Source organism: Mustela putorius, unplaced genomic scaffold (genome assembly GCF_011764305.1).
Source record: "Mustela putorius furo isolate JIRA1106 unplaced genomic scaffold, ASM1176430v1.1 tig00003942_pilon_pilon_pilon, whole genome shotgun sequence".
In the NCBI taxonomy this organism is placed as follows: Eukaryota; Metazoa; Chordata; class Mammalia; order Carnivora; family Mustelidae; genus Mustela; species Mustela putorius.
In genome coordinates, this window is record NW_025422087.1 from 14826061 (window position 1) to 14877366 (window position 51306).

The window sequence follows — 51306 nt, forward strand, 5'->3', positions numbered from 1 at the left end:
GTTTCCCAGAATCCTCAACACAGAATCTTCAAAGCTAGCTTTCTTGGGAGCCAAGAGCCATAAAATGACTTCTTGGTGTTGTTTTAAGCTGTCCTTCCTTATGATTTTGATTATCTTTCATATGTATTGTTTAATTTCCTCCAGACTGTCGTATGGGAAAGGGATAATTGTAGATATCAATTGGAGAAAACATCAAGAAGAAATACCCCCACTTATAGCTACAGTGGCAAATTGTCTTCAAAGTCTTTAGTGCAAGTAAGACAGTGTGATATTGGTAGCGATAGATAAATACACCAATAGAACAAGAGAGTCAGAAACAGACCCCATGGGGGTACAAACACTCGATTTACAACAAAGGTAGAAGAGAAAGAACAGCCTTTTCAACAAATAGTGCTGACTCTATTAAGTATCCATATGCAAAAAAATGAAATTGGACCCCTACCTCACATCATACACACAAATCAGTTTCTGATGGAGTATGGACCTAAATGTATAAAGCAAACCTACCAAAGTTTTCAGGAGAGTACAATTATCCATGTCTCACCAAACATAGGTTAGGGCAAGATTTCTTAGACATGTAAGACACTATCTTAAAACCAGCTCAAAGTTTTTAGTTTCTCTGTCTTCTACAGCTGCACAAAATCGTAGTGAAGTAGGGAGATGAGAACTATGATAGTCACTAAAGAAACTAGATTGATGGGGCGCCTGGGTGGCTTGGTCATTGGGCAGCTGCCTTCGGCTCAGGTCATGATCCCAGCATCCCGGGATCGAGGCCCACATTGGGCTCCCTGCTTAAAATTAAACAACAACAACAACAAACCAGATTGCTCAATTCAACTACATTAAACTCAGGGATGTTTACCTGTCAGAGATATTTTAATTAAACAGAAAACTAAAAGAGTTAACCATGAAAGAAGAAATTTGATAAATTAGCCTATATTAAATTTGAGACTTTTGCCCAAAAGCCACCATTAGGAGTAAAAATTCAAGCCAGATAGCAGAAGTTACAATTCACATATTTGGCAAAGGACTCATAGTCAGAATATGAAAGACTTAGCAACAACAGCAGAATGGGTGGCAGAGCAGCCGCAGATCAGCCGCAGAGAGCGTGTCCAAGGGGCCAACAAACAGGAAACGAGGCTCCCCCTCACCAAGCGCCCGGGAACGCAAGTTGACACAGAGCGCAGTCCCGCTAGGTTTGTTAGGAAGGACAGGAAGTACCCCAGGTCGGCATTTCTCCCTCCATCTCCTCAAGCTGCACATACACACAACCTCGGACCCGTGTGGTTGTGCGGCCGACAGGCAAGTGTTGTGTGTCGGTCAAAACTACGTGCTAGAATGTTCACAGCCGCGATCCTGGGAACCGTCCAAACACCCATCCGTCATCCGTCGCGTGACAGACAGAATGCTGCCGAGCGACAAATGTGAGCAAGTGACAACTGCCCAGAAAGGTAGGCTGAATCCACGTCCAAACTCGCGTGGTCCATTGTGGAAGCCCGGGTCGTGCTTCCCCGTGGGAGGCGCTGCCCAGAGACGCGCAGAAGGGGGCTTCAGATAGACGCTGGCCCTGTTCTGAGGCTCGGTCGGGGACTAGTCCTCCCACTTGCGTGCAGAAACTTCTTATGACGTGGTCACTGTTCTCGGTATCTGTCACACTCGGTAACATGTTTATTGTAAGTCACCAAGGAGAGCCGGGAGGGGTTTCACTGTTCCCCTGCTCTGTGAACGGGGGGCCCCCCTTTCGGGTCCCTTCATCTTTCCCTAACTACGTATTTTTACGTTTTTCTACAGAAATGTGTAATTTGAAAATAAATTCCTTTTTTGTGTGTTTATTGGATCGATTCTCCCCCAGAACAAACTTCTGGATGCAGGTGGATGGAACTTTGGCCCTTTCTCTGGGGGAGATTCTTCAAATAATGTTATTATGTTGCCCTGGGTTTCTTGTTTCCTGCCGTGAGGAGAGCGGTGAAAAGATTCAAAGCTCCATCTTTGCACAGCAGCTTTTTAGCTTCTCTGTCTCCCACAGCTGCACAAAATCGGAGCAAAGAGGGGAGAGGAGGCCACTGCAGGGTCACCTCCTTCCGGCTGAGCGAGCAGAGCCAGCCGGGACTCCGACCCGCGAGGGCAGCCCCTCCCCAGGCCACCCGCTGCCTGCCTGTACCGGCTTCGCTATAAATGAGCTTGTAGGGCATGTGACAACAAGTCACAGCAGGCCGGTTCCCCCAGATCGCCTGCCGCTCCCACTGCAGCCAGGCGCCTATCAGTGCATCCCCCGCGAGCCCCGCAGCCGTGACCCAGACACAGCCTGGGCCCTTGCCTGGGCCATTCCAGGGGAGGAGACAGACGATAAACAAGGCGGCAGAGAAGCCAGATAACGGGAAGGAAGTAAACAGGGTCATGAAAGAGAGAGTGACTGGGAAGGCCTCCCCCAAGGGGCATGTCTGAGGTCTGGGGAGAGGAGGAATGAGTATGAGGGGGTGAGGAGGGCAGGTCCAGGCCAGGGAGCCGCCCCCGTGGGGCCCAGGAAGGACACGGGTGTGTGTGTGTGTGTGTGTGTGTGTGTTGGAGGTCAGGAAGTGGCCTGCAGGGCTGCAGACCAGGGTGAGGATGAGGGCCAGGGGCTGGAGAGGGTCCAGGGCCATGGGAAGGCTCATGACTCAGAGGCCTGGGAAGCCACTGGGGAGGGCTAAGCAAGAAAAGGGACGCGATCGGATTCACATTTTAAAAGATAATTCTAATGCATTAACAGAATGTCCTATACACACACAATGGAATATTCTTCAGCCTTAAAAAAGAAAGGCTGTCCCCTGCGAGCCCATGGAGGAACCTTGAAGACTTCATACTCTAGGAAATGAGCCAGTCACTAAAGGACAAACACCGTGCGACTCCACTGATAGGAGGTCCCTCGGGGCCTTAGATCCAGAGGTAGAAAGTAGAACCGTGGTGTCAGGGGTGGTGTCAGCGGCCAGCACAGAGGGGGTCCTCATTTCATGGGGACAGAGCTTCAGTTTGGGAGGGTGGGAGAGTTCTGGAGGGGGACGGGGGTGATGGTTGAACCAAGGCGTGAACATACTTGACACCCAAGAACTGTACACTTTCAAATGGTCGAAAGAGTCAATGTTACGTTGTACATATTTTACCACAATAAGAGAAAACTAATTTTTAAGATTTATGTTTTTAGAGAAGGCGGGGGAGAAGGAAGGAGAGAATTTTAAGTAGGCTCACGCCCAGCATGGAGCCCAACTGGAGTTTTGAACTCACAACCCTGAGATCGAGACCTGAGCTGAGATCAAGAGTCAGACTCTTACCCCACCGAGCCACCCAGGTGCCCCAAGAAAACTAACTTTAAAAAGATAATTCCCCAAGAAAACTAACTTTAAAAAGATAATTCCATCTGCTGAGTAGAGGATGGACAGCAGTAACTGGCCCAAGAGAGGAGGCAGGGGGCCCGAGGTGCTCAGCGGCCTGTCTACGCAGGCAGCATCGGTGGGGTGGTTGACGGGCGGGTTTGCCCACCAGGTCACCGAGGGCCCAGCCAAGGGTGCGTTAGGAGGATGCAGAGGGCAAGGTCGATATGTTTCTGACCTACTGACCAGTGACAATGACAGAATACAGGAGAGGAACCAGAAAGCGTTCCAAAACAGACGGTGCCAGCGTGCCCTTTGTTGTTTGAATGGTCGGAATTGCCTTTAGTACTGTTGTCTTCAAAACGGTATGACATTCTTTTCAACAAGAAGACTTCCGAGCCCACGTGTGAGGCCACTACTCGTCTTGCAGCCCAGCGTCACGCCCGCATCTGCGGCGGCTCTCATTCCAGCGGGGTCTGGTCAGCCAGCCCCACCTGCTCCCCGCTCCCAGGCTTTGGTCTGACAGCACAGGGTCATAAATCTAGTCCCTGGGAGTGGACAATGTGTCTCGTTGAATTCCTGAGACCACCTTAGGAGGCAGGAACTGGGGTCCTTATTTTATAAGGGACATGGGGTTCACGGAGGTTGAATAAGCCGTGAATGTTCGCTCCCCATGGGCGCAGAGAGGGAGACACTAAGCCGTCTGACAGCAAAGGGGAGAATTCTCCAGCCTCAGAGAGGGGCCCAACAGAGGCAGAGGGTGATGGAGAGATCCTAAGAGGCCTTTCTGGCACCTTCTCCTCTGGGGTGGGGGCTGGCCCCGGCCTCCTACCAGTGGTGCTCTGAGGGTAATCTGCAGAGGGAGAAGCCAGCTTCCCAGGCTGGGCTTGGGGTCGGCAGGCAAGGAGGGCCGAAGGTGCTGGAAGAGCACAGGCTCCCAGCCCGAGGTCCTTGGTTTTAGCCCCAGCTCTGGCCTCTCTGAGTGGTGTGCCTGGGGCAGGGTCTTTTGTATCTGGAAGCCTCAGGGCTCTGTCTCTAACTTGGGGGTGGACTCCGTGTCTACTCTGAAGGGTTTTGTGAGCAGCAAATTCAAGAAGGGTTTCACACGGTGTTTGTTTATCTAGGAGGACTGGCATGGGGTGGGAGGGGTGTCCACTGGGAGCAGAGGGCAGAAGCTAAGCCTCCCCCAGCAGCCCTGGGCACTACCAGAGGACAGGGGGTCATGGTTGGCGTGCAGGCTACTTCTTAAGAACCCCTCACTTCAGAGCCATGTTTTGTCAGGGCCAGAAGAGTATCTTCTGGGGTGCCTGGGGGGCTCAGTTGGTGAAGCATCTGCCTTCAGCTCAGGTCATGATCCTCGTGTCCTGGGATCAAGCCCCGAATAGGGCTCCCTCCTCTGCCTCTGATCCTTCCCCTGTTTGTGCTCTTTCTCTGTCTCAAATAAATAAATAAATAAAATCTTTAAAATAAAAAAAGAGACCCAGGGCCCAGGTCACCTCCCCAGTGACACCGCCTCACCCTGCCAGAGGGACTGAGTCGTTCCTCCTGCATCCGACGCACCGCCCCCCCATGACCTTCTGTGTCTGAAACCACTTTAGCCACACTGGGGACACCTTCTTTTGCTACCAGCTTTGAGCCCCATCAGGGAGAAGGTCACCCCCCACAGCTGTGTAGAGCAGAGCAGGGCAGGCACTCACAGGCACCTGTTGAAAACGGAACCAAGGGACGCCTGGGTGGCTCAGTGGGTTAAAGCCTCTGCCTTCAGCTGGGGTCATGATCCTAGGGTCCTGGGATCGAGCCCCGAATCGGGCTCTCTGCTCAGCAGGGAGCCTGCTTCCTCCTCTCTCTCTGCCTGACTCTCTGCCTAGTTGTGATTTCTCTCTGTCAAATAAATAAAATATTAAAAAAAAAAAAAAAAAGAACCAAACCTCAGTAACACATTCCCATCCAGGAGCCTTAACATGGGTCATTATTACCCGAGGAGGCCGATCACAGATTATTTAGGAAGTATCGGCAATCGGGAAAAGGGGGAAATAGTCCGTTTCACATCCCCAGGGATAATCTGGGGAAACAGATACCTGTACAGCTTCACAGTCATTCTGCCCGAGTTATCATCTTTGTTTTCACATCATGATTTTGCTTTCTCTACAATGCTTGCACCCGGCCTCTCTTAACAAGTTACACTATTTCATTCTTCTGTCTCGGCATCATCTTCTACCTCGCCTTCCCACTTGACTCAGTTTAGGGCTATCTATTTTCCCAAAAATCATGTTTCCAAAATAGGGATATAAAAAATCATGCCTAGGGACGCCTGGGTGGCTCAGTTGGTTAAGCAGCTGCCTTTGGCTCAGGTCATGATCCCAGCGTCCTGGGATCGAGTCCCACATCGGGCTCCTTGCTCGGCAGGGAGCCTGCTTCTCCCTCTGCCTCTGCCTGCCATTCTGCATGCCTGTGCTCGCTCTCTCTCCCTCTCTCTCTCTGACAAATAAATAAAATCTTTAAAAAAAAAAATCATGCCTAGACGCATTCAACATTGTTTTTATTGATAAGCCCTATTTGTATAAATAGCATCTTATTCAAATACATTTGTTTTTCAAATCAAGGTCCTGGCATTTGCTTGGGCTTATGGCAAGCACTAAGCACACGAAGGGGACAGGGTGACCTGGGGGCCACCTGGGCAGCAGTAACAAGCTGGAACATCGCATCAGGGTGGAACTTTCCCCCTGAAGTGACATGTGGGTGTCAGGCAGAAATACCTATTTCAGAACTGCACAAAACACAGCTGTACCCCCCAAAAGATATGTTTTAGAACACAAAAATTAAGGAGTTGTTGCATATACACGGATGCTGGAATTCCTCCAGTCGCACACAAGAGCAAGTGACTAGCAAAGAGCTGTGTTGAGATGTAGTGATTTACGGGACACTCTGCAAGCCTGGGAGCGATGTCTTCCCATCGGCAGAGGGCAAGCAGGAACGAAACACAAGCATCTAAGAGTCCAGTCAGATCTAGGCCAGCTGCGGCCACTTACTCTGTGTGCGGGGCTGTTGGTCTTAGGGACCCTCCGAACCCACTCCCCACCTCCCGCCCTCCCCTGCCCCATCTCCCACCGGTGTTTGTTAGTGCCCAGCTCCCTCTGCTGGCAGTAGGGGGAGCCTGCCTTCTTCACCGAGATCTGTGGCGTTGCTGAAGGCCAGCAGTGTCATGGAAAACAGAACTTTTTTTTTCCTTTCTTTTTTTTTTTCTTTCCCAAAGCAGTATCATTTCTAATATCCCAAACTGGAGACAATTCAAATATCTATCACAGGTGAATGGATAGACACACCGTAGTGTAAAAATACAACAAAATACTATGTAGCGGAATAAAAAAAATTACATGCAACAATATATATGAATCTAATAATGGTAAGTAAAAAAAGCCAGACACCTTCCCCAAATATTACATGCTCAATAATTGCTTTTATATAATCTTGTCTTCCCAGCCCACCCAGTTTCCACACCACCTTTAGGCAACCATCAATCTTTGTTCTTTTCTGTCACTATAGATAGCTTTGAATTCTCTAGAATTTTATATAAAAACAGCTCTGTCTATAGGACTGCCATTCCAGCCGGCACTTTAGCTGCCCTCAGATTTGTTGCTAGTAAACTATTCGCTTCCAGTCATTTTCCTCCACAATCTTCAAAGGCGCCCCATGTCTACAAGCAAAGGTGTCAAACACCCCACAGGATATGCCCTATGATCCACTGATGTGTGGAATATGTTCAGAATTCTATTTATCGTCTTACCAAATATATCATATTAGTAGAGTAGTACATTCACTCACTCACTCAATACATAATTGCTGAGCAGCTTCTACGTTCGAGGCATAAACAAACCAGACAGAAATCTCTGCCATGGGTGCCTGGGTGGCTCAGTCGTTAAGCATCTGCCTTTGGCTCGGGTCCTGATCCCAGGGTCCTGGGATCAAGCCCTGCATCCGGTTCCCTGCTCAGCCAGGAGCCTGCTTCTCCCTCTCCCATTCCCCCTGCTTGTGTTCCTTCTCTCTATCAAATAAGTAAAATCTTTAAAAAAATATCTGTCATGATGGAAATTATTCCCTATGGGAGGTGGGGAGAGGTATATTTAAGAAGTAAAAAGTAACTAGCATGAAAACTGGCACTACGAAAAAGAACAGGCAGGAAAGAAAGATGTGTATGGAGAAAGGGTAGTTCCTGTTTTAAGATTTTATTTGACAGAGAGAGAGCACAAGCAGGGGATTCTGCAGAGGCAGAGGGAGAAGCCGGCTCCTCTTGGAGCAAGGAGCCTGATACAGGACTCGATCCCAGAACCCCGGGATCATGACCTGAGCCGAAGGCAGACACTTCACCAACTGAGACACCCAGGCGCCCGGTAGTTGCTGTTTTAAATGGGGGTGAGAACTGAGCCATCCCTGGAGGCAGGTGAAGAACATTGCGGGTATAGGGACAGATCAGTGCTGAGCTCTGGGGGTCGAGTGTCTTCATGATAGGTCCCTTCAAAACTGTGTGTGCTGGTTTGGATTGAGAGCTCCCCATGATGGCTTCCCAACCCATGCACTAGCATCCTGAAGTCCAATTCAGCACAAGAGGTGGCTGGTCCAGATTGAGAAGTCTTGTGAGTCTAAAACACACATGGAATTTCAAAGACTTGGCACAAAAAAAACCCCAGAATGTGAACTATCTCATTGTCTTGTATTAATTACATGTTGAAATGAGACTTTTAATATATGGGCATAAATGTTAATTTTATTAATCAAAGTTAATTTCACCTATTCCTTTCTCTTTAAGATTTATTTTGGGGGGGGGGCGCTGAAGGAGAGAGAATCCCAAGCAGACTCCCTGCTGAATGCAGACCCTGACTCAGGGCTCAATCTCACCACCCTGAGATCACGGCCTGAGCAGAAACCAAGAGTCAGATGCCCAGCAAACGAAGCCATCCAGGTACCCCCCTTTCTCTTAATTTCTCGAAAATATATTTGGGATTCCTGGCCAGCATGGTCAGTGAAGTGTCTGCCTTCGGCTCAGGTCATGATCCCAGAGTCCTGGAATCGAGTCCTGCATCAGTCTCTTTGCTCAGCAGGGAGTCTGCTTCTCCCTCTGCTCTGCCTGCTGCTCCCCGTTTGTGCACCTGCTCCCTCTTTCTCGCAAATATCATTTCTAAAGAATTAAATACATATGATAAAGTAGAAATTGCAAAATGTTATAGGGCTTGTAAGGACTATAGTTTTATATATATATATATATAAACAAGACCATCAATGACAGGGATGGTGAATGGACATATACAGTTGCAAGATTTCTACATTTTATGTGAATTTTATGGATGTCATAACTCCTAGAGCATCCACTAAAAAACCAGATAAACTATAAACAACATAGCTAAAAAGCCAATCAATTAAAATGTAGTTCTAAAATAAACAACTGGGGCACCTGGGTGGCTCAGTGGGTTAAAGCCTCGGTTTTCGGCTCAGGTCGTGGTCCCAGGGTCCTGGGATCAAGACCCGCATCGGGCTCTCTGCTCAGCAGGGAGCCTGCTTTCCTCCCTCTCTCTGCCTGCCTCTCTGCCTACTTGTGATCTCTGTCTGTCAAATAAATAAATAAAATCTTTTAAAAATAATAAATAAAAATAAAATAAATAACTAATCCAAACAGATAAACAATACAATATAAGCCTAAAACCTGACTCTACAGTAATCACAGCTTATGTAAATGAACGGGAATTAAAAGGTCGAGTCTGTCAGAACAGAGAGAAGTGTTAAGACCCAAGTTATATGCTGTGTATAGGAATCCCACTTACTTTAAGTAGAAAGACCGAGAGAGGCAGAAAGTGGGGTATCGGGCACATAGAACACATTAGAAGGCTAGAGAAGCTCACATCAGATACAACAGAATTGGACACAAAAGTTATTAGCAGAGATAAAGAGGGGAATTTCCTAACAATAAAATGGTCAGTTCATTAGGAGGATGTAACATAACCGAATAACAGGCCCTCAGAATATGAAGCAGAATTGGAAACAGACAATTACACAATCATAACAGAAGAATTTAACACCTCACAACACCTCGTAGACACAAAAAGTCTGAAGACACAGATGATGTGAACAGTAGCATTAATTACGTAACCTAACTGGTATTAGAGAACAAATTCACCCATTTCGGAGTATGTATTCTTTTCAAGTAAATGTGGAACCTTCACCAAGACAGACCATACACATGACACATACTGGGTCATATGAAATTTTTTTTTTTTTGAAGATTTATTTATTTGACAGACAGAGATCGCAAGTAGGCAGAGAAACAGGCAGAGAGACAGGGGGAAGCAGGCTCCCAGCTGAGCCCAGAACCCAATGCGGGGTTCCATCTCAGGACCCTGAGATCATACCTAAGCCGAAGGCAGAGGCTTTAACACACTGAGCCACCCAGGCGCCCCTGTATGAGAAGTCTCGATAAAACTAAAAATACTGAAATCATATTCTCTAACTTTGATGGAATTAAAGTGCCAATCCATAACTATGAGATATTTAGGGAGAAAACAGACACCGGCTAATTAGGCAATATGCTTCTAAATAATCAACCCATGGGTCAAAGAATTCGCAAGGAAATTAGGAAATATTTACAACTGAATGATAATGAAAATACAACATATTAAAAATTCTGAAATGCAGCTCAAGTAGTACAAGAAATATATGTTAACTTCAAACACTTCTACTAGAAAGAAGTCTAAAATCATGACCTATGGCCTACCTTAAGCTACAGAAAAAAAAGAGCAAAATGAATCCACACTAAGTAGAAGGAAGCTAATAATAAAGAGCAGAAATGAACAAAACTGAAAAAGTTGAGAAAAATTAACAAAGCCAGAAGCTGGTTTTTGAAAATCAGATCAACAAAACCGACAAACCCTTGGGAGACTGACTGGGGAAAGGAAAAGCAAAACCACCAGCCCCAGGACGAAAAAGCAGTTACTACACAGCTCCCACAGATGTTAAAAGAGTAAGGAGGGACTTCTAGGAATAGCACATGTTCTGTATGTTGCATGGATTATATGTTGTGTTCTTACAATGAAGCTATGGAAAATATTAAAATCATGAGGAAAAAAATCACGAGAGATGTATTGAACATACTGTATGTACTGATTGAAAAAAAAAATCACATATAAGTAGAGCCGTGCTTTCCTGACCTGATATTAAAGGGTCAACTGCGTAACTTACCTGAATGACACAAGATGAAATAAATAATCTGAACAGTTCTGTATTTATTAAACTAAATCTTTATAAAAAATCATCCCACAAAGAACACTGCAGGCCCAGATGATGTCACACATTAATTCTATAAACACAATAATGAAAAAAGAGGATGATCACAACTGGGTTATTAAAAAGTCAGCTTTATTATTGACAGGAATAATGGGCAGGAGTCAACATTCTGCAGGTTACAAACGCCAGACTACGAAGACACAGGAAACCAGCTCCGATGAAATTCATTTCTTCTTCCCCTTCGAAGGTTTCGCGAACAGAGCTGGGTCGATCTGGTCCCTCGACAGGCCCCTGACAGAGAAGAGCCGAGCGGCGCGCTCCTGCAGGGTGCCCCCGCATTTCAGTCCCAGGGCCATGAGCTCACACTTGAGCCTGTCCAAACCCAGCGCCTCCAGCTCTGCCGTGGAGCCAAAGGCCAGCAAATCAAGAGTTTGCTGACCAGTATGCTGAGGGGGAAAAAGGAAAATATTCAAAACAGACTCCTCCCAATCATGAGGGGCACCTGGGGGCTCAGTGGGTTAAGCATCTGCTTCGCTCAGGTGACGATCCGGGGGTCCTAGGATCAAGTGCCATGTCGGACTCCCTGCTCCGCAGGTACATCACACCTGTTTAGCGCTCATACGGGACATCTACCTCAATTCAGATATTAAAATTTGATCAACGTGCTTAAAACTCTTAAAGTATGGAACCAATGACGCCACCTAGTGGCAAAAAGATACACATTCCAGAGTTTAAGAAAAACAGACTTTTTGGGGGGACTGCGGCAAGGTTCACCCTCATCTGTACTTCTGGTTGGGAAACAAACCTTCCCACTCAGCAGCTGATGGGGAAAAGCTCATTTTCATGGTAAGGACTTCCTGAGGAACTGGCCACCAAGCTGCCCTGGCTCTGGACGTGGACCCCCAAACGACTTACCGTGCTTCCTGATGGGCCTCCCTCCAGTCCGGCAGTGGGCACGCTTCCCCCGGTCTTTCCAGGTGTGGCCTCAGTGGCTCTGGCCCCATCAGCCGCCTCCTCCGGCTCCAGCTCCGGCTTCTCGGTCAGTCCAGCCTCTGTAGCCTCCTCTTCTGTGGGCTCTCTGCCCTCTGCGCCCCCCTCCTCCTCCCGGCTTTCCTCTGTTTCTGTGGCTACTGTCCTGTCCTCACACCCCTCAACAGACGTCTGTCCCAATTTGGCACACACAGCTGAGGAGACAGCGTGCCCTGAGCCTGTCCCTGGGGCTGATAGAGGCTCCGGGGACCAAAAGGCCACGCTGACCGTGCCCGTCCCTGGATGGCGGTGGGGAGACCTGGCTGCTGGCTCCGCACCATCGAGGCTGTTGTCTGCAGCGTGCAAACTTGTGCCTGAAGTACTAGGACCTTCCTCCTGATCATCATCCGAGGTCTCCGAGCTGGACTCCTCTGCCGTCTCCAGTCCTTCCATGCCCAACCTGCCAGGAACAGCAGAAAGATTTAACACTGTTCTCAGCTTCTCTGCCAGACAGAGTTACCGTGTGTCCAGGTAACAGTGTCTGTCAGGATCAAAGTATCTGCTCGCTTGAGATTGATAGTAGCTAAGTTTCAGAGAAAGATCTTCAGAGGTATAAACGAAGAAAAAATTCAATGAGCCTGGAACCAACCATCCCAAAGATCCAAGAGGGGATCCTCTTTTAAGCTGTGAATCTTTTTTTTCCTTTCCAGATTTTATTTATTTGAGGGAGTGCACAAGCAGGGGGAGAGGGAGAAGCAGACACCCTGCTGAGCAGGGAGCCCAATGAAGAATTCTATCACAGGACCCTGCGGTCATGACTTGAAGACGCTTCACCAACTAAGCCACCCAGGTGTCCCTACAGATGTGAATTTTTTAAAACAAAATTGATTTTGCCTAAAGCTTTTTCCCCTTCTTGTACAAATCTCAAATGATTAGAAATGTAGATAAAATAACAGAGTTAAAAGAAAAACCTATGTTTTATTCATAATCCCCCCAAACTGTAAACTACCCAAACTATCAACAGAATGGAGAGACACAACAATACATGGCAACAAAAAGGAACGAACCACTGATACACGTGACACCAGCCGTGGATTTCAAAAGCACTGTGCTAAGGGAGAGACTCCAGACACAGAGGGCTGCAGGACATTCTGGAAAAGACAGAACCATCAGAAAAAAACACCACACCGGCATCAGCACTAGGCCAGGATGGCATAAGGAAACAGGAATTAACCACAAAAGGGCACATGGGCAATCTTTGGGGAAATGAAAACATTCTATATCTTGGTTAAGTGACTGTATTTCTCAAAACCCACAGGCCTACTCAATGAAAAGATGAATTTTAGTGCATGTAAAAATGCACCTCAGGGGCGCCTGGGTGGCTCAGTGGTTAAGCCTCTGCTTTCAGCTCAGGTCATGATCTCAGGGTCCTGGGATGGAGCCCCCCATCAGGCCCTCTGCTCAGCGGGGAGCCTGCTCCCCGCTCTCTCTCTCTGCCTGCTGCTCTGCCTAGTTCTGATCTCTGTCAAATAAATAAATAAAATCTTAAAAACAAACAAAAAAAAACCTGCACCTTAAAAAACCTGATTCAAGGGGCACCTGGGTGGCTCAGTGGATTAAAGCCTCTGCCTTTGGCTCAGGTCATGATCTTAGGGTGCTGGGATCGAGCCCCACATTGGGCTCTCGGCTCAGCTTGCTCTCTCTCTCCCTGCCTCTCTGCCTACTTGTGATCTCTGTCAAATAAATAAAATCTTTAAAAAAAAAAAAAAAAAAAAAACCCAAACCTGATTCAACCCCCCCACCACTTCCCCACACAATCCCACTACCTTCACTCACAAGAACACTTAATTCCTATTTCACAAAGAACACCCAAGATTCTATGCTGGACTCACACAGTTACGTGACCTTTAATCAATAATTCTCTTTCTGCCCCCAAAGAGGAGGCCAATAAGGAACCAAGATGCGTCTGGACCTCACTTTCTAGAACCTGGCCCAAGGGAGGTGAGCTTACACCACGAGTACCGAGTGGAAAGGGTGGGAGCACCACCAGCAGGATGGACAAGACAAGGCGCCCTTGTGTTCGTCAGCTACAAATGCAGACCTGGCCGCAGACCTCAGAAACAACTGTGAAAAACCACAGAGAAAACAGAACAATCTGGAAAGTACAGCTGGGACTTCCACCTAGAATTTCTGAAAGTTAACTCTTTCAGCACCAAATAGTCATTCAAATATAAAGTGATTCCTATGTGATTTTTCACTAAGGAAAACCTGTCCTTTAGCCCCCATTTCCAGCCCGCGAGGCAGAAACCACAAGGAGCATGTGCAGTGTGACTGTGTGGACCCCTGGGAACTGACACACTCTGGAAAGCTCCAAGCGCCCAGCAAACCTTACTTTAAAGAGGGTTTACAGCAGACAGGCAAGAGGAAACGCTGTCCAGCCACACTGGGCTGAAAACAAAGCACACTTACCAGAAGCACTTCCTTTTCCCTGCACTGGCTCCTCGGTCTGTTTTCGCCCGCTTGGGTCTTTTCCGACTCTCGCCGATCTCAGCCGAGACCATCTTGCTGGAGGCAGCCTGCATACCTAACCGAAACAGCCCCAACTCAGTTATGCTCTCAGAAGCGGGTACAACTGAAGACATGCTAAATAGCACGGACGACAGAAGCAGACGCGTTGCAACCTAAAGCTCGAGTTTTTAAATTTGCTAACATTCCAAAATTTAACATGGCTTAAATGAGATACGACTCAAATTCACACAGAGCATTCTGGCTCTGGAACCAGGTTAGGAAAACAGCAACAGCCAATCTGCAGCTCTGAGACTGACGGGGGCGTCCCGGGCCCCCTAGGCCAGGATGCTCCATCATCCCCTGCCACTCGCTGCTTGTACAGCATGACGTCATAACCTTCTGATTGGGAAGATTCCTTCTTATTCAGCTGAACGCACAAGAGCCCTAGCATACTTTGGGAGCTAAAAAAAAATAATAAAAGTTACTCATTCTGATTAAAAAACCATTAAAAAAAAGGGGGGCCTACAACTAGAAGCAAGTACATCGAAGTCTAAACACTTGCTGAGGACATGGAGTACCCACCGAGCACAAGTGTTCTCACCTGGGGTCTGTGGCCCTCACAATTCAGGAGCCAAGTACCTCACATACTGTATGTGTGCCCTTTTTTGTTTCTAGAGTATAAGGCGTACTGTTTATTACTATTTTTACTTTGAAGACTCTACTTATTCTAGAGAGCACGCACGTGTGCACAGGGGTGGAGCAGAGGACAAGGGACAGGCAGACTCTCCTCACTTTCTCACTCTCACCTTTGAGTACGGAGTCCTCCAGGCGCTCCGCCATCTCGTGACACTGCTGCTGGTACGCGGGGCTGGCGAAGCAATGCCTGGGCTCTGCCAGCTTCCGCTGCAGCCGCTCCAGGCGCTTCTGCTCCTTCTCGGCCTCCCGCTCCGCCTGCTGTCGCACCCACTCGGCCATGCTAGGATGGGCGAAAGAGATGGGGCCGACCGGCCGGATCACACCCATGCCTGCTGATCCATGAAGAGCCCCCACCCCCAGCCAAATGTGTATGGTCCCTGGCCTGCTGGGATCCTCCCTCAGAAAGACAGGCCGGGCTCACCACCAGCACACTGGGAGGGACCCCCTACAACCCAATGGGAGTTACTAAACAACAGAAAGAGCTAAGGATGAGAATGACCAGTGAGAGTGCTCATGCTTCAATGCCGTAGCTGGACACACGTGGCATGTGGACAACCACCAGTGGCAGGAACGTGCATTGCGCAGCGGGCGGCTTACGCTTTCTCATGGTTGACATCCCGCAGCCTCCTCCCGCTGAGGTCCCGGCAAGCTTCTCGATTGGTTGTCTTCTCAATCTGAGCGCCAAGTGCTCGGAGCATAGATCCGAACCCTGGGCAAATATGTTTGGAAAAAGCAGGTTAAAAAGAGTTCTAGGACAGATAAATGCCAAATCTGCGGAAATGTTATTATAACCAAACATTAAAAATAATCTCTTTGGGGCACCTGGGTAGCTCAGTCGGTTAAGCATCCAATTCATCTCTTTCTCCCTCTGCCCTTCCCTGTGCTTGCACTCTCTCTAAAATAAATACATTCTTTAAAAACAAAACAAAAACTGTGCGCTTTTTTCTTTTTTTAAAGAAAAGGACATCAATATTCTGCCCAGGCATCAAAGACAAAAATATTGATAAACCTGGGGCGCCTGGGTGGCTCAGTGGGTTAAAGCCTCTGCTTTCGGCTCAGGTCATGATCTCAGGGTCCTGGGATCGAGCTCCACATCGGGCTCTCTGCTCAGCAGGGAGCGTGCTTCCCCCTCTCTCTCTGCCTGCCTCTCTGCCTACTTGTGATCTCTATCAAATAAATAAATAAAAATCTTTAAAAATATATATATATATATTGATAAACCTGATTCAACCTCATGCCTTTCGCCCTCCCTCTTGTATTTCTGAAATACTGTATCTGCACTGGGATTTTTTTTTTTTAAGATTTTATTTTTTTGAGAGATAGCACGAATGGGTGGGTGGGAGGGCAGAGGGGGAGGGAAGAACAGACTCCACACTGGGCAGGGAGCCCAACGCAGGGCTCGATCCCAGAACCCTGGGATCATGACCTGAGCCACAGACAGACACTTATCCGACTGAGCCCCATAGGCACCCCCGACTGGGATATTTTGGAGGGGCTTTACCCAGAGCCACAGATCTCAAGATTCCCAGATGAATAACTTAAACATTTTTATGGTGAGATTTTACAGTGAGTTTCAAAGGAAAATTTTAAGGTGTCCCCAGCTGATACGATAAACTTCATTCTTATTGACACGATTTCCAACAGCAGGATGATTATAATATGAGACGCCAGCCAGCTCTCTGAAAACCAAACTAAATCACTGTGGATTCTGAGAAAGCTTTGGGATGACACACCAGAGCATTGGGAAAAATACCCAGAACTGCCCATATTCCATTTTTCCTTTTCGTTTCTCTTCTCTATTCTTAGATGTGTTCATACAAAGACCCAAATCTACCCCATCTGTAAACGGCTATATTCCACAGGCTGACTTTAGTCCCCCTTCAGAACTATAATGACCAGACAAAATCTTGCTAAAAAGCAGGAGTGGGCGCTTGGGTGACTCAGTTGTTAAGCATCTGCCTTCGGCTCAGGTCACAATTTCAGGGTGTTGGGATCAAGCCCGGCATTGGGCTCCCTGCTCAGCAGGGAGTCTGCTTCTCCCTCTGCCACTCCCCCTGCTTGTGTTCCCTCTCTCACTAACTCACTCTCTCTGTCAAATAAATAAATAAATAAATAGCAGGAGATTTAACTGTTTTAACACTCTTCCTTCAGCAAATTGGACAGAGTAATGACTGTCTCTCTTTATCCAATCTCCCTCAAAGTTTTGGCCTAAGAGCTATCCTGCTGGTCAGGGTAGAAATTAATACTCAGACAATACATTCCTCAAAAATAATAAAAGAGAAAATACTCAAAACTAGGAAACTGAATAAAGGATTTCATAAGGCAAAACAAAACTGGCACACACCAGGGGCCTGCCCCGGGCTAGAGACTGCAGTCGTGACACACGGAAGCAGCCAACAGGTGTGTCCTACCTCCTTTTCCACCACGGAGCCTGGGTTCCAGACTATACACAGCACCATGCCTCACTCCGTCACTGGCGTCCACGAGGGAGCCGTCGCACTTCACGAAGAAGCATTCCTCTGGGACACCCTAGAGATAAGTTTCGGGTTTTAGAATGAGACAACGCAAGTTTCCTCCAGGAAAGGACCTAGCCCATTTTGTTTTTATTACTCAGGTTATAAGCACAGAGCGTGTGTTCCATTAGTATTTGTTGAACTGAAAATCCAAAGGAAAAAAGTCACTTCCTAGGATTTATTCGGGGTATGATGTTTTCCTAACACCTCATCACAATATGTACAAGAACTTGTCTTTTGGGTGAAAGAAAGAACCGCTCTCTTCTCTGATAGGAAATCAGAGTCAAGGTGGAAAACTACACAGGGCTCGGACCCAGTAACTCTGCAAGGCCCTTTTTCTCTTGACTTTTTTTTTAGACAGGTAATATCAAGTTGCACAGGTTCAAAAGTGACAATACACGTTCTGAAAAGTGTAGATATGGACAAGCAGGGAGCGGGAAGGAGATGCCAGTATGGTCTGCCTACACCTACATAAGTGGGAACAGGGTGGAGGGCCAGCTGGTCTTTTCTGTGCATGTCCCCAATTTACAGCAGAAGTCCAAGTGCCCCCAAACCCACTCTGTAGATTTCAAGACTTCTCAGAGCAAGCGATGAAGAAAAAATATAAAAGGAGATCCACAAACCAACAGAAAGGAAAAATGCATGACTGGTATCTTCCCGAAGTGGACACAATGAACGTTCGTTCCGGACCACATCCCACGGCATCCCACATCCCGCATCAGTAGGACCTCTCTGTTCCTTCAGCAAGTATTAATCAAGTCCCTCCCATCTGCCAGGTACTTTCAAGTGTTGGGATACTGTAGTGAATCCCACCTCACAGAGCTTACATTCCAGCGGGGAAAGTCAGAGAACGAACAAATGGATGCTACACAATCGCCCTGGCAATAAGCAGGCTAAAGGGGACAGCGTGAGTGGACGGACACATTGGTCATCTATCTAACACACACAGCCAAGAAAAGCCTCTCTGGTCAAGTAACATTTTAGCAGAGAATGAAGGAAAGGAAGAGAACAAGCCAGTGGCAATCTGGGGGCAGAGCATTCCGGAGGCAAAGGCGGGCAGCAGGAATAAGCCCAGAGTATGTGCCGAACAGCAGCACGGCCAGCAAGGCTGGAAGATGTCTGCCGAAGGAGAAGGGGAAGGCCGTAAAAGCCCTTGTAAGAATGTCGGGTTTTGCTCTGAATAAAGCCGCTGCAGGGCTTCAAACAGATTGAAAGTGGAGTTACAGTCCAAAAGGATCACTCTAGCTGTGAAACTGGAAATAAGACTGGAGAAGCAGAGACGTCAGCAACACAGCTAGGTGAGCAATGAAGGCCATTTGTCTCCCGAGGAGTGGCAGCAGGGGATGAGAAACGGGGGGCGGGGAGTTCCCCCTAAGGCTCTGGAGGCGGGCAGTGAGAGCCACGGAGCAATGAGAGAGGAGTCCAAACATTTGGCTTGACTAACAGGAAACAGAGCTGCCATCTGTTAATAGTGAAAAGCACGTCTGGGGGAGAGCACCAGTCTCATTTTGGACGCATTGGTTTGAAAGGACTAACAGCCACATAGAGATGCTGAGGAACCCAGTGGGGACACAAGTCAACAGTCTGGGGACGAGGTCTGGGCTGGAGATTTCCATTTGGAAGACATCAGCAGGCCGACAGTACTCACCGGCCTGAGAATTGTCCTGCATGAGGACAGGACAAAAATCAGAAGATCCAGTCGTGGCCACTGCACAGCGCAGAGATCAGGGCGACGAGGCAGCAGCACCAAGGGGAACTGGAAGGGAGGCTAGTGAGGTGAACGAGTGGACAGCTGAGCAGAGTGTGCCAAGGACGGAATGCTGGAGTGTGCCCAAGGATGCCAACAGGCCCTGAGAGAGGAGGATGGAAACAGCTCACTGGGTATGGCACCCGTGACAGGAGCTGGTCTGTTGGAGTGACAGGAACAAAAGCCTGACTGGAGTGCATTCTCAAGAAGAAGTTTTCTGTTCAAGGATATTTTCTTTTTCTTTCTTTTTTTTTTTTTTAAGATTTTATTTATTTATTTGACAGAGAGAGATCACAAGTAGGCAGAGAGGCAGGCAGAGAGAGAAGAAGGGAAGCAGGCCCCCTGCTGAGCAGAGAGCCCGATGCAGGACTTGATCCCAGGACCCCAAGATCATGACCTGAGACAAAGGCAGCGGCTTAACCCACTGAGCCACCCAGGCGCCCCAAGGATATTTTCTATAAAGAACACCAGAGAGGGGCGCCTGGGTGGCTCAGTAGGTTGGGCCTCTGCCTTCGGCTCGGGTCATGATCTCCGGGTGCTGGGATTGAGCCCTGCATCGGGCTTTCAGCTCAGAGGGGAGCCTGCTCCCCCCTCATCTCTGCCTGCCTCTCTGCCTACTTGTGATCTCTGTCAAATAAGTGAAATCTTTAAAACAAACAAACAAAAGAAAACAACAGAGAAAAGCAGGTGACAGCTGAGAGGCAGGTGGGCTCAAGTTTGCGCCCTGGTAGGAATGATCCAGGAAAAAGGGAAGACGCAGGGAAATGCAGCAGAGAGAGAACCAACGCCAAATAAGGTAAGAGGAGACAGGGTACTGGGCCAAGTGGAAGCTAACTGCAACTCATCTGTAAAATCATGACTGTTCATCCACAGTAATGGAAAAAGAGAAGGCAGAATGTACGGCAACAAGGTAGGGGCAATGGTGTGAGGATGAGGAGGGTCCCTCTTGACTGCTATACTTTCTCACTGAATACAAAGTATGGGCCTCTGGATGGGAGAAGTACTGGAGACTTAAAGAGAGGAGGTCGGAGAGTCATGTAGGAGAGTGAGCGCGATGAACTCCGCACGGCTTCCCAAACTTTTCACCTCATGGTGTACAGAAAACACATCCAGTGACACAGGGAAATAAGTAAAGCTGCTGAGGCACCCCCAGATTCTGCCCCATGCCGGAGGGTTGCAGGAATCAGTATTCTCAGCAGTCCTCCACCCCAGGGGAAGGCCACTCTGGGCGAGCAGGGAAGCACAACCCAGTGCTAGCAGGACAGAGGAGCGAAGGAGCTCAGGTTATATGCAGTGATGTGATCAACAGGAAAGACTACTCTTGTCTGTAAAATGCTGTCCACCTTTAACAGTTGTACAGATTAAATGAGGTGTGCAATATACCTTGTATTTGCTTTACGTTTATGAATGAAAAGCCACTTTAGTTCCTCTTAATATTTTCTGGATCTAGTGGGTACGTGTTTCTAAATAACTTTAATATCTTAATAACTTTAATATAATTTAATAATAATATCTTAAAAGACATTAATGTGAAGGCAGAAGGATTATATACATCGTACTCCATTTCCAAACACAACTGCTTGTTAAACAAGACAACTTATCAACAAAATTGCATTTTCTACTTAAGATTATTATCATTAATCCCTAGTAGGTTGGGACACCTTGGTAGCTCAGTTGATTAAGCCAATGCCTTTGGCTCAAGTCAAGATCCCAGGGTCCTGGGATCAAGTCCCGCATGGGGCTCCTTGCTCAGTGGGGAGCCTGCTTCTCCCTCTGCCTGCTCTGCCTGCCGCTCCCCGTTTGTGCACTTGCTCTCTCTGACAAATAAATAAAATCTTAAAAAAAAAAAATCACTAGTAGGGACAAAGGAAATTTAGAATCAATTTAAGGGTCTTTTGACCATCTGTGTTTTATAAAGTACTTCAAGCACAAAATATTGTGCGTCTTAGGCCAATCAGCTTAAAGCAACCAGAGACAAATGTGTAATTCACCAATGTCAAATGGTCAAATGTATTGACTCACTCACTGCAAGGGGTTGGGGTGGAGGGGGGCTGCACACAAGAGGAAAAAACAATTATTATAGGATGTAGTGCAAGGGTGAGTTTAGAGGAAATTTAAACGAAAATGTTCTGAGAGGCTCAAAACAAAATAGAACTGTGCATAAAGGAGACAACATCGGGTCTAGACTGTGAAGTAGATTGGATCCAGACCCCCATTTCCTTGGAAACCACAGAGTTAAGATAAACACAGAATGCTGTGTTCACAAACTCCTAATCTGAAGGTCTGCACCTGGGCTGGAAATCATGTGTGCTTTCTCTATATCAAAGCAACTTCAGAGTCTCAAGGCAAGAGTGGGATGCTTCATTCTCACTGATAAAATTTCAAACAGCAAAGTGTCTTGTAGTCTATAACTTTGGAGATCAAGGTTTCTTAGTGAATCAGAAAGCAGCAGACTTCCAAGGGAGTCATTATGACATTTTACAACCATGTCCTCGGGAAAAATACTGTTTCCTATTAACTCTGCAGCTGGTTTTATCTGTGTCTGTTATCCTAGCCTGAAGAACAGGACAGATTTTTACTTTTTCAGTGGACACGAACACTGACCTCATCCTGTGTCCGAATAATTTTGTTTCAGAAAACACAGATGTGAACTTGAGCTATTTTAATTTCTCCCAGTATCTCTTCGAATGACCTTTAAAAAGTTTCTTGCTGGGGCGCCTGGGTGGCTCAGTGGGTTAAAGCCTCTGCCTTCCGCTCAGGTCATGATCCCAGGGTCCTGGGATCGAGCCCCACATCGGGCTCTCTGCTCCACGGAAAGCCTGCTTCCTCCTCTCTCTGCCTGCCTCCCTGCCTACTTATGATCTCTCTCTCTGTCAAATAAATAAATAAAATCTTTAAAAATAAATAAATAAATAAATAAATAGAAAGTTTCTTGCTTCTGGGGACGCCTGGGTGGCTCAGTTGGTTAAGCAGCTGCCTTCAGCTCAGGTCATGATCCCAGCATCCTGGGATAGAGTCCCACATCGGGCTCCTTGCTCCGCAGGGAGCCTGCTTCTCCCTCTGACTCTGCCTGCTACTCTGTCTGCCTTGTGCTCGCTCTTGCTCTCTCTCTCTCTGACAAATAAATAAATAAAATCTCTAAAAAAAAAAAAAGTTTCTTGCTTCTGTTCATATACGTTATGGTCCAACTTCTTGAGGACCTGACAGAATCATCCATTTATATTTCTTCCTTCCTATTTAAAATTATTTTTTCTAATACTCTCATAATTAAGATCCTACTTTTCCAGTCATTTTGGATCAATTGTCATGAGATAAGGATTATTTTCAGACATATTATTTTGAAAGATATTTCCCCACCTAGAGGATCAAAAACAGTTCTGACAGTTTTTAGACTTGACTGGAATGTATGTAGAAAAACAATGGAGAGGATGAAAACCCACAGTATTTGCAAAGACACGTTGCTTTTTCATGGAACCGGTCCAAATTAAGATTCGGTATGGACAGCAGTGTTAATGTGTATGAAGCCTATAAATAACAACGAGAAAAAAAACAGCCTAGGGAAACACAAATGAAGTGAGGTTATAAAAAAAAACAAACTACTAGATCAAGGGCCGAAATTAAAATTAGACTTAGCGAGACCACCAAATTATTTAGAAAACCGAACAGGTTTAATGTCTCACAGCTGGGAGAAGCTCGCTTTCTTGACAATTCCGTAAACCAACATGTATGTCCTTGACAGTTTTTCAAAAATATGCACGGACAAATTGACCATCGGAGGATCAATGGAAAGATCTAAACGACAGACCCCAAGAACCCACGCCCTCCACAAGACACGTGTGTGAGTGCTCAGCCCCGACCAGAGACCAGATTAGCCCTGCCCAACAATCCTCTGGCTTTGGTCTGGATATGAAAATACTCCTCTACGTTGGAGCTGACGGGGCTGTGCCGTGGACAATATGCCCATCACCGAACCAGGATGAATGCAAGGGAAACCTAAAGAAATGTGCCCTAAAGTCATCTGGAGCAAATGCCTCATTTGAGCACGAAGAAAAAACGCCAAAGGTTTCTGTTCGTCTACACTGACGGCGGGACTGAGCGCCTGTGAGCCGAGGGGTTGTTCCCCCTTCTGTAGGGACACAAAACCACCGCCACCCCAAAACAAAAACAAAGCAAGTCCTCAGTAGCAGTCTGAAGCACCTTAAAACTGGGGAGCCCCCAGTCTCAAAAACTGAAAACCCTAAGGAAGAGACGCGCCCCGACCGCCCTCTCCCCACCCAATCCTGCCCCTGTCCGCCTTCCAGTCTCCCTTCCTTCCAGGAAGCGCGAAGCTCACCCGATCGTGGCAGTGCCGGCGGATCAAATCTCGTACGGAACACCGGGCCGACGCACACCGCACAGCCTCGCACCCGAAGCCCGGGCCGCGAACCCACACCAGCGGCGATGCCTCCGCCATTTCAGCGAGCTCCCGGACCTCCAGGTCCTGGGAACAGGGCGCCGCCGCTCGCCCGGCGCGTCTAGATGGCGTCACAGGGCGCCCTTCGCCCCGCCTCCACATCCTCCGCTTGCCCCGCCCCTCCCCTGGGCCAGTCACGTGAGCTGGGCCAGACGCAGAGCCGCGCTGGCGGGGGAAGGGAACAGGAAGGGCCTGGAGGAGGCCGATAAGGCGGCCCCGGGCTAGGGCGAGGCGTTGCTAGGAGACGTTGCTAGGGCGGGGCTCGGGGGACTACGTATAAAAGGCTGGCGCGGGGTCAGGCTGCCAGCGTTCTGGCCGGGAGCGATAAAGCGGAGGCGAGGCGCCGCCCAGCGGGCTCGGACTGAGTACCCGGCGCGCTGTGGCTATTTTTGGGTCGCGGGGGGCCAGGGCGGGAGGAGGCGTTCCAGTCCCGGAAGCGGTGGGGGCGGCGTCTTCGGCCACTGAGGCCCCCCTCCCCTCCCCTCCCCTCCCCTCCCCTCCCCCCTCCCCTCCCCTCCCCCTCCCCTCCCCTCCCCCCTCCCCTCCCCTCCCCTCCCCCCTCCCCTCCCCTCCCCTCCCCTCCCCAGGGGCCCGGTAGAGGCGGCGGAGGCTCCCCGGTGGCCAGGCGCGCTCCTCCTCCGTTTCTGCCGGCCGCGCGCCGTGCCTTCTTCCTTCGTCCTGCTGGCACGGTGGGTAGGATGCTTGGGGCGCAGGGCCATCGGGGGGCCGGCCCGCAGCCCCCACTCTCGGAGGAAGGTCCCTGGTCCGGGAAAGTCCACGGAGGCCCCGAGGTCACTTCGCTGTGGCAGCAGGAACACGATTGGAGAGCCACAGCCTGTGATTAGGGATTCCGACTGTTGTCTTCGCCTCGCTCGTCCTGCAGGGAGATGGGGAAGAAAGGGCCTTGGTGGGGCTTCCGGTGGCGCCAGAAAAGCTACCCCAAGATGCTGAAGTCGGCGGGCCTAGAGCGCAGCGTTTTGCAGAGTGGCTCTCGCGGGGACCCAGGATGGAGTCCATGGGTACCTCACCAAGTCTGGACGGGCATTCCGGACCCTGGGCAGCTCGCGCCGCTCTGCACTCTCCTCCCTGCTCTCGGTCTTTACTGTGCCTGAACTAGCCACCTTCAAAGATCCAAGCCCCAAGACTCTTTGTTTATTCATGAGTTCTTCTTTCTTGGGATTAAAAGGGGGAGGGCTATTTCAAAGGTCTGGGGTCGTCTTCTCCTATCAGTAACCAGACAAAAGAGCAGTTTAGCTTTACACCACGTTTTTGCTTCGGTAATTTGTACCTGGAAGATTAATTAGTCGTTTTTAGGAAGGAAAATCCACGTCATTTATTACTAGCATTGTATCTTATCCTTCTGAAACCCCACATCTGAATGAAATTGTTCACACTACTCTTTGTTGGATTTAAATTCCTAGAATTGAAAAAATTCTAATCATTGAATAGGCATTGCCATTTTAAAAATATGAAATAGAAAGTGTTATTAACTATTGCCTTTTCAGAGATACGTATTTACTGAGCAATACCTAAGCTGCTCTTAAACCTTCACGCTGAGCATATAGCACCGTAATGTACACCGAGTAGAAGTCACATAAGTATTAACTGGGTATTTGCTGATTTACCAAGGTAGTAAGTCAATGATTCCCAATGTATGCCTGAAGAATTTATTTTGCACCAGGATAGCTTTCTATCCTAAGAAAGTGGAATTCAACTTGGATTGGTGGTTTTAAAATTCATGTAAGTAGTCAGGAAACAGGACTGTAATGTCAGGGCTGCGGCCAAGAATACATTGGTAGAGAAAAATCTAGAAATACAGCTGGTTTAGCTAGGTGGCTGAGCATCTACAGTGGTGTCCAATAGACACTGCTGTGTGGCCAGGCTGGTCAGTGGTTATGGAAAAGTAGAGATGACTTCTGCCACCCTCTGCAACTCACAGTGGTAGGCAGGCGAGGGACAGGAAGACACATTAGGGTTGGGAACAGTAGGTGGTGACTGGGTGGAGGCCAGTTCCTCTCTTAGCAAAATAGTGTAGCCTTGCCCTAGGCACCGTCTTTGCCGTTCTTTCCAATAAGCCACACTTAGTTTCTGCCCATCTTCTCTGAAAGATTGACTTTAGCTCTACCTTTGCTTTTTGAGGATCAGTTCCGATGCCAGGAGGACACTGGGAGAGCATCCTGAGGTGATGTGGAATAAATGTTCACTGCCAGGAAATGACAGCTCCTGACAATGTTTGTGTGGTAACCCATGACAGAGGCTCAGTTGAGCCAAAATGTCATGCTGGTCTGCAAGAACAGGAAGCAGTGCTGTCCACTCAGGCAGTTTTTATAAATGACAGCGAGGCTCCCAAACTAGTGAATTTGCCGACTGTATCCTTGTGCGACAGGCAAGTCACACATGTGTGCTTTCAGCCAAGCTCACACACAGAGGCAAGGACAGGAGGTCATTAATGCCATCTTTATGACAAAAGACAATGGTACAGCCTGGCTTCTCCCATGCCCCCAATGAGGAAAGGCTATAAACTAAATTGGCAAGTGCTGCCTTAGAGATGGTTCCAGCCCCCGGAACAATGAGGTCAGCTCCTAGGATGGAAAAACAGCTTCTAGTCCACACTGGGTGGTGGATGGTGTGGGAGGTGGAGTGTGGCTGCCAGAGAAGGCAGGGCTCCGCCCTCCTGCTTGTATTGGACAGAAGGAAACAGGACACGTCAAGGGCGAGGTGGAGTTGAGAGGTGGAAGAAGAGTGTCTTTAGCCCTGGTGCTGGGAAGGAGCTTGAGGGCAGAAGGGAAGAGTGGGGTGGAGGTGCGGGTCTGAGGGAAGCAGCTGGACCCACAGCCCACACCGTGTACAGAAGCCCACCTCTTTGTGTCAGCAAGAAGAAGAAAGGACCTTCTTCAGGGCAGGACTTCCATCAATAAACGCTGTCCTTCCTGATTGCCCCATACTACCTTGTGTGTTTCATTGTTTACCTTGTGTGGATGTCATTCTTAGGTCTCCAGCAAATAATTGTTCACCCTTACAAAAATGTTAATTTCAGTCATTACTGAGCCAGAATTATAAAGCAAAGCCAGTAGAGCACTCGTCTTCCCTAAATGTGGTATTTCAGCACTGGAATGTTTTCAACATTGACATTCAATTTCCCTCTTATCAATAAAAATCCATAATTCTTGATAAATTCTGCATGGCCAAGCCATTCAAAAGGGGATTTTCCTCCTGGAAAAGTCAGAGGTCTGTAGGAACATTTTTTTAGTCATTTGACATCAGAGTATGTTCCCTGCATTAGGGTTTTCTAGAGAAACAGAGGCAATAGGGTAGACAGAATGGGATACAGGTATACCTTGGAGATATTGTGGGCTTAGTTCCAGAACACCACAATAAAGCCAATATTTCAGGAAAGCAATTCAAATGAATTCTTTTGTTTCCCAGTGAATACAAAGATTATGTTTATACTATTAGGTGTACAATAGAAACATACCTAAAAAAATGCACACACCTTAATGAAAAAATATTTGATTGCTAAAACACCCCAACCGTCCTCTGGGTCTTGCCTCCATGTAGATGGCTGCTGACTGGTGGGCGCTGAAAGTCGGGGTGGTGGTGGCGGTTTCTTAATACAATAGCAATGAAATTTGTAGCATTACTGGATCTTTCTGAAAGATTTCTCTCTAGCATGGGGTGCTGATAGAATTGGACCCGTGTGAGAACTTCTAGAATTGGGGTCAGTCATCTCAAACTCTGCGGCTGCCTTATCAACTCAGTTTCTGGAATGTTCTACATCCTTCCCTGTCATGTCAGCAATCTTCATGGCATCATCACCAGGAGTATGTCCCATCTCAAGAAACCACTCTGGTGCCTCCATTCAGGTTTCACCATGGATTGCAGACCATTGGTCCCATCTTCAGGCTCCACTCCTGATTCCAGCTCTCCTGCTCTTTCCTCCCCATCTGCAGTCCCAACACACACAATATTTGCCAATTAAGGTTGTTATTCTTTATGGGCATTGTTTTGGGGCACATCAAAGATCACAGATCAGAATAAAAATAATGACAAAGTCAGGTGCCTGGATGATTCACTCAAGCATCCAATTCTCAATCTCAGCTCAGGTCTTAATCTCAGGGTCATGCATTCAAGCTCCTCATTGGGCTCCATGTAACTGTGGAAACTACTTAATAATAGTAATGATAGTAATGACAAAGTCTGAAATATTGTGAGGATTACTAAAATATGACACAGAGACATGAAGTGAGCAAATGATGTTGGAAAGATAATACCAAAAGTCTTGCTTAATGCAGGGTCGTTACAAACCTTCCATTTGTAAAAGATACATTATCTGCCAAACACAATAGAGCAAAGCAAGAGAGAGAGGCAGGCAGGGTTTTTTCTTTTTGAAAGATTTTATTTATTTATTTTGGATAGAGACATAGAGCGCTCGAAGGAGCAAGCAGGGGGATGGACAAAGTGGGAGGGATAGGGACCAGCAGACTCTCCACTGAGCTCAGAGCCCAATGTAGGGCTGATCACAGGACCCCAAGATCTCCACCCCCACAGCAGATTTGTTATAATGTTTCGGCTCACCCTTTGCCCCAACAATTATGGAGGCTGCGGAGTCCCAAGATCTAGAGAGTGAGTCAGTAAGCTAGAGCCCCAGGAAAGCCAATAGTGCAGTCCCAGTCACAGGAAAAACTTGATGTCCCAATTCAAAGGCAGTCAGGCAGAAGGAATCCTCCCTTCCTGGGAAGTCAGGTTTTCTGCTCTAATCAGACCTTCAGCTGATTGGATGAGGCCCACCCCATAAGGAAGGGCAATCTGCTTTACTTAATCTACTAACTCATTCAGAAATACTCTCACAGGAACATCCCAAATAATGTTTGACCAAATATCCAGGCACTTCATGACCCAGTCAAGCTGACATGGGAAATTAACCATCATATCCACTAATGGGTTCTATTTAATAAGGAACTAACCTTCACTATTTTATCTGATTTTACTTTGGCAACTAAAGAGAAAATATTTGACAAATAGGTACTGATTAAAAGTCATGTTTCTGGGGCACCTGGGTGGCTCAGTGAGTTAAGCCTCTGCCTTTGGCTAGGGTCATGATCTCAGGGTCCTGGAATCGAGCCCCGCATCAGGCTTTCTGCTCAGCAGGGAGCCTGCTTCCCCCTCTCTCTTTGCCTGCCTCTCTGTGTACTTGTGATCTATCTCTCTCTGTCAAACTAAAAAAAAAAAAAAAAAAAGTCACGTTTCTTGCTCCCTGAAGGTTTCACTGTGTGAACTCAGGAAACTTATTTGACTGCTTTAGGTGAGATCTTGTGAATGGTTAAAGAGCTACACTATGATTGTCTTTAGAATTTGCCTTTGTATAGTAAGGTGTGGTCTAAGTTTGTGCTTGAGAAACTCTTGAAGTTTTGGAACAGAGGTGTTGGAGCCTTATCACTCATGAAGCCAGTGATCATTAGGCAACTGAATTAGAATTCCAGTTTAAATAAGTTAACTAAATTTATTTTTTTAAAAGATAGCATACCTGATTTTCTTTTTTTTCTTTTTTTAAATTTTATTTATTAATTTGACAGAGAGAGATAAAGAGAGAAATCACAAGTAGGTAGAGGCAGGCAGAGAGAGGGGGGAATCAGGCTTCCCACTGAGTAGAGACCCTGAAGCAGGGCTTGATTCCAGGACCCTGAGATCATGACCTGGACTAAAGGCAGAGGCTTAACACACTGAGCCACCCAGGCATCCTAAAAATATATATATAAACATATATATATATATATTTTTTAAAGGATTGTTAGAAGTGTGATGATGGTCTGCTTAACAACCTACTGAAAGTTAGCAAAAATTAAGTTTAAGCAAATGGAGTCCATTACATGAAGCGGGAGACAAGAACAGATTGCAAAAAGGGAGGGGCGCTCTACAGGATGCTGGACAGAGGCAATAATGAGAAGAAAGAGTGGCCAGAGTGATATGAAAGACAAAAAATAAATTAAAAATTAAAAAAATAAAAGAACAAAAACAAAGCTGAACTGCTGCTGGGGCAGATTCTGCATATTGGGTCAAAAAATGTGGCATATCCCAGTAGACCTTACAGACATTCCTAGATCACGGCAGAGTGAAAAACATGGGAGAAGATGCCAAGGGTCTCAAATCCTGAAGGAAAGCCTCAGCTTTGTTCAGCGTGTCCTAGTTAAAATGCCAAGGCCACATGACACATGTTCTAGAAGTCACCAACAAGGGTAGAATTTTGAACGTTCATGAATACACTGGTTAAACCCTAAGGATTGTGAAAACTCAGCTATCCAGAATAGGATGTTTCCCCAAAGCACCGGATCCTGAGAGTCTTAGCTGTTTAGGCCCCCCATCAAATACCTTTTGCAATTTACTGTATTCCAAATAGAGAGTAAGACAAACTTTCGTGTACAAATAAGCAATTTCCTCTTATTCCTATCATATGACAGTGACTTCAACACAAAACTTCTCGTTCAATTACCCAGAACCTTGGAAGACAATCTGTACCACTCTAGATAAGGAGATAAAAGGAGTCTTTCATTTTCTGTAAGTTAGCAGAGGGCTCTCCTTTGAATATTTCCTAGAAATCTACAAGGCTTGTGTCCGGGCTACCATAAAGGGCATGACATGCACAATATCCTATAATCACCATGGACGTTGGCAGGAGGGGAGCAATGCACATTAGCTGCTATGATTTGAAGAAGCAAGAAAATCACATACACTCTCCAGATGGTATTAATATTAAATTAGACCAGTGTTTCCCAACGCGTGTTTCAGGAAACGCTAGGTCACCACAATCCTAGGTCACCACTATTTGAAAAGACTTTCTTTTTCAAATGAATTTGCTCCCATACCACATGCCTCTTCATGAGGATTCACAAGGTTCAGGGGTGCCTGCATGGCTCAGTTGGTTAACTGTCTGACTCTCGGTTTCAGCTCAGGGTGTGATCTCAGGGACATGAGATCGAGCGCCAGCTCTGCCCTCAGCTCAGTCTGCTTTGAGTTTCTCTCTCTCTGCCCCTCCCTACTGCATGTGTGCTCTCTCTCTCTCTCTCTCTCAAATAAATAGATAAATCTTTAAAAAAAAAATTTCACAAAGTTCATTCACACCATCAAAGCCCAGAGAAATTTATCTTTGCATAATCCAATCTTTGCTGTTATCTTTGCTTAATCCAATATTTCACAAACTTATTTGACTATGGAATTTTTTTCAAGTTACAGCTGTCCGTATGCCCTGGGATTGGTATTCATAAAAGGCTCAGATGGACGCATGGTTAACTATGGGATTTCTCCTTTTTTCTCCAGTTTTGATATAATTGACATACAGAACTATAGAAGTTTAAGGTGTACAGCATGAATTGACTTATATCTACTGTGAGATGTTTGCCCCAGTAAGTTTACATAGCATCCATCATCCCATATCAATAAAAAGAAAGAAAGAAACGTCCTTTTCCCTTGTGATGAGAACTCTTGGGACCTAGCTCCTAACTTCCCTGCATGCCTTACGGCAGCATTGGCTACCGTCACTGTGTGTACCTCACATTTTGTGTGCTTAACCACCTTATAACTGGAAGTTTGAACGTTGGATCCCCTTCCTCCAACTCCCCTACCTACCCCACCCCCTTTGTCTGGCAACCACAAGTCTAATACCTTTTTCTATGACTCTTGGTTTTTGTGGAATTTTTTGTTTGCTTGTTTTTTTTGGAGATTTTATTTATTTGAGAGAGAGAGTGAGAAAGCACGAGCTGGATGGAGGGGCAGAGGGAGAGGGAGAAGCAGGCTTCCTGCCGAGCAGGGAGCCCTATGCAGGGCTCTATTCCAGAACCCTGGGATCATAACCCAAGCTGAAGGCAGATGCTTAACAACTGAGCCACCCTGGTGCCCCTTGTTTTTGTTTGTTTGTTTGTTTGTTTTAAGATTTTATTCATTTATTTGACAGACAGAGATCAGAGGCAGGCAGAGAGAGGAAGGGAAGCAGGCTACCCCCTGAGCAGAGAGCCCGATGCGGGGCTCGATTCCAGGGTCCTGGGACCATGAAGCAAGCCGAAGGCAGAGGCTTTAACCCACTGAGCCACCCAGGCGCCCCGCCCCTTGTTTTGTTTTGTTTTTTGTATTCCACATATGGGTGAGATCAAGCAAGGTTGGATGAAGCCAATCCCCTTGAGGGAGTCTGACTCCTGTCTCTTAGCGGAGTGCCCTCAAGGTCCATCCTTGTTAGCACAAATGACAGGATTTCCTTCTTTTTTAAGGCTGAGTAATATTTCATTATGTATACACATATGCCTCAATGTCTTTATCTGTTCATCTCACAGTGAACACAGGTTGCTTCATGCCTTGAATAGTGCAAATAATGCAGCTATCTATGAATGTGGGCGGTGGGGGGAGTCATCTTCTCAGCATAGTGTTCTTGTTTCCTTCGAGCGCCAGCTCTGCCCTCAGCTCAGTCTGCTTTGAGTTTCTCTCTCTCTGCCCCTCCCTACTGCATGTGTGCTCTCTCTCTCTCTCTCTCAAATAAATAGATAAATCTTCAGATATTTTCCCAGAAGTGGGATTGCTGGGTCATAAAGTAGTTCTAGGTTTAATTTCTTGAGGATCCTCCATACTGTTTTCCGGAATGCCTGCACCAGCTTGCATTCCCACCAGCCATGCACAAGGGTTCCCCCTTTCTCCGGAGCCTCGCCAACCCCTGTTGTTTCTTGTCTTTTTGATCCTAGCCATTCTGACAGGTGCAAGGCGACATCTCCTTGTGGTTTGGATTTGCATTTCCCTGATTACTAATGATGTTGAGTACCTCTTCATGCATTTTGGGAAATGTTCTTTGGGAAAATGCCTGTTCGGGTCCTTTGCCCATTTTTAACTGGATTACTTGTGGTTTTGTATTGAGTTGTATGAGTTCTTTATATGTAGGCTATTTACCAGTGGGATTAAAAAACAAAAACAGAGACACTGATCATAAAGGTGATTCCTCTGGGGATTTCTGGAGCTCAGTTCATTTTAATACATACAAACACAGTTTGTTCTCCCCATACCAGCAAATTTTTTGACCACGTATGTTTTCTCTAGTGTTTAGGATCAGGGCTGGTGAGCTACATCTTTCTTCTTCCTGCCTTTTGGAGGATAAGCGCAGAAGAAGACAGAGGGGAAGACAGGGGAGAGGCAAGGGACGAGCCGGAGGGATAACTGAGATGAACAGGAAGGGCCGACTCTCCAGACGCTCTAAAACCCTGGCAAATCAGAGTCATTCGAAGGCATCCCAGCCCAACGCACGCTGCGATGGCAAGCGCGCACACACGCACGGCATCCTCTAGTTGGAGAGGAGCGGCGGCCACAGGGAAGCCCGTTTGGGGATGGGGGGCGGGCTCGCGGGAGCACATGCGCATGCGCACAGGCCCTGCCGTCGAGCCCCGCCCCGCGGAGCTGAGCTCGGGTTCTGGAACTGGGAGGAAGTCCGCAGTTACTGAGTTACTGTCAGAGCATGCACTGCGCGGGGACGGGTGCAAGCTGCGGAAGAAGTAGATGAGGCTTGTGATACCAGGCTGAGCATCCAGACCTCGAGCTCTAAGGAAGGAAAGACCACAGCAGGTTCTTTCTGCTTTTGTTTGTTTCTATTGAAATACCAGCGGACGCACAGCATTGCATGTTTCCTGGGTCTGAATCGTGAGTGGACGCGTCTGCGTTTCTGTACCTGTGTGCGGGGACTCACCACAAGTGTGGCCGCCACCTGTCACCATGCAGCGCTGAGACAGTACCACCGACTACACTCCATCCCTGTGACCACAGCTGGTCTCAGAGAAGAGACACTATCACGATCCGACCCATCCTTTAGAGATATAACCCTGGGGCAGACCAGAGGCGTAACAACAGCCACCCTGTGTCTCAGTTCTTCTGCCTATTTTAATAGAATGGAAACAGGCTCAGAGAGGTCGAGCGGCTTGACCTAAGTCACACAGCAATGAGGTGTCAGCGCCAGGATTTCAACTCGGGTCTGATTCCACAGCAGGGAGGGCACCGGCAGGAAAGGGAAGAAGCGGGGGAGGCAGGTTGGATAGGAGGCTGCTGACCGCTCCTTGGGGCCTCCCAGAGAAATCAGTCTGGAAGAGAGACATTTGTGAGGGCAGCGCCTTTTTCCCCGCCAGAAACCCTCATGGTCACCGCCCAGCCCCGAGCTGGGCAGGTCAGAAGCTCTTTACAACTGATGTCTCCATCATCAGTGTACTTCTTCCCAGATTCTTCACCTTTCCAGGGATATATCTGGGTTCCACGTGCAGCCTGTCAAGGTCTGTGTCAGGAGTCCATAGTGACATTCTCTTATTATCTGCATGAATCTGGAAAATGTGCGGTTGCGTCACCAATCTGTGTAAATAGAAAAGCTCCGTGGAAAGGTCTGGGTGCTCCTGTGACATTCGTGGAATGCAGATGTAGATAAAAACATTATCGCCCCCAGCCACATTCCTCTGTGTGCCTGTCGAAATATAGAATACCTACCTCCTGTGCACATTGAGAGATTGTTGCTGTCCCTGACACAGGAGGGTCTGTGTTAGAATTTTGACACTGTCCAGGAGCTTATTTTAGGGTAAGAGTGGCTTCCTGGAAATACCATTATGTTTTCTATGAAATTTCAACACTCACAAGATGTGAGACCAAACAACAACAACAACAACAACAACAAAAAGGGATTCCTCCATCAGCTATTCCAATATTCCAATCCTATAGGCTTCTTTCTTGCAGCCTGGCTACATAATCATGTTTCACATATCTTAAACCTCAAATCGTCCTCGACCCTGTGCCCCTCTGACACTGCCACCCTCAACCCCCTCCCTGCAGGCCTTGTTCTTCAGAGGTCTTCTCTGTGCACGTCTGCCCCTCCCTCACCAGGCACCTCTGTCTCAGCTCTGCCCCGGGGTGGGATGGGGGTTTTCCCCTGTACATCTCAGGGTCCACCCTCTTCCCCCCCACCTAGCTTCACCTGCTGGGTTCCCCAGCCCAGTGACAACCTCGATCTCCCCAGATCTCAATTTGTAAAACTGAGTGTCCTCACAGATGTGACACTTCCCCATGCTGTGTCATCCCCAAACCTGATGGATGTCCAAATCCTTCACACCTGTCTCCCAGCCGTTCCACGCCCAGGACTAACACCTTCTGTCAGCCATCCCTTTGCTGGCCTGGGTGAGCTTCCTACTCCCATCCTTGAAACCCCCTCCCCCACCCATACTTCACAGCAGCCAGAATGACCTTCCTGAAACCAAGTTAGTGATGTCACCTCCCTCCCTCAATCCTCCACTGGCACCTGGCTGCCTCTAGGAGAACCAAGCTGGCCTTGCCTGCCTCTTGGCCGGATCTCATTGGGCAGTGTCAGCTGAAACTTCCTTTAGACTAAAATCGAATCTCAAATCATAAAATGTTTAACGGGGGGGGGGGGGTAGAGTGAAAAGCAGCAGATCCTCTTTTATTATCCAGGAGATCACTTGCAGAAAATAAAAAGCAAACAAATGTTCCCACTTTTAATAGAATCAAATGTATCAGTTTTTCCTTTTTAGTTAAATGCTTTTCACAGTCTGAGGTCTTCAGGAGTTACTACTGTCTTCCGGTCAGAGTTATGTTTTGTTTCCATATCTAAGATCTTAATCCTTTTGGTGTTGAGTTTTATGATAGATGGAGGTAGGGATTCCATTTCGTCCTTTTTCGTGGGGGATAATAACTCCATTTATTTCATCCCACTCCATTTATTAAATAGTCTCTCCTTTCCCACTTCTTAAATGTCACCTCAGTTGTCTGGCCACTGCTTACACTCCATTCTAGTCCCTCGGTCAGTGGGTCTGCCCCAAGGCCAGTGTTGCCCAGCTGATCACTGTTACTGCGTATATCTGCACGGAAGCTTCTTTTACCAGCATCCTGTCTCCTGTTTGCAGTAGCAAAACCTCCCAAACAGCCCAAATCCCCTTCAAAAGAAGAGAAGATGGATAAGCTGTGCTTTATCCCCACAATGGACTCTGATTCAGCAGTTACAACAAGCGGAACTCTAGCCACGTTCTTGGCAATATATTAAATGAAAAATTGAATTCCCCAAGATTACATACCAGACAATACCCTTCTCATCAAGTTAAAAAGGACCAGAGTAAAAATGTACTTTTTTAGAATACGTAGGGAATGAAATAAAATCCTATGAAAAAGAAAAGCAAGTGAGGGAGAACCCAGGATTCAGGATGAAAGGTCCCTTCCGGTGGGTGAAGACAGGTATCTCCTGGGTCTGGGTTTGTGGGTAATGTGATTACAGATAACTAAGTAAAAGGCATGCGTGAATCATGAGGACATGTGTGATCCAATTCTGAGGTTAGAAAGATAAAATAAAATAAAATAAAAGCTATAGAAATGGGCTTTGAGGAGGTGTGTTGGGTTCTAAATGGCCGGCTCAGTCGGTAGAGCGTGTGCGACTCTTGATCTCGGGGTTGAGAGTTCAAGCCTCCCGTGTGGGGTGTACAGCTTACTTTAAAAAAAAATAATAACAATAAATAAAAAGCTACTCAGAAACTGACAAAGATATTGTAAACACTAGCAGACCCATGTGATAAAAAAAAAAATCATACTTCTGTTTCTTGACACATTCTTTCATTTATTCTGCATATACTGTTGTCAGCATCCCCAGCTGACTTTGTATCTGGCAAAAAGTTACATATGAAAACAATACCCACAGAGTGCCTGGGTGGCTCAGTGGGTTAAAGCCTCTGCCTTTGGCTCAGGTCATGATCCCAGGGTCCTGGGATGGAGCCCCGCATCGGACTCTCTGCTCAGCAGGAAGCCTGCTTCCTCCTCTCTCTCTGCCTGCCTCTCTGCCAACTTGTTATCTCTGTCTGTCAAATAAATAAATAAATCTTTAAAAAAAAGAAAAGAAAAGAAAAGAAAACAATACCCGCGTGTAGTAATGAGTTGCTATAAAGAGTCTTCTTACCATGCCTTTCTCGGAAAGAGCTCGGAGCCCTGTGGGCACCCACTGCCTTACCATTTCCTCCAAAAACAGCCCATGGAAGGTGACTGAGGATGTTTGTCCTTGCTTTGCTTTTTAAAAATTTTTTTGAAGATTTTATTTATTTATTTGAGAGAGAGAGAGATCACAAGCAGGGGCCGAGGGAGAGGGAGAAGCAGACTCCCTGCTAAACAGGGACCCAAACCAGGGCTCGAGCCCAGGACCCAGAGATCATGACCCCAGCTAAAGGCAGACACTTCACTAACAAGGAGCCGCTGTCCTTGCTTTTCGAGGCCCCAGCCTTCAGCCCTCTGCCCATGTGTGAGCTGCCCTACCACTGGCTCCTAAGTTTCCTGAGCCAGATCCCCAGCACTACCCAGAGGGCCTCCTGAGCCCACCAGGGAGCAGCCAAGCCTTCATTTCTATGACCTTAAAGCACCCAGACTGCTTCCAAACTGATCAGGGGGCCTGCGGGACAAAGAGGCCTGGTCGTGGGGGGAGCACCTTTCTCTGAGTAGAAGCTGGGCTCCGGCACGAGATGGGAGGCAGGTGGGGAGAAAAGGAGGGGAAAAGAATTTCTAATTTCCTCGTGAATAAACTGGGTTGGGAAGGAGGGACAAAATGAGTGTGTATAGGAACATGAAGCCCACTCCGGGCAGACAAGGGAGCACCCTTCCCCACCTGCCTCCCTCTCTGAAGATGTGTTTTCCTACAGACCCGTGGTTCTCAGACTTTAGTGGGAGGGGGTTGTTAAAACAGATTTCCGGGCCCCCGTCCCCAGGGTTTCTGTTTCTGTCCACCTGGTGAGAGGTCTGGGAATTTGCATTTCGGACACGTTCCCAGGAGACGCTGCGGCTGCCAAATGGTGGGGCCCACGTGGTCCAGACCATGGGGTCCAGGCCATGGCACATGTGACAAACCATCTGATCCCCTTCCCTAAGAGCCTTCTAAAGGACAGCATTAGAAAAATCTGGAGTCCGGGGACACCTGGTCGCTCAGTCAGTTAAGTGTCTGCCTTCCACTCAGGTCATGATCTCTGGGTCCTGGGTTCAAGTCCCCTGTCGGGCTCCTGCTTCTCCCTTTCCCTGACCCTGCTCACTCGCTCTTTCTCGCAGATAGATAAATAAATAAATAAATAAATAATCTTTAAAAAAATTTTTGGAGTTCGGGTCTCTCCCAGAATTGGGTCCTGCAACAAGGACACGCAGTCTGCCATCCACGGAGGGCTTGTACCCCAGGGGCGAGAAGCCAGTTGTGAGTCCTGGGGAAGCATTCTCCTGCTAGTGTAATGTGGGTGGGAGGCATCACTAATTCATCTCTGGCTCACACTTGCCCAGCAGACACCTGCTTACCCAGAAACATATCCTGAATTGGGCTCAAAGGGCACTTAGAGACCGGGAGTCAGGGCCCTCCTCCAGCACGTCTGTTTGTTCTACTGAAGTCTGAGTCAGGCATCAGGAGCCACCCATGCCGGTGTCCGGTGCAGAGACAAACACCAACAATGAGCCTTTCAGGCCAAAGCAAGGAGCCAGTGTGCCCTACGATCCCAGTTAAGTGAGGCCAGCCTTGGGTTCTGGACTAACACCTTCTCGCGGAGGGTTTGAAACGGAGTGTTTTTACTTCCAGCACTGTCGCTGCAGACTTTGGGGCTCATGGGCCCCTGCGGGCGGAGAACATTTTTTTTTTTTTTTAATTTCTTTGACACAGAGAGATCACAAGTAGGCAGAGAGGCAGCAGAGAGAGGGGAGGAAGCAGGCTCCCCGCAGAGCAGAGAGCCCCACGCGGGACTCTATCCCAGGACCCTGGGATCATGACCTGAGCCGAAAGCAGAGGCTTTAACCCACTGAGCCACCCAGGCGCCCCCCCCAAGGACTTCTAATCTCATACATCAGGCTAACCAAAGTCGCTCCCTGCCAACCAGGAAACAGTTTGACCTGATCTCGCTGCGACAGAGGGAATTAGCATCTGGTGTAGAATAGAACCCTGGCCTTTTGTACATTGGATTTTTCATTCCTGGAAAAACAAGCCCAGAGAAGCTTTATGATCCTAGCACGTAGAAGCCCTGTCTGTTCAAGCTTTTTCCCTTCTCTTTCCTGCCGGCAGGTGAGGACGTTCAACATTTTTCCAACACATCTGAGGCATGCTCCAACAGCATCTTGTTGTGATTTACTGCTTAATTATAACCGTCCCCACATTTGCCTGGGCCCTGTAAAAACACCAGAGTTCTCCCCTTGTCATCCCACATAGGGAGTCATAACTGCAGATTTTTTTTGTTAAGATTTTATTTATTTATTTGCGAGAGAGAGAATGCGCGTGCGTGAACATGAGTGGGGACAGGGCAGAGGGGGAGGGAAAGAGATGCCCCGCTGAGCAAGGAGCCCCAGGCGGGACTCCATCTAGAACCCCGGGATCCTGACCTGAGCCGAAGGCAGATGCTGAACTACCTGAGCTGCCCAGGTGCCCCATAGCTGCAGAGTTCGAGAAAACAATTCTTTATGGCTAATGAATTATTTCTAAAGTGGTACCGAGCCAACCAACCCAAACAAGGATGCAGGAACAAAACAGAGAGGAAAAAAAGAAGGAAACATCATGGCCATGGAGAACAGAGGCTGGGAAGGCCTGAGCTTGGAGGGGATGGCACCTTCTCCAGCTTGGGCCATGGGTGGGTTTTCCATCTACTATCCAGAGACCCCTCGGGCCATCCTATCATGGGGGGGCGGGGAGAGATGAAGAGAGAGACCGAGGGAGAGATGCTTCCTGAAGAGCAGAACACAGGCCAAAACCTGTACTTTCAGACCACAGTGACTTTGACCGTGGAGAAATTAAGGCAGGCATCACCCTGACGCCTAAGAGCCTGGGACTCCTGAGGAGTCACAAGGAGACAGCTGGTTCCAGGGTCCAACATCTCCCGGCTAGAGCATGAAAAGGAGCATCTCGGTTTCAGTTTTGCACAGGAAGCCCAATGTCCATGATCGTGATTTGCAATGACCTCCAGCCTTATTTTAAAGTTCATTTTCCCCTGAAGGTCCCCAGGGCTGTTGAGAGCTGACCCCTTCAACCAACCTCAGGGCAGGTGGGGGAGCCCTTGACCCTCTCCCCATCCAAAAAAACCTGAGGGGTGGCCAGAGAGTTGGTCTGAGGCTTTGAAAGAGTCACAGGAGCGATCATCGTCATTCTGGACTCTTCTAAATCCTCTTTGATCTGAAGATCTCAAAGACCTGCATAAACATTAATTATTCGCACAGCGCTGCTCGGAGGTAAACAGACATTATGATTCTGTTAGCCTTCAACGGATGCTTCCCCTATGTCTGCAGACTGCAGTTTCCATCCCTACTTACTTCAGAAAAAAGGTGATTAATTCCCCCCAGTTGGGAGGGAAAATGGACTTGCCTATTAAGTACCTCATTCTGGGCCAAAATCTGTGGGCCATACAAAGAAATTCTGTATAAAACACAGCTCCTGCCCTCAGGGGGTTCACATTCTTGAAGAGATAAGATGCATACATGTATATAGTGAATAATAATATAAAAATTATTTCAAGACAGGATATGATTTGTGCAGAATGAGAAGTTTTCACTGTGGAGTCTTGTAGTCCAGGAGAGCTTCCTGGAGGAGGAGGATTTGGACCAGACCTCAGATACTCAGTGTGTGAGTGTGTGTGTATGTAAGTGCACACATGTATTCCAGCAGGGGATGAGAGCATGAACAAAGGTCCTGAGGTTGAAACATGCCTGATTTGTTGAGAGGCGAGATAGCTTGATATCACCGCAGCTGGGAGAACACTGAAGGATAAGATTGGAAAGCAAGGTAGGCCACAACCAAACAGTGTAGCTTTAGTAACAAACTCAAGATTTGACTCGGCTATTCCAGAATAAATTGTGTCACTTATTTTTATAAATGATTATAATTTATTTTTATTTTAAAAATTTTTTTTAAATATTTTATTTATTTATTTAACAGAGAGAGAGAGAGATCACAAGTATAGGCAGAGAGGCAGGCAGAGAAGGGGAAGCAAGCCAGGACCCTGAGATCATGACCTGAGCCAAAGGCAGACGCTTAACCCACTGAGCCACCAGGCATCCCTAAAATGTATTTTTATAAGTTATTTTATTTTATTTTAAAGATTTTATTTATTTATTTGACAGACAGAGATCACAAGTAGGCAGAGAGGCAGGCAGAGAGAGAGGAGGAAGCAGGCTCCCTGCTGAGCAAAGAGCCTGATGTGGGGCTCGATCCCAGGACCCTGGGATCATGACCTGAGGCAAAGGCAGAGGCTTTAACCCACTGAGCCACCCAGGTGCCCTATAAGTAATTTTAATATGATAAGTGATATCATCCATTCTGGAATAAAGTAAGCAGGATTAGCAAGTGGCCCATGTAAACAGTTAAAGCTCATGCTAGACACGAAATAATGAAGAAAATGCATGAAATGCATACTTAGTAGAGGAAGAAAATAATAAAGATCCAAGTGAAAATTAATGAAATAGAGGTTAAAAAGACAATAGAAAAGATTGATGACACTAAGAGCCTGTTCGTGGCAAGATAAACCAAGCAAGGGAAGAAAGGAAATGAAATCGATTGCAAAAAACATGCCTCAAGTGGGTTAGAAGAAGCACCTTAGCAAGAAATTGTGGCCCCCAGACTGGAGCGTCAGCATCCCCTGGGAACTTATTACAAATGCTGTTTCTTGGACCCGTCCACAAACCTGTCCAACAGATGCTCCAAACTGGGACACCACCCCCCGCCCTCAGTGACCGATGTGCGCCCAAGTTCGAGAAGTCCTCAGAGAAAATTCGTCAGACAGGTTGGCTCAAACTGAGCAGAATCTCTCCATCTCATCCACACCCTACCTAACTGAGAGAGAAATTGCTGAAAATAGGTGTTTGAATTAGACTTTTTTTTTTTAAATACTGTATTTATTTATTTGACAGAGATCACAAGCAGGCAGAGAGGCAGGCAGAGAGAGAGGAGGAGGTAGGCTCCCGGCGGAGCAGAAAGCTCAACGCAGGGCTCGATCCCAGGACCCCAGGACCATGACCAGAGCTGAAGGCAGAGGCTTCAACCCACTAAGCCACCCAGGAGCCCCTGAATTAGACCTTGTTAGAAATTATTTTTATTAACATATAATGTATTATTTGCCCCAGGGGTGCAGGTCTGTGAATCATCAGGCTTATACATTTCACAGCACTCACCATAGCCCATACCCTCCCCAATGTCCATAACCCAACCACCCTTTCTTTACGCCCCCACCCCCCAGTAACCCTCAGTTTGTTTCATGAAATTAAGAGTATCTTATAGTTTGTCTCCCTCCTGATCCCATCTTGTTTCATTTTTTTCCTTGAATTAGACTTTTTAAAACCCTTTTTATTTTTTAAAAATTTAGACTTACATAAAAACAGAGTAGAATGATAAACCCAACACCCAGATTTAATAACTAGCAAGATCTGCTGTACTCTCCCTTTCTCTCCTTTTCTCTGAAATATTTTTTTAATCCTAGAAATGATCTCAACTCACTTCTACAGATTTCAATATACATCTCTTAAAAACATACATGTGGGGGCGCCTGGGTGGCTCAGTGGGTTAAGCCTCTGCCTTCAGCTCAGGTCATGATCTCAGGATCCTGGGATCAAGCCCCGCATCAGGCTCTCTGCTCAGCAGGGAGCCTGTTTCCCCTCCTCTCTCTCTGCCTGCCTCTCTGCCTACTTGTGATCTCTGTCTGTCAAATAAATAATAAATAAATAATTAAAAAAAAAACATACATGTGTTCTTGGGGCCTCTGGGTGACTCAGTCAGTTAAACATCTGACTCTTGGTTTCAGCTCAGGTCATGGTCTCAGGGGTGTGGGATGGAGCCAGCCCCGTGTTGGATTCCATGCCAGGCATGGAGCCTGCTTGGGATTCTCTCTCTCTCCCTCTACTCGTCCCTACTCTCTCTCTCTCTCTCTCTCTCTAAAATAAATAAATAAATCTTTTTAAAAGTACCTGTATACTTAACAACCATAATGTCAATGTCATGTTTACAACAGTCCTTGGTTTCTGCTAATACCCAGATGACAACCACATTTTTTCCGATCATTGAAATAGAGTCTGTGTAATTCTCCTGTAGCTGGCTATTGTCTATATTATGATGCCCTCCTACCATAATAAAACTGAGAGGGCTGCTGACTCAGAGGGAAGAAACTTTAGACATTTTTCTTTGTAAAATCAGTGTGAAAAAGAAGATTCCTGGGATGGCTGGGTGGCTCAGGCCGTTAAGCATCTACCTTCAGCTCAGGTCATGATCCCAGGGTCCTGGGATGGAGTCTGGAGTCCATCTTCCTACTCTGCAGGGAGCTTGCTTCTCCCTCTGCCTGCCACTCCCCCTGCTCCTGCTCTTTCTCTCTCTGTCTTTGACAAGTAAATAAATATTTTTTTACTCCTTTTAGATATAGGTAAGTTTGTAAGTATTTGAGGGATGCTCTTGGTTACCTGCGGGTTAGAGAATATTACCTATGAAATGCGTTTCCATTTCGGATGCTATGACACCGATTAACAGAAAAAGGAACTCTGGGGAAGGTATGGGCTATGGTGAGTGCTGTGAAGGTGTAAACCTGGTGATTCACAGACCTGTACCCCTGGGGCTAATAATATATTATAATGTTAACAATAAATAAACAAACAAATAAATAAATAAATAAAAAGAAAACAGAACTCAGCGGGGGGCCTGGGGAGCATCTTCCGGGTGTGAGTGCGGCTTCCTACCCTCACCATCAAACATCTGCTGACATGCGATGTGTCTTCCAACGACGCTGCTTTGGAAATACCTTGCTGTGGGAGTATTAAAAATACAGCAAAATATTCGAGTACCTTTCAAATATTCTTAGTTCAGTTCATTTCTGGAGTCAGAGCAATAATAATAATTGCAAACACTTGCACGGGTCCTTTTAAGCACTTTACCTGTATTGACTCATTTTGTTTTTTTAAAATGCCATTAGGAAAGGGCTCACTGATGCCAAAACAGCAGGACAGAGAGAGAAAGATGAAACCATGAGAAGCTAATTGACCAAATGTTCGGGTAATGCGAAGTGGGATTTTTATGCCGAATTTCCTTGACAAGTTATTTTTTGTCCGGATTACCTATATCTTCTGCTGTATATGACCTGTCATTTACAAAATGACAGAAACCTTCATATTTCTTTTTTTTTTAAAGATTTTCAATTTTTTAAAAAGATCTTATTTATTTATTTGACAGACAGAGATCACAAGTAGACAGAGAGGCAGGCAGAGAGAGAGGGAAGCAGGCTCCCTGCGGAGCAGAAAGCCTGATGTGGGGCTCAATTCCAGGACCCTGAGATCATGACCTGAGCTGAAGGCAGAGGCCCAAACCACTGAGTCACCCAGGCACCCAGAAACCCTGATATTTCTAAAACAAGGAATTTCATGAGTGGATGCCCGAGACACAGATGTCCCATGTGCATACGGACTTCATACTCTTTCATCTGTGGGGTGGGCTAGGGGACACAACAGAACACAGAGGTAAGTCTGCGTCACAATTGAAGTGAACCACCCCTTACAATTCAACACACCCTCCAGATTTTAATTACCCTCACTTTCTTTCTTCACCCTTTTCCGGGAAGGAGTGCTCCATCTGTCTGCCCTGCCCTCCTCCCCTCTTCTGCCCGTGTCCTCCCTACTTCTCAAACGCTTTGTCCCCTGCCATTTTCATTTAGACTGGTTCATAAGTGTGGGTAGACTGCAGGCAAGTCGGTAAGATGTCAAGTAGTGTAGATCTTATCAAGCATAAGAATAATTCCAAAAATAGTTGTCGCCTCTCAGGCTTTTTTTTCTCCCAGTAATGAAGCTTGCTGTCTTTAATTATAGTTTGAGACACTGTGTTGAAATATTTAATCTCGGAGTAATGACTGGATTTTAGTTTCCTAATTGGCATCTGTGTGTTTGGCGTCTGTGCCAAAGCAGAATCGCAGGGTAAGACCATAGTACAAGATACGGACGGTGTGTAAACCATCTCGGATACCTGCCGCCTTAGCTCCAGGGCCATAATGTCATAACCAAGGAAGGAAGGAGAAATAGGGCATATCTCAGGATTCCACATGTTTTTGAATCACTAGCCAACCACCTGTCAGAGTGTAGCAGTCAAACCCAAACCCCACGTGAGATGGGCGCACCGCAAGGCGTAATTGTAGCCCTGAAGAACCTTGGAAGCACACCTTGCTGGTTCTCGAATGGCATCTCCGGTCCCTGGGAGTCGTTCCCAGAAGATCCTGCCCCACCCACCCCTGGGTGACTTATTTAAAACCTTGTGAAACCAGCTTGAAAGGACTAGAAGGGTAGGTTGGGGAGGGAAGTTTTCGGCTGGAATGAACTCCAGCCACCCAAATCCTTTGCTGTTGTCCCTGGAGGGGAACCCACAGCTGTGTCACTTGGGCAACCCCCTCTGGCAGGGGTGAGTGGGGAGGGGCGATTCATATTGTTGGAAGCAAGATACCGCACCCCCGTGTGCCACAAGCCTCGTTGGAGAGTGCCTGCAGCTGGCTGTGGGCGTGGGACCCACGGGCTCACATTCCCTGAATAATGTATGCTTGCTCTGTTGGTGTTTATCCAGCCGAAAGGTGGGGCGGGAGGTGGAATGACCAAGCCGGCTGCTCTACACACTGACGGGGTCTGCAAAAGGAGAGGCCAGACCGGACCAATTTGGGCTCCGGAGGCATGGGTGCAGCACAGCTCTCTCAGCTGCGCAGCGGGGAGAAGAGAATCAGACCATCCTCTGATGGTCCAACAGTCCCCTGCAGGTCCAACGGCAGTGCCATAGGCCTCCCCACTCCAGATAGGGTCTCATCGGCTCTACTGGAAACTTTAGGGCTCCATGTGCCCCTGAAAGTGCACAGTGCTCTCCTGCACCGCCCCCAGCAGTGTGTGTGTGTGTGTGTGTGTTTGCATGTGTGCACGCACGCACCCAGGAGGGACACGGAGCCCGCACCAACGCCCTGACAAGGTGAGTAACTACAGGAGCCACTCCCACACACCCAACCACCTGGTGGTTACTTAATAGAGTCAAAACCATGCCGGCTGTCACCTTGGCAGCCACCAGATAAGGGCGGAGGCCACCTGAGTTTCATGTGCACGTCCTACGTGCCAGCCTGGTCCGCTGGCCCAGCTGCTGGCCCAGTCCCTGGCCCCACCTTCAACTCTTTCCAGTTCAGATAAAAGGATCCGATCGTGTCCCAGACCCAGCGCTCAGTGCTCTGCCTGTGAGTTCTCTCTAAAACCTCACGGAATGGGATTTTTCTCCTCGTGTTAGGGAGAAGAAATCGATATTTAGGTGACTTCCCACCAGGGAGAGACATGCCAGGAGAGGAACTCACATCCATCTGACTCCAAAGGTCACACTCTTCCCACTTCCTCATTTACCACCTAAAAAAAAAAAAAAAAAGTATATGTTATAAACAAATGCTGCTGTCTGTCCATACCTCGGGACAGGTCCTAGGCGGGTCCCGAGTTCTGTTGTGATGGCTATCACTAGGCCTGATCAAGTCCAGGTAAAGGTGACAAGTGTCTTGACAGCATGAGGCCATAAGATCCCTTGCCTCCCAGGACTCAGTAACTTCGTTCCTGTCCCACAATGCTGAGTCAACAACGTTCTTTGGACCCTTTGTCTTGGTAAGGTATAATTCTTAGTCCCCAGGCAACAGACCGGCTGGTGGCTTCCCTTTCGTGCTCTCCCACTCTATCTGGAAGCAATTAACCTGAAGCTTATTTAACGATGTCCCCTCCTCTGTAACAAACCCAAGGAGGGAGCAGAGGAAGTGTCCCAGACAAAGCCTCTGGCATTTGGTCCCCCTTGTTAATTCAGGGTTCCATTGAGCAAGTACCCCAAAGTTTCACGTGTTCTCCCACGAGCCTCTGTCAGTGGGCCTGCACAAACTAAAAACTCCCTCTATTTCCATTCTGAATCCACTGCCCAAGAACCAAGATAGTCTTGGCCTGAATGAAATCAAAGTGGTTTACCTAAAAACGAGCAATGCTTGGTTTGGACCCTATAGGGCTAGAAGTCCAACCTTCATCTAGAGGAGAGAGGTGGTTCTCACTCAGCCAACAAAGGTACATGGAGAGCGTCTTGGGAGTCAGGCAGCACAGCAGATTTGTCAATTCAGCCGTGAGAAAACCTGCTCCGTTCTTGCGGGTTTTATAGTCAAGTGGGAGAGAGAAACATTGAGCAAATAGGAGTACAAATAGGTGGAAAATCATAATTTGATGATACAGCATCGTTTGCATAATCTAAAAACCAATGGGAACAGAACCACTCATTTTTAAAAACATGCATTATACAATAAAAGCATCAAACTATGAATGGGAGGGGCGCCTGGGTGACTCCGTCGGTTGGGCGTCCAACTCTTGATTTCGGCTCAGGTTGTGATCTCAGGGTCACAGGATCGAGCCTGGTCCAGCTCCACGCTGAGCAGGAAGTCTTCTTAAAGATTCTCTCCCTCTCCCTCTGCTCCTACCCCTGCTTGCTTGCTCTCTCTCTCAAATCAATCAATCAATCTTTTAAAAAATCTCATAAAAAATGTATGAATGGGAAAGAAACACAAGGATTCTCGATAGTAGCTCCTCTGACACGGGAAAAAGGATGACGGGGCAGTAGAGGTGAGAACAGTGTTCACAGTGGACCATAACCATACCTGTTTTGAGTTCGATTCATCTTTAAAGACAAGGAAAACATTTGAAATAAATATGGCAGAAAGGTAGCATTGGCTGACGTTGTAAATTCGGGGCCATGACTCTACACGTTCTTGATGTGGTCTCTGAATTTTTCTTGATTTCTTTTTTCATAAAGAACTGTATTTACCAATTCCTGACATCACAGCCATGATTCACTGCTGGGAAGGCAGGTCCTCAGGGCCGTGAAGGGGGCTGGGAGTCTTGGCGTGGGCTGGGAGTTGGCAACGGACTCCTCCTCAGGAGTTGGGAGGTCCTCAAGGGTCCTCTCTTCTCAAGTGACCCAGGGAGGAGACTATTCTGAAAATCCAGAGATTCAGGGGCTTGGCTGGGACAGTCAGAATGAGGGGCCTGGGGTGAAATGGACAGACTTAATAGAAATTGGGAGGTTCACATGGCGGGGCCTGGTGGTGGACGACACGCAGGTCTGAGGACAAAGTTGTGTTCAGCTGGCACAGCCCGGGAGGTCATGTGCCCCTCAAGCTGTGGGATCCAAAGCAAGCCTGCAGACTCCTGGGCTGGGTTTTGGACTTACTGGTTTCGAGGCACCTGTTCAGGTTCAAAGAAAGGAGGTTCAAGAAAACCCGTGGTACAAGTAAGAAGGGCCCCCCCCCAAAGCTATTGGATGTTACAACTGCTTTACTGATTGTCAGAGAACCAAAACCCCATGGCCCCTTCCGGGCCCTTACAGCGTGACACGGACACACGGCCACGCTCAGGGTCATGGCTGAGGAGCAAAAACCTGCTTTTATTACACTGTTTGGGTGTCTGTCCCCTGTCTACATCTGGGCAGCGTTACTGTTCCCGGATGAGCTCTGTTTGTCTAACCTGCTGGGGGTCATGTCTGGTTTTCCGTCCTCCTCCTCTCCACCGCCAGGACTGCGAAGCTCCCTCTCTAATCCTTGCGGATCTCAGGTCCCTTTCGGCTGGACGCTGCTATGGTCTGAATGTCTGTGTCCCCCCTTCCCCAAATTCTTCTGTTACAAACCTAGTGCTGGAGGGATAAGGAGGTGGGGCTTTGGGGGGATGCCGTCGGGTCCTGAGGTGGAGCCCTCACGAATAGGATTAGTGCCCACAATAAAAGAGACCCTAGAGGACCCCCATCTCCACCCCTTCCAACTCGTGAGGATTCAGCAAAAGCCCCTGGCTGTTTGCAGCCTGGAACATGGCCTTCATCAGACACCAAGGCTGCCACCTGCCGTGACCTTGGACTTCTGGTCTCCGGAGCAGAAGACATTGACCTCTGTTGTCTGTGGCATTCTGTCACAGCAGCTGGAGCTGCTGGGAGTCCCAGCATACCCTGACTTAGCCTGGAACTGTGCTGACTTCAGTTTGGCCATCCCAGACTCAGACCCCTAACCAGGCTTACCTAAGAGGCCATCCTGGAGACAGTGGGAGTGGGGCAGGGAGGCAGGGAAGGGAAGGAAGCCAAGAAAAGGAACATTATTTTCAAAATTGTTGCTGTGGCAACTGCCGCTGGGGCCCAGCCCTGCTGGGGACCCTGGGAGATGGCACAGGAAACATGGCTAGACTCTCCTTGCCCACGGGGTGAGTAAGTGGGGGAGCCTCCAAGTCCTGTCCCTCCCTAGGTCTCAGGGCGTCAAGTCCAGGCATGTCCATCACGTGGCAGAAGAGCTCCCAGGTGGAGAGCTGCGTGCTTGCAATAGGACAACCTTGAGAAGGTACTGGAATGCTGAGTGGTGAGGGCGTGCAGATCCCACAAGAACTGTCACGTGCCCTGTGGCAGACTCCAAGGCGGTCCCCATATTCCCACTCCCCAGGACCCACACCCTTATATAATCCACGTGCCCTGAGTGTGGGTGGGGCCTGGGACTGACAATGGCCCCCAAAGGTGGCAAAGACGACTAGGTTATATTATCCAAGTTCCCGTTCTCGTGGGCCTTTCTTTGTCCCTTGATGGCTTTGCAGAAATGAGGTGCCAGACTGCAGGAGGGTCTGTGGACCAACCCAAGGTCAAGGAAGCCAGGCGGCCAGCGGCTTGTCGGTGACAAGCGTGGCCTCCGTCCTACAGTCAGCAGAGAGTGGGGCCCCGATAGCACAGCTAAGTAATCTCGTCCTGCCAACAGGTGAGCCGGAGAGGAGATCACTTGCCAGTCAAGCCTCCAGGTGGAACCGAGCCCTGCAGACACCGGGACTACGGCTTCTCGCTGGACCTAGTCCTTACTGCGCCCGCCCAGATCCTGCGCCACAGGGCGTAAGATAATGAGCCACTGTTGTTCCGAGGCTCGGAGTCCGTGGTCATCATGGAAACCAGACGTGGCTCAGCACCCTTCTCTTATAGCCTCCACTCCACATCAGAAACTCATAATACCCCATGTTAATTAACTGCAGTGAAAGAAAATAATTAAAAAAAGAAAACTAAATAAACGTGTTGCTTTTTCTTTGTCTTATTACACAACTAAGCCGTGTGCATTCTACAACGTTTATACAACAGATAGGAGCAAAAAAAAAAAAAGAAACGGAGGAAATTCACTCAGCTTTTTCTTAGGGAAGCTCAAATCTTCCTCCACGAGTTTTTCTGTTTGTGAGTCCTAGAATTTATCTTTTTGCACCCCTGTGATGGACCGAACCTTCACCCAAATCTGTTTATAATTAGCCAAGACTGACATAAATGGATTGTTCTTGAACTTTCCAGAAGAGGAGCACTCTCAAAATACCCGGAGAATTGAAAAGAGACGTTATTCCCTGCGAGAACAGCTCCCGAGGGACAGTGAAGTCATTACTCAACCTTTGCTCGGAGGGAGTCTCAGTACAGTTGGGAGGAAAGAAGTGCCAAGCGTTTGAGGCCGTTGAGCCTGAACATCTTTTCAGTAAATAAAGGGCTTCAGAACTTGGAATTTAGGGCCTTGTATCCTCCCTCACTCTTCTACTCCCCTTCCTTTCTCCGTGGACTCTCCCGCAGGCTCTGGGCTCGAGTCCCCAGGTGGCGGTCCTAAGGCATTTCCTCTTTTCTTTCTTCCCCTCCAGCTGTCCCTCTTTATGCTGCTCACAAAGCAGTTTCAATTCTACCAGGATGTGGCCTCCGAGAGGCCACCCCCCAGGGAGTGAAGTTCCTCACCCTCTTACTCCACAGGCGTTCCTTTCTGGGGGGGTCACGGGAGCTTCAAGTTCACTGGCATTCCTTTAATGAGCACAAGCAAGCTTTAAGGGACTGCTGCCTGCTGTGTCTTGGGATGGGTGACCAAGTGGGCCACCAGGAGGCCTCCCTGCCTGCCAGGAGCTCGGCCCTGGCAACAGAGCCCAGTGTGTGACAGAGACAGACAGTGTCCTCGTGGCTCTGAGTGGTTTCTGGGTGCAGGACTGGGGTGGGAGAGAGCTGCAGGCTCCAGGGGGAGGGCTTGGAGACTGGGGAGGGGGGAGGCACACGGTAGGAGATCAGGTAACACAGACCACAATGAGATACCATTGCACCCCCACTCGGATGGTTGCAATAGTAAAGAGGGACAGTAACAAATGCTGGGGAGGATGGGGAGAAATGAGGAGATGAGGACCTACCCCCCACCCCCATGTGCTGCTGGTGGGAATATAAAAGGGTGCAGCCCTTTGGAAAACAGCTCAGCAGTTCCTTAGAAAATCAAAGTTACTGTAGGACTCCGTAGTCCCAGTCTTAGGTATATACATCTCAAAGAATTGAAAACATATTTACAGGACAGTTTGCACATCCATGAATGTTCCTGAGCAGCGTTATCCTCAATGGCCAAAGAAATGGAAACAACCCAAAAGTGTACCAACTGATGAGAGGAAGAGCAAAATGTTAAGCATCTCCAGACAATGAGATATTATTTGGCCATAAGAAGAATCACAGTCCTGGGGCACCAGGGTGGCTCAGTTGTTAAGCGTCTGCCTTCAGCTCAGGTCATGATCCCAGGGTCCTGGGATCAATCCCCGCTTTGGGCTCCCTGTTCGGCAGGAAGCCTGTTTCTCCCTCTTCCATTCCCTCTGCTTGTAGTCCTTCTCTCACTGTCTCGCTGTCAAATAAACAAATAAAAATCTTAAAAAAAAAAAAAAAAGAGAGAGAGAGAGAAAGAAGGAAAGAAAGAAAGAAGGAAAAACACAGTCCTGGGACACCGGGGTGGCTCAGTCTGTGAAGTGCCTGCCTTC

General features: G+C 47.7%; 1 protein-coding gene and 1 long non-coding RNA gene across 2 annotated transcripts; one reads left to right on the forward strand and one right to left on the reverse strand.

Annotated features, from left to right (window-relative positions):
- Positions 1-10731: 10731 nt before the first annotated feature.
- Positions 10732-23583, reverse strand: SDE2 (SDE2 telomere maintenance homolog). The gene is made up of 7 exons (XM_004761914.3): positions 23383-23583; positions 17201-17318; positions 15387-15498; positions 14900-15069; positions 14055-14169; positions 11532-12045; positions 10732-11062 (listed from the first exon to the last, which is right to left on the reverse strand). The coding sequence occupies exons 1-7, from the start codon at positions 23500-23502 to the stop codon at positions 10841-10843; spliced, it is 1371 nt and encodes a 456-aa protein (XP_004761971.2). The 5' UTR covers positions 23503-23583; the 3' UTR covers positions 10732-10840.
- A 50-nt stretch (positions 23584-23633) lies between these two features.
- On the forward strand, positions 23634-26446 carry LOC123389025. Its single transcript, XR_006603555.1, has 2 exons — positions 23634-23867; positions 24090-26446. It is a non-coding gene; the product is annotated as an uncharacterized LOC123389025 (long non-coding RNA).
- Positions 26447-51306: the final 24860 nt, after the last annotated feature.

Bases quoted from the DNA above. Each gene is read 5' to 3' on its own strand.
- SDE2 (XM_004761914.3), bottom strand. From the start codon at position 23,502: ATGGCGGAGGCATCGCCGCTGGTGTGGGTTCGCGGCCCGGGCTTCGGG. The intron at 17,319-23,382 runs GTGAGCTTCGCG...ACTTATCTCTAG, and splicing joins GCCGGCACTGCCACGATCGG to GGTGTCCCAGAGGAATGCTT. The intron at 15,070-15,386 runs GTAAGCCGCCCG...CGCCCATCCTAG, and splicing joins GATGTCAACCATGAGAAAGC to CATGGCCGAGTGGGTGCGAC.